The sequence below is a fragment of the Dipodomys merriami genome, unplaced genomic scaffold (assembly GCF_024711535.1).
Source record: "Dipodomys merriami isolate MVZ:Mamm:240054 unplaced genomic scaffold, mDipMer1.0.p SCAF_48, whole genome shotgun sequence".
Lineage (NCBI taxonomy): Eukaryota > Metazoa > Chordata > Mammalia > Rodentia > Heteromyidae > Dipodomys > Dipodomys merriami.
Genome location: NW_027206046.1, coordinates 3148193 through 3209140, shown reverse-complemented (window position 1 = coordinate 3209140; position 60948 = coordinate 3148193). Strand labels below are relative to the sequence as shown.

Here is a 60948-nt window from a genome sequence, read left to right as displayed (position 1 = left end):
AGTTCAGGCCCCACAACCAAAAAAAAAAAAAAAAAAAAAAAAAAAAGATTTTCTCCATTCCTTGGGCTGTCTCCTGATTCTGGTGATTGTTTCTTTTGCTGTACAGAAACCTGTTTTGCTTATGCCAGCTTATTTATAAATTCTTGCCTTTATTTTCTGGGCAGTTGGAGCCATATTCAGAATATAATTTCCTTTGCCTACAACATAGTTTTCTCTACATTTTCCTGTTGTTATTATAGTTTTAGATCTTAGATTTTTTTTTTTTTTTTTTCTGCCAGTCCTGGGGCTTGAACACAGACAGATCCTGGGCACTGTCCCTGAGCTTCTTTTGTTCAAGGCTAGCACTCTACCACTTGAACCACAGCGCCACTTCTGGCTTTTTCTGTTTATGTGGTACTGAGGAATTGAACCCAGGGCTTGATGCATATAAGTGCTCTCCCCCTGAGCCACCTCCCCAGCCTTATTTAGATATTTGATCTTTTTAAAGTTGGTTTAAATTTTTTTTCTTGTCTGGTACTTGTCTTTGACTCATGGGTTTTGAACTTGTTCAGCTTGTGCTTTACTACTTGAGCCATACCTCCAGCCCAGATTTTTTTTTTGTCAGTCATGGGGCCTGAACTCTGGGCCTGGGCACTGTCCCCCAGCTCTTCAGCTGTAGACCAGTGCTCTACCACTTGAGCCTCAGCCCCACTTCGGGCTTTTTCTGCTTATGTGGTGCTGAGGAATCAAACCAAGGGCCTCATGCATGCAAGGCAAGCACTCTACCACTGAGCCACCTTCCCAGCTCTGTAGCCCAGATTTTTAAAAAATTATTTTTATTATACAAGTGATATACAGAAGAGTTCCATTTACATGAGTCAGGTCACGAGTACATTTCCTTTGGTACATTGGCATCTGTTCCTTTATTCTCTCCCATTCCCTCCCTCCGATCTCCACCCATGAGTTGTATAGTTCACGTTCATCAATGTCCAGTGCGCTCCACTGCTACACTTTGTCACCCTTTGTTCTCCCCTGAAGATATACATGTGAATATACTATATATAAGGTAAAGATAGAATCATAAAAAACTCTAAAAACTAACAAAGTCTTTTGTTTCCATACCTTAGGAGTTCATTTCAGTATATATTATTATTTTGTATAAATATGAAGAGGTGCTTAGGCATGGCACCATTGTGATTCTCTCCTAAAACTCTCCTCTTTTTGGTCTCTATGGAGCTAGAATCCTATGTAATTTGTCATATCCCAGTGATTTTATTTCATTTTTTACATTTCATTTTAATGTAAAGATGCTGTGCAGAGGGGTTAGTTACATGAGTAGGGCAATGAGTACATGTCGATCATTGTTACCCCCCCCTTCCCTTGTTAGTCCACTACCCTTTCCTCTCCCCACCTCCCTCCCTCCTCCCTACCCCCCTCCCCGGCCCCAAGTTGTGAAGTTCATTTCCAATATACTGTCCTGTGGGCATCATTGTTGCAATGGGTCCTTAGTGATTTTAGATGTGACTTCTGCATGTAAGAGAGAACGTGTGCCATTTCTCTCTCTGATCTTGACTTACTTCCCTCAACATGATTTGTTCTAGTTTGGTTCATTTCCCTGCAAATGACATTTAGTCTTTCTAATGGGTGGGTAAAATTCCATTGCATATAGGTAGCACATCGTTTGGCTGCATTTGTCTATTGTGGGGCATCTGTGCTGTTTTCATACCTTGGCTACTGGGAATGGTGTGGCAATGAACATGGATGTGCAGGTGTCCTTATCACATCCTGGCTCATGATGCTCAGGGTAGATGCCTTGGAATGGTATGGCTGGGTTGTAGGGAAGGTCTATATTTAGTTTTTGAGGAACCTCCAGGCTGCTTTCTAGAGTGATTGCACTAGTTTATCTTCCCACCAGCAGTCAGTAGAGTTCCTTTTCCCCCACATCCCTGCTAGCATTTGTTGTTGTCTAAATTCAAAATGCTGGCCAATCTAACTGGGGTGAGATGGAATCTGAGTTGTTTCTATTTGCAGTTCCTTTATGGCCAGGGATGATGAGCATTTCCTCCCGTGTTTCTTTGCCATTCGTACCTCTTCTTCTGAGAAGTCTCTCTTTAGTTCCTGTGCCCACTTAGTGATTTTTAGTAAGTATGGAGGAGTGAGTTTCTTCAGCTCCTTGTATATATTGGATATTAGACCTTTGTTTGATGTATTGCTGGTAAAGATCTTTTCCCACTTGGCTGGCTGTCCTTCGTTTAATAACTACGTCCTTTGTTGTACAGAAACTTTTTATTTTGATGTAATCCTTCCTACCTGTTGAGTCTCTCTCCTATCTGTTGGGTCCCTAGCACTCTATTCAAGAAGTTTCTTTCTATACCTGTAAGTTCTAATGCTTCGCCTACTCTCTCACAATGGTTTGTTTTGAGTCTGATGTTGAAGTCTTTGATCCACTTTGAATTGATGTTAGTGTATGGTAACAAGTAGGGATCCACTTTTAATTTTCTTTGTCGGTGGTGGGGCCTGAACTCTGGGCCTGGGCACTGTCCCTCAGCTCTTCAGCTCAAAGCTAGCACTCTAGCACTTTGAGCTAGAGCACTACTTCTGCTTTTTCTGCTTATGTGGTGCTGAGGAATTGAACCCAGGGCTTCGTGCATGCAAGGCAAGCACTCTACCACTAAGCCACCTTCCATACTAGGCCACATGCATATGGTTGTCCAACACCAATTGTTGAAGAGGCTGTTTTTTTTACTGTCTTTAGCTACTTTATCAAATATCAGATGACTGTAAGTGTATGGTTTTATTTCTGGGTCTTCTATCCCATTAACATTCAGGTCTGTTTTATGTGTGTGTGGGGGGGGTTGGGTCATGGGGCTTAAACTCTGGGTCTGAACACTGTCCCTGAGCTTTTCAGCTCAAGGTGAGTGCTCTACTTGAGCCACTTCCATGGTTAACTGGTTAAGTCTCACAGACTTTCCTGCCTGGGCTGGCTTCGAACCAAGATCCTCAGATCTGAGCCTCCTGAATAGCTAGGATTATAGGCATGAGCCGCTGGTGCCCGACTCAGGTCTATTTTTGTGCCAATACCAAGCTGTTTTTGTTATTATGGCTCTGTAGTAGAGTTTGAAGGTTAGTATTGTGATATTACCCAATTACTATTATTAATTTTTTTTGCCTAGAATTGTTTTGGCTATTCTAGGTCTTTTGTTGTTCCATATGAATTTTTGGATTGCTTTCTCTCAGTATTGAATGTCATTGGGATTTTGATGGGGAGTGTATTGAATCTGTATATAATTTTTGGCAGTATGGCCATTTTCACAATATTGATTCTACCTTTCCAAAAACATGGAAGCTTTTTCCATTTCCTGGTGTCCTCCTGATTTCTTTTAGATTTTTATAGTTTTTGCTATAAATGCCTTTTACACCTTTGATTAGGTTAATTCCTAGATTTTTTTTTTTTGAGGCTACTGAAAATGGAATTGTTTTCATGATTTCCCTTTCTGTTTGTATATTGTTCACATACAGACCAGCTAAGCTTTTTGCTGGTTATTTTGGAGATAGTGTCTCAAGACCTATCTTCCCAGCCTGGCTTTGTTTTGTGGCCTAGTATGGTCTGTTCTAGAAAATGTTCTATGCACTAAAGGAAAGAATATGTATTCTGTAACTATTTGAGTGTACTGTAAATGTTGAGTTCATTTAATCTATAGTGTCGTTTGTCTGTTGCTTGTTTGTTGATGGTTTTGGGTGGTTGGTTGGATGATCCATTGGTCCATACGTGGTATTAAGATTCGTAACCAGGTAGTGGCACTCACTGTGGCTCAAAGTTGTAGAGCACTAGCGCTAGCTCAGGGACAGCTCTCAGGTTCTGAGTTCAAGCCCCATGACTAACCCATAAAGAAAAAGATTCATAACCAGTGTTTGTCATATCAACTTGGGTGTTCCATTAAAAGGTACATAGAGATTTATAACAATCAAATCTTGATGAATTTATTTTTATTTTTTTGCTGATCGTGGGGCTTGAACTCTGGGCTTACGGTCTGACCTTTTTTTTTTTTTTTTTTTTTTTTTTTGGGTCCGGTTGTGGGGCCTGAACTCTGGGCCTGGGCGCTGTCCCTCAGCTCTTCAGCTCAAGGCTAGCGCTCTACCACTTGAGCCACAGCGCCACTTCCGGCTTTTTTCTTATGTGTTGCTGAGGAATCAAACCCAGGGCCTCATGCATGCAAGGCAAGCGCTCTACCACTGAGCCACCTTCCCAGCCCTGTCCCTGAGCTTCTTTTGCTCAAAGCTGGTGCTCTACCACTTAAGTCACAGTGCTACTTGTGGCTTTTTTTGAGTAGCTTATTGGAGATAAGCAACTCATCCTCCCCAGGCTGGTTTGGAACTATGATCCTCAGATCTCAGCCTCCTAAGTAGTTAGGATTACAGGAGTGAGCCACTGGTGCCCAGCATGAATTTACTTTTTTTTTTTTGGTCGGTCACAGGGCTTGAACTCTGGGCCTGGGCACTGTCCCTCAGCTCTTCAGCTCAAGGCTAGCGCTCTACCACTTGAGGTACAGCACCACTTCCTGAATTTACTTCTTGTTTAAACAGAGTACTGATACTTTATCTGGTTCCAATGAGTTTGGTTGGCACACACACGTGCAAACACACACATTTATGTTTCTGAGCTGTTATTGGGGTTCAGTGCCTCACATTCTCACTTGGCTTTTTTGCTAAAGGCTAGCACTCTTACCACTTGAACCTTATTTCCACTTCTGGCTTTTTGGTGGTTTAACTATAGATAAGAATTCCCCAGGCCTGGCTGGCTTTGAACCATGATCCTCAGATCTCAGCCTTTTGAGTGGCTAGCATTAGAGGTGTGAGCCACTGCCGCTTTCCCCTCACTGCTCGATCTCTTACTGCATACTCTGCATTGTCATTGTAATTTTGTCTTTCTTTTGGAGCTTTCAATATTCTCAGTGGCTTCTTTGTATACCTACTTCTGTGTCTTTTGGACATCTGTGGACTCTTACTACAGAGATCAGGAGTTGCCCTGTTTTTCCGTGTTTACATTTGTTCTGTTTCTCTGTTGACTCTGCTTTTGGTATCTCTATCCCTTCTAAAAGATGGCATTCTTTGTGAGAAAGTATTATCTTAGTTTTCTTCTAAAATAGGTCTTGATTTATTGTTATGTATTATTTTTAACTTTGTACCTTTGTGTCAGCTCCCTGTAGCTCCTTTGGTTGTGATGAGTGAGTCTGGGCTTGGTTCCTAATGGAGTTGTACCAGCCACACACGGTGCGTCTCTTCAAGAGTGGATTTGCTAGTGGTACAGCCAGCATTGTGTGCACCCCTGTATGGTCAGTCTTGTTCTTGTGAGTGCTGGATTCCAGCGGTAGTAGGGGCTTCTTTGGGTACTTTTTTTCCCTTTGGTAGTGGGGCTTGAATTCAGGGCCTGGGCACTGTCCCTGAGCTTTTCTGCTCAATGCTAGCACTCTCCCACTTTGAGCCACAGCTCCACTTCTGGGTTTCTGGTGGTTAATTGGAGATAAGCATCTCAGAGACTTTCTTGACTGGGCTGGCTTGAACTGTGATCCTCACACCCCAGCCTCCTGACTAGTTTTATAGGTGTGAGCCACTGGTGCCTGATTCCTCAGGCACTTTCGATGCTTGGATTATCTGAATGTGAGTCTGGTGCTGGCTGCTCTAGTAGTGCTGGTGCCTGAAGTTCTTTTCCTCTGGTGAGACACTGGTGTCCAAGGAGCTTTGTGCATGAGGTGGGTCAGGAATCACAGCTGCACTTCGCTCATCTGGTCTTGTCTACAGTGTGTGGTTGGACAAGGTGCGGGACCTCAGGCCCCCTTCCCCACTGTGCACGCCTAAGGATGGGGTGTTGGCCCAGAGCTTACACTTCCTCCCAAATCCTTTCATTTGCAGTGCCCACCAGGGCACTTGGATCCAAGTCAGGGACTTGGATTCAGTTCCTCAGTTGCGTTGCTCACAGGAGGGACTATGGAACGTGGCTGAGGCTGCGCTGGGAACTATAGTGGCATGGCTCGCATCTGTCTCCACATACCTCTGCGGGCTTTAAGAGCTCCTCCGCCTGCTAGTAACAGCTCTCTGTGCCCAGGGGTGTTGAAGAGGTGGTGGTGACTCCACAGGCAACAGCCCCTAGACCTGGCACCACGTTCTGTTCCTTTGGCTCCTTCCACATCACCAGTCCTCACTCCATCCTTTCTCGCGAAGGCTCCTGGCTCCAGCGCTGGGGGTGCTGGGAGCTGAAGTGAATGCCTTTTCCAGAGCTGGACTGTGCAGACATCAGCTGGTAAGGGCTGTGATCTTTGCCTCCGCCAGCAGCACCAGTATCTGCAGCATGGAGTTGGCTAGGTCTCCTCTTTATGCGTGGCTCTGCAGTCAGGTGGCAGCAGATTTTTCCTCTTGCTGTGGATGCTGTCCCAAGATGCTTGAGTTTTACAGGATCTCTGGTTGTCAACTATTTAATTCCACCCAGGGTTGTACAGTCCGTCACCTTGCTGTGTAGCTCTACCCCTGTCGCTTGCGGAGGAGCTAGTGCATGCCGGGTGCCTTTCTGTTCAGCCATCTTGTCTTTTCATGATCAGATAATTTCACTCAGTTGTACCAAGTTACTTTTCTTTTTAAAATGGCCACTATTTTCTTGTGTGTGCACTGGTATGGGGACTTGACCTCTTGCTCTTACAGCTAGCACGGCACTCTACTACTTGAGCTACAGGATTTGTCTGCCTGGGCTGGCTTTGCACCAACAACCTTCAGCTACCTTAAGAGTTAGAACAGGTATGAGCCGCTGGCACCAGGTCTAAAATTTTGAGTTATCTACAGAAATGTCAATTAGTTTCTAAATAATTCTTTTCTCTTTTGGTACACATAGGCAGGTGATGGTATCAGAAATGGCTTTAACAAAAGCCAGCTATAAATGTGGAAGAATGGGCAGCTTGAGAGATAAAACTTCAATTCATAGCCAAGTCTAAAGTTTAGGGATACAATTGTACTATTTTCTATGTGTGTTTAAAACGTTTCGCTCACCAGCTGCCAGTGGCTCACGCCTGTCATCCTAGCTACTCAGGAGGCTGAGATCTGAGGATCCCGGGTCAAAGCCAACCTGGGTAGGAAAGTCCATGAGACTCTTACCTCTAATTAACCACCAGAAAACCGGAAGTGATGCTGTGGCTTAAGTGGTAGAGCATTCGCCTTGAGCCTGAGGGACAGTCCCCAGGCCCAGAGTTCAAGTCCCATGACCGACAAAAAGTTTCACTCAAAAAAAAAAAGGTAAGAAAAGGACCTGCCACATAGTAGCTTTTCATTTGTGTATACCTACTCTGGGACTGAATTCTTTTGCATCCAAGCTAGTACTCTACCACAAGTCATAGAGCCACTTCTGGCTTTTTGCTGGTTAGAGGTAGGATGTCTCATGGTCCTTCCTTCCTGGACTGGCTTGGAACTGGGACCCTCAATTTAGCACGAGCAACCTGTGCTTTATGTAGAAGTGACTTACCAATCTATGGAGCCCAAGTCAGTAGCAAAAGAATCACAGCACCACTCCCTGAAATTGACTTTTTAATTCCAAATACTGTACTGTCTTAGACAAGGGCTAGCACTGAGAACAGTGTGCTTCATGGGAAATGGGTGGTGGCCTCAGCCCAGTGCTGTGTGGCCTTGCTGCACCCAACACAAAAGACAAGAAAGATGATAGAAAAGAGAAGGAACCCTAAACTCCCGAAATTAATTCACCTAGGAACAGTAGCGAAGACTTTTGTAGCAAAATTTTCATGATTTTTAAAGTGACAGTCTTCAAAAGTACTTTTCTCAAATTTTAAAAGCTAAAAAAAAAAACTGAAGAGGGGACAGTCGCACTGGCTCAGAAGAGCTGCACCTGTTGCCAAGGTGACAATCAGTCCTCCTTCTGAAACGCAGTGGGGCTGGCACCTCCTGAAGAGGCTGGCTGGAGGTACTGATCAGGGAAGCCGAGCGCACGTCACGCACGGCGTACATCACTAACCGTGAGGCCCACAGCTACTGCTCCTCCTGGCTTGTGCTCAGGTTGACTTTCTGTACCTCAAGCTCCTCGGCGCTGACCATGGATGGATCGATGGCGGCGTATTTGGTTCCGTGGAACTGCAGCAAATGGATCTGTGCAAACACAGGGTGGTGGGGCTGGGATGGAGGCTCAGCTGCCTTGATCGCTGTACCACGCACGCAAAAAGGTTTTATTCTAAAGTTTGACTAATGGGAGAAATCTTGGTAGACACAGAAGACTCAAAAGTTGTTGAGACCAGGTCTTTACTAGGTGACCCAAGCTAGCCTCTAACTCCTGATCCTCCTGTCCCAGCCTCCCAAGTGCTGGGATTATAGATGTGCACCAGCATATCCTACTAGTGCACATTTTAGGAGACCTAGTGGGTCACACCTGTAAATCCTAGTTAGGAGGCTGAGACTTGTAGGGTCACGGATCAAAGCCAGTCTGGGCAGCAGGCACTCTACTATTTGAACTATGTATTCACCAGCCCTGTTTGCTTTAGTTATTTTTCTGATCTCTCATTCCCCCCCCACCCCTCCACAGGACAGCATCAGATCAAATCCTATCTCCCTCATAGCTGGGATGACAGACATACACCGCTATGTGTGGCTTGTTTGAGATGAGGTGTCACTAAATATCTCCTAAGCTTGCCTTGACTCTCAGGTCCTCCCTATCTCTACCTCTAGGTAAGTAGCGGGGATTAAAACTGAGCCACAACACCCAGCTAGGTACCATTTCCTATGTTTTCAGATCCTCTCACTGGTTCTACTTGTACAAGTGTGATAAAAGGATCCAGGAACATGACTTTCTCCGTAAAGCTCCTGGTATCAGCTAAATTGCCAAGGAAGTCACTTGCCACTTCCATTCTAGTAGCCCTTTAGGTAGAGAATGAAGAAGCGTTTTAGTTGGTAGTGGTTTTTTTCTCTCCTTTACTACAATAAGACTATACAAAGTTTACTACAATAAGACTATACAAAGAAGCCACTACATCTCCAGCTCATGTCTACAAATCCCAGCTACCTGGTAGGCAGAGATTGGAAGAACCATAGCTAGAGGCCAGCTGAGACCCCCTCATCTCAATAAATAAGTTGGGTGTGGTGGTGCGTGCCTGTAATATCCACATAGGAGACAGAGGTAACAACTGAAGAAAACGAGCTGTGTGTGACTCAGTGGTAGGGCACCTGTGAGTCACGTGGAGTTCAGACCCCAGAACCACCAAAAATAGCATAAAAAGTCAGGTGCTGGTGGCTCACGCCTGCAATACTAGCTGAGATCTGAGGATTGAAGCCAGCTCAGGCAGGAATGTGTGACATTATCTCCAATAATGACCAAAAACCCAGAGGGTAGCTATCGGTCATGTGGTAGAATGCTAGCCTTGAGAAAAAGAATCTAACAGATAGCACCCAGGCCCTGAGTTCAAGCCATAGGATTGGCATCAAAACAACAACAAAAAACCCCACTTCATGAGGCTCATTTAAGCCTGGTGTATGGAGCAGGCCTGCTATCCTAGAAAAAGGGATAGTAAGCAGAGTACTCCGGGTCTCTAAACACACTGGAGTCCATTTCATCAAGTTAGTGGCCCTTTCTTACACAAGCTTCTGTCATCCCTTGCTTAATCCACTCTCCAAATAGTGCTGGGAAGTCCCACGGGCTCCAGACTCGACCTACCTGTACATAGAGATTCACCTCTGCGCTTCTGCACAGGTAAGGGAAGTTGCCTCCCGTTTTGAGGTGAGCTCGCCGGGCATTCGGGTACAGTTTGTACATTTCTTCCTTGGCTTCGGTTGACAGTGCGCTCTGGTCAAACACCTGAGGAACACAGGGCAGAGACGAACTGGATTTCACACATTCTTTCCTAACAGACGAACATGCCTCTGCCCAGAGTGGTCCCCGGCTTACACCTATCATGCTAGTTATTTGGGAGGTTGAAGATCACATTTCAGAGTCATCTTAGGCAGACAAACCCTTAAGCCTCTCATCTCCAACTAACCAACAAAAAGTGGAGATGTGTTGGGGCTGGGAAGGTGGCTCAGTGGTAGAGTGCTTGCCTTGCAGGCATGAGGCCCTGGGTTTGATTCCTCAGCACCACATAAGCAGAAAAAGCCAGAAGTGGCCATGTGGCTCAAGTGGTAGAGCACTAGCTTTGAGCTGAAGAGCTGAGGGACAGTGCCCAGGCCCCATGACTGACCAAAAATAAAATGGAGATGTGGTTCAAGGGTAGAGGACTAGGCAAGGAGTGGGGAAAAAAAAGGCTGAAAGGAAGGCCCTGAGTTCAAGCCCCAGCAGTGTCACACACATGCATAAGCAAGTCAGGGCTGTAGGTCACTGGTACAGTGCAGTTAGAAGCCCTGGGTTCCATCCCAACAATAACAAAAGTCACCAGAGACACCACCTCATACCCATTAGGATGGCCATTATTAAAAAAAAAAATCAGGAAATAACTTGTTCGGACTATGGAGAAATCAGAACCTTATGCACTGCCAAGGGGGATGTAAAGTATTACAGCCACATGGAAAGATTGGGGTAGTTCAGTCCTCAAAGTTAAGGCAGCGACCCCTCTTGCAGGCACACATCCACAATAAGGAAACACAGGCCTCAACACATACCTTCATTCCAGAGTTCACAGATGCTTTCATTAGTCACAAGGGCCAGAGTGGACAAACAACCTGGGTGTCCACTGACCCAGGCATGGATGGGTAGAATGTTACTCAGCCTTAAAGGCACAATATTTGAACATGTTATAGCATCAATGCATCTTTTTTGTTGGTCGTGGGGCCCGAACCCTGGGCCCGGGCGCTGTCCCTCAGCTCTTCAGCTCAAGGCTAGCGCTCTACCACTTGAGCCACAGTGCTACTTCCAGCTTTTTCTGCTTATGTGGTGCAGAGGAATTGAACCCAGGGCCTCATGCATACAAGGCAAGCACTCTACCACTGAGCCACCTTCCCAGTTCACATTTTTTTTTTTTAAATGGTACTGGGGTCTGAACATGGGATCTTGTATTTATTAGGCAAGTGCTCTGGCACTTAGTCAATGCTCTCAACCTCAAAAATCCTCAAAGCATTGTGCTAAGTGAAAAAAAGCAAGGCACAAGAATCTGAGAGGGTAGGCAACTTCACAGAGACACAGAAGTGGACTGTCGGTTGCCAGGGACCAGAGAGGAAAAGAAGGAACAGCAGTTATTGTTCAAGGGAATGGCCGGGGGGGGGGGGAGGGGGGTGAGGTGGTATGGTGTAGAGGATGATAAAACAAAGTTCCGAGCTGGGCATTGGTGGCTCACGCCTGTAATCTTAGCTACTCAGGAGGCTGAGATTTGAGGATCACGGTTCAAAGCCAGCCCAGGCAGGAAAGTCCGTGAGACTCTTATCTCAAATAAACCACCAGAAAACTGGAAGTGTTGCTAGCTCAAGCGGCAGAGTGCTGCCCTTGAGCTGAAGAGCACAGGGATAGCGCCCAAGCCCAGAGTTCAAGCCCGAGGACTGACCAAAAAAAAAAGTTCTGGTTGGCTTCTGTCTAATTCCAGCTGCATAGGAGGATCACTGCATGAAGCCAGCTGGGCAAAATGTCTGAAAAATCTCCATCTCAACAGAAAAACTGGCTACTACAATAGGAAACATAAAAAGGAGGTCTGGGCTGGTTTGGGCAAAACAAAGATCCTGCCTGCCTAGTGAGTTCCAAGCCCCAAATTCAAATCCCAGTACTACACACAAAGTTCTGGGATGGAATAGTGCTGACGTTTGTACAACATTGACAATGTACTCGGTCCCCAAACCACTTAAAAAACTAGCCTGGTCAATTTTTATATGTTAAAACAGAAAAGAACAGGTAAGGGTTGTAGCTCAGTTGTAAAGCACTTGTCCAGCAAGCACAAAGCCTTGGGTTTGATCCCTAGCATAAAAATTAAAAAAAAAAAGATTTAAAATGTACCCGGGGGGCTGGGACGGTGGCTCAGTGGTAGAGTGCTTGCCTTGTATGCATGAGGCCCAGGGTTTGATTCCTCAGCACCACATAAGCAGAAAAAGCTGGAAGTGGTGCTGTCATTCAAGTGGTAGAGCGCTCACCTTGAGCTGAAGAGATAAGGGACAGCGCCCAGGCCCAGAGTTCAGGCCCCATAACTGGCAAAAAAAAAAAAGCACCCAGATGGGTAAAGTCTGAGCAGGCTGTGTAAGTCTATGTTGCTCTTGCCAGGGAAAAAAAATCCAGGAAGTGAGAAAAACTAAAAGCAAGGCAGCCTTCACAATAGCTCATCTGAAATGATCTGACATGGCAGGGGGGGAGGGAGAGGGGAACAAAGCTTACATCCATGATGGTTACTGGAATGTCCCGAATTTTATGAGGTTCCACATAAGAGTTCTGACAATTCAGGGTGAGTCTTGAAGCCAGTTCGCTCTGCCCCAAACTTTCCAGCTGAAGAAAGAAACACTGGTAAGGTTTCTGAAATAATTCTAGGTATTTATGTCAAAGTCTACAGATGTTTATGCTTCCGCGAGTAGTCACATTTAGCAGGTTCCACAGCCCTCAACCAGGTGTCCACGGGCAGAGCAAGCCAATCTGTGCCCCTCAACATTGAAGGGATCTTGGACCCGGAAGAGATCTCACCAATCACCTGTCCATTAGCTCCTAAATGGAAGCCTGCAGACCTGGTTCATCACATTTACCTGAGCAGGAGAGGGTAAAATAAAATTGCAGATCCCAGCTAAGTGTAGTGTAGAAGCTCCCACTTGTAATCCCGCACTTGGAGGCAAAAATGATTCCCAGCCTAAAGAGTTGCAACTCTGTCTCAAAGCACTGAAGAAAAAAAAAAAAAAGGAAAATATCCCAGGTTTCTAGATTCCAGGTGGATTGTCTCATGTGAAGCCTTAGTATCTGTTTCCAAGATGGGAGTCTTACTATGTTGCCCAGGCTGGCTTTGAACTCTCAATCTTCCTGCCTTAGTCTCATGAGTTCTGGGGTTACAGGAATAAGCTAACCATACGCAGGTTTGAATAAAAAAAAAATCATTTTGGGGCTGGGAAGGTGGCTCAGTGGTAGAGCGCTTGCCTTGCATGCATGAGGCCCTGGGTTCGATTCCTCAGCACCATAAAAGCAGAAAAAGCCGGAAGTGGCGCTGTGGCTCAAGTGGTAGAGCGCTAGCCTTGAGCTGAAGAGCTGAGGGACAGTGCCCAGGCCCAGAGTTCAGGCCCCACAACCAACAAAAAAAAAAAATCATTTTTAGCTGATACATAATATTGTACATACTAATAGGATAACACAGTTAATATTTAAGTCAGGTTGAATACACTTTAAACATTTATCATTTGTTTAGGTGAAAACCTTTCAAAACCTTTCCTTCTAGAGTTCTGCAGTTTAATACATTACTGTTCTATTGGAGGGGGAGGTTTTGAACTTGCTAAGCAGGCATTCAGCTCCCACTTGGAATCTGGCATCTAGATGCTCCCCAGGGGATGTGGGTGAAGAACCATGGGAAGCACTCACATAGCCAGGCCTTATGAGTGGGAATAAAGCATTAAATGTTGGGGTCAATGAATCTCCCTCGAGGTCACGGTGGAAATCCCCAGTCCAAGGTGTCCCCACGCCCCAGCCACGAGCCTTACCCTGTCCACCATGAAGTCAATGGCATCGGCCATCACGGGGTCCACCGGGCCAGACGAAAAGTTTCCGAGAACGATTTTTTTGAGCATAAAGGAAGGCATCAGCCAAAAGCTGGAAAATAAAGAGTGGCAGGCATGACTTTGGTGCTTCCTGGCACTTCAGTGCCACTCAGTGATGGCAGCTCTGCTTCTTCACCTCCTTACCTGCTGGCTTTTACAATGCCCCTCCCCCTCCACCCCCAGTGCTGCGCACACACTGAAGGCAGAGGTGAGGATTTCTTAGAAGTTCTGGAATGGGAGCTCTCTTCTATTAATGCACTGTATATAATTTACCTTATTGAGATGCAAAGCATCATCAGTGAGGAGGAGGGATACTGGAAAGAGGAAGACTAGAGTTTGCAGAGGGTGGAGAAGGAAATCTAGTCAGGTGCAGAGAGAAAAGCCCACACAGGACACAGCTTTTCCCAGAGTAAAAGCTTTTACCCTGGGTAAAAATGGATAGTGGGGAACACGCTGCTTTTCTGGTGGACATAGGTGCTATGTACGTGGTACTAATACTACACTAGCACATAAGCTATATGGATTACTACTCTGGAATGAGGGTCTGGGTAAAATGCAAGACCAGTCCTTTTGCCACCTTTGCAGAACCATCTTGTGCTCTCATCCTGAAGCACAGATTTATTTTTTTGTCGGTCATGGGGCCTGAACTCTGGGCCTGGGCACGTCCCGCAGCTCTTCAGCTCAAGGCTAGCGCTCTACCACTTGAGCCACAGCGCCACTTCCAGCTTTTCCTGCTTATGTAGTGCTAAGAAGTCAAACCCAGGGCCTCATGCATGCAAGGCAAGCGCTCTACCACTGAGCCACCTTCCCAGCCCAGCCCCCGAAGCACAGATTTTTTTTGTGCATCCCAAAGTAATGAAACAAATGAAGGCTCGGATGTATGAGCTGGTAATCTCTATCCTCTCCCCTATGGCTGTATAGAGAAGTAGTCCTCTTGCATGCCTGACAGACCCTCCCCTGTTTGACCAGAGCACTGGGCTTGGCTTTATACCAAAATGTTGCCTCAGGATGGTCTATCCTGCTTGGATTCCTTCTCAATTTGCTTTTTAGCTCTAGACTTACAGGGTGTATTTGCTGCACTAGAAGTGGGAGCAAATCTTTTCCTAGAAACCATCTGGGAAGGGCCTTTGAGGGCAGTACACCAGATGGGAATGGGGCCAATCCCCATAGGAAACAGATGGGCTGGCCTATTTCAGTCCTGTAATCCTAGCTACTCAGGAGGATGAGACCTGAGGCTCATGTTTCAAAACCAGCCTAGGCAGGAAAATATGTGAGACCCTTATCTCCAATTACTCACAAAGTGGTAGCGTGCCTGCCTTGAGTACAAAAGCTCATGGACAGCACCCAAGCCCTGAGTTCAAGCCTGAGGACTGGTACAACACAAAGGAGGAGGGGTTTGGTTGTCCAAGAATAAAGAAATGCTGACTTACGTTTGGACTGGCCTGGAGTTAAAACTCCAATGCAAAGCAGCCCTTGATACATGGCAAAGGGCTGGTTTTGTTGGGATGAAACAGAAAATTATACCATACAGTTATACATCCTGAGACTAGCGCTATAGCAAGACTAACCAATGCAAGCCAAGATTCCTAACCCCAGGGGAAGCGGATGGAGGCAACCAGAGAGGTCAGATAGGTCACAGCCTCTTGTCTCACATGACTATGGATGGGAGAACTTGGCTGCATGGGACTGTCCTTCAGCACACAGCCTGATCACTGAAACTAGCAAAGCAAATCCACAAGCTTAGACTCAACTAGAGTTCCTCAGTTCTCTCCTAACTATAAAAGGAGCTAAGATTCAGATTAAGATGGTCTTTTTGGACCCTGGTCTGTCATTTTTATCTTGGTCCTGTGAAGCTTACCTAATCAACCATTCCTTAAGCTAACAACTTGTCCTCTGATCCCTTTTCAGCCTGGAAGTAAACAGACTTGAGTCACTTTCTAATAGGCTATTTTTCAGAGTACAGCCTTGTTTGGATGTCTATGAAAGAAGCATACAACAAGCCAGTTTTAAGATTGTAGGGCCAAGGATAATGGTATATTCCTCCTATAATCCCCAGCTACTTGAGAAGTAGACACAAGAGGGATTATGGTCCAACGTCAACTTGGGCAAAAGCACAAGACCCTATTTGGAAAACAAACAAAAAAGGAGTGGAGGTGTGACTCAAATAGTAGAGTTCTTGCAAACTAATTACAATACTAAAGTCAATGAAGGGATGGCTCGAAGGAAACAGGACCCACACTGGTTGCCCCAATGTCCTAGGGGGCATTTGTCAACATTTCCATCTTTCTCAAGCGCGTGACAGAACATCTTCTGATGAACCACACATGGGTTCTAGTCTTTTCAACTTGGTGATAGTGCAGAAAGTGAAGGAAATCAAGTCTGTGTCACACTAAAACATGCCAAACACCTCATGAAACACCTCAGCCAATATATACACAACTACCTACACAGTCAGTGCAAGGGCAAGTTACTGTAGAGCAATGCAGACAAACTATACACGTATCTGAACAGACAGTAACCAACTGAGTAATGGAAAGAACTGGACATAGAATTCATTTAATTCTTTTTTCTTTTTTTTTTTTTTTGTTGCTGGTCCTAGGTTTTATGTCAGGGCCTGGACAGAACCCCCTCTAAGCTTTTTCACTCAAGGCTAGCACTCTACCACTTGAGCCAGAGCTCTAATTCTAATTTATTGATGGTAAATTGGAGATGAGTCTCACAGACTTTCCTGCCTGGGCTGGCTTTGAACCACAATCCTCAGATCGCAGCCTCCTGTGTGGCTAGGATTACAGGTGTGAGCCACAAGTGCTCAGCTCAACCCTTCTCTTTTACAAAGGTGACCACTCCAATTTTAAAAGCCAGAGAAGGGGCTGGGAAGGTGGCTCAGTGGTAGAGCGCTTGCTTTGCATGCCTGAGGCCCTGGGTTCGATTCCCACCACATAAGCAAAAAGAAAAAAGCCGGAAGTGGCGCTGTGGCTCAAGTGGTAGAGCGCTAGCCTTGAGCTGAAAAGCTGAGGGACAGCGCCCAGGCCCAGAGTTCAGGCCCCACAACTGACCAAAAAAAAATTAAATAAAAGCCAGAGAAGTTGTAGAATTCAGAAACAGATACAAATCTTTCTTCTCCACTGCGCGCGTGCACACACACACACCTCAAGCCAACACTCCAGAACATTCTGATCTGCTGTTTATGCCTCACCTGTTTGCAGTCCACGTCTGGTTGAAGATGGAGGTGTCGCTGAAGGCATTGCAGAGAATGAGGGAATGGACTCTAGGAGATTTGTGAGTGTACTCGGCAAATTTCTGAGCCAGAAAGCCTCCCAAAGAAGCCCCAAATAGATGGACCTGATTATAAACAAACATAAGATAGGGCCCAGAACGCTGATCAATTCCCAACAGGAGTATATAAAAAAAAGTTACTTCGGTTATCACTAATCCCAGAATACAACGTCATCACAATTCAATAGTCTGATCTATACAGTAGCTAGAAATGTAAGAAACGCCATATTTAAATGAAGTTTATACACCACATCAAGAAAACAACATGTAAGAAATGCCATATTTAAATGAAGTTTATACACCACATCAAGAAAACAACACAACTGTGCCTTCAAATTATGTATACCAGTTAAAAATAGTACCCAAAGATTACATTAGAAAAATGAGACTACTGCCAGGCACTGGTGGCTCATACCTGTAAGCCTAGCTATATAGGAGGCTGAGATCTGCAGATCATGGTTCAAAGCCAGCCCAGGCAGGAAAGTCCATGAGATTCATTCCCAATTAACCACCAGAAAATGGTGCTGTGGTTTAAAGTGGTAAGAGTGCTAGCCTTGAGCCTAAGAGCTCAAGGACAGCACCCAGGCCCAGAGTTGAAGCCCCACAACCTGCAAGATGAGACCACTGCCCAAGCCTGGAGAGGCCCCGCTTGGGAGGCCAAGGCAGGAGGATGGAGAGTTTTAAGGTCAGCCTGGGCTATATACTGAGACCCTGTCTCAAAAACAAAACAAAGCCAGGCACTGGGGGCTCACACTTATAATCCTAGCTACTCAGGAGGCTGAGGTCTGAGGCAGGCCTGGGCAAGAAAGTCCAATAAACTACTCAGAAAAAGCTGGAAGTGGAGCTGTGGCTCAAGTGGTAGAGTGCTAGCCTTGATCCAAAGAAACTCAAGGACAGCGCCCAGGCCCAGAGTTCAAGCCCCAAGACTGGTAAAAAACAAAAATCCAGCAAACCAATTCCACTTAAGTTTCTGTTTACAGGAACTCTGAGGGCTTAGGTCTCCGTGGCACAGCACTGGCCTGTCATGTGCGTGCTCCGGTTTAATCAGTGCCACTGACTAAATGCTAAGCAGAGGGTCACAGCGGCATTATTCGTTAGGCACAATGTGGGAAAAACCCCAGACATGCTATGTTCATGTAATTTAGCCCTAAAGAGAAATAAAGTACATAAAGGAAGTCCGGAGTGAGCATTCAAGTGAACGGACCTATTCCATGAAATGCCCACAACCTAAAGTGCTTGAGGGCATAATACTCAGAAAAAATTGCAACATTTCAAATTTCAGTTTTACATATTAGGGATGAGATGTATAAAGAGTATGAAAATGATGATCAAGTATATGAAAAGATTCCCAAATCTGAAATATTTTTATTTTTTGTCACTCACCCCTGGGTGACTGAATTCAGAGCCTCCTTCTCTCAGGCTACACAAGCATACTTGTACCATGCCCCAAGCCTTTTAGTTTATTTATTTTGGGGAGGGGAACTGGAGGAGTATTAGGAGTTTGAACTGAGAGCTCTGAACTACTGCTCAGCTTTTTCCACTCATTACCAGTGTTCACCAGTCTGGCATTTTGCTCGTTAATTAGAGAAAGAGTCTCAGACTTTTCTGCCTGGGCTAACTTTGAACCTAGATCCTCATATTTCAGCTTCCTGAGTAGCTAGGATTAATGGCATGAGTTACTAGTGCCTGGCTGTAGTTTTTATTTATTTTTTGTCAGTTATGGGGCTTCAACTGTCCCTGAGCCTCTTTGTGCTCAAGGCTTGCATTCTACCATTTGACCCACAGCTCCATTCCCGGTGGTTAATTGGAGATAAGAGTTTCACAGTCTTTCCTGCCAGGGCTGGCTTTGAACTCTGATCCTCAGATCTCTGCCTCCTGAGTAGCTAGGATTACAGGAGTGAGCCACCAGTGCCCTGAAGTTTTTATTTTTGAGCTAGGGTCTCAATAACTGCCTTGGCTGACCTTGAATTCTCAGTCCCCCTGCTTCAACTTCCTAAGTGGCCAGGATTACAGGTGTGTGCTACCTCATTCATCCAAAACCTTAAACACTTCTGATCTTGAGCATTTCAGATAAGGGATACTCAAGCTGAACTAACTCATGCTATGAGACAACTTCAGAAATGTTGCAAAAGACCAAACAGCATATGATCACATTATGTAAAATAACCAGAAAAGACAAATCACAGAAACAGAAAACAGATCAGGCTGCAGAGCTAGGAAAGAAGATGGGGAATCAAAGCTGATCAATCTGGGACTTTTTTTTGGGGGGGGGGAGGGTCAGTCATGGGGCCTAAACTGGGAGCCTGGGCACTGGCCCTGAGCTCTTTTGCTCAAGGCTAGAGCTCTATCAATTGAGCCACAGAGTCACTTCTAGTTTTCTGGTGGTTACTGAAGAATCTCATGAGCTTTCCTGCCTAGGCTAGCTTTGATCTGCTATCCTCAGATTTTAGCCTCCTCATTAGCCAGGATGACAGACATAAGCCACTGGCGCCAGGCTTTTTTCTTTTTTTTTTTTTTTAAATAAAAGTTGATATAGTGTTTCACTATGTAATTCAGGCTGGCTTAAAACTTGAGCTCCTCCCTGGCTCAGCCTCCTGAATGCTGGGATTATAGGTATGTACCATCACACCTGGCTTGGAGTTTCTTTGTGGGAAAATTCCCCACCCCCCCACCCCCCAAAAAATTAATAGTGGTGATAGCTGCAGGCATCTGGGAGTTTACTAAAAAATATTTAACTGTATAAAAGGTAAATTATGTGATATGTGAATTATATCGCTGTAAGGCTATCATTAAAAGAAAGAAAACCCCAGGCATGGTGGCTCACACCTATAATCCTAGTTACTCAGGAGTCTGAGATTGGGAGGTTTGAGATAAAAAGCTAGAGGTAGTAGGGTGTGCCTGTCACCCCAGCTATCAGGGAAGCATAAATAGGAGGATCGCAGGCCAGGAAAAAAGCACGAACCCTTTTGGAAATTAATAAATGCAAAAAGGGAATAGGGGTGTCAGTCAAGTGGTAGAGCACCTAAGGCCCTGAGTTCAAATCCCAGTCCACCCCCCCACCAAAAAAAATGACAACTCCAAGCTTTACAAGATAAATGTTACATTAAAAACGCATGTAGTAAATTAGTTCCAGGGTACTCACTTTATCCAATTGTAAATGGTCTAAAAGTTTTCTGAACCCATCACAGAATTCAAGATGATCCCAATAAACTGGATACTGCAGCTGAAATGACAAGTTCACTTTAAAAAACCATAGGAGTAAAAATGCAACTCATTTGAGGGGGGGAAAAAAAAAAGAACCTTACATAATAGCATTTCTCATTTGCTCAAGCTTTGCCTCTTAAAATATATGAAAGCTTTCACTTTCTTCTAAACTTATATTTTACCTAAAGACCAAAATTTCAAGAGAATAAAAAGTGAACATACTCTAGGGATATATGTGAATAACAACTTGAACTCACATCAACTGCCCAATTAGCTAAGGGTGAGGTTGAAGGGAGAGTAGATCAGAACGGATCCAAGGAAAGACATGGTGTTGTCTGGATGGGAGTATGGCTCAGTGGCAGAGGCTGGCACCTAGCAAGCACAGGGTCTTGAGTTCAAACCCTGGGAGTTGGGGAGAGAAAGATGCTGATTGCCACTGGCTCATACCAAGAAGCCAGTGGCTTCTTGGGAGGCTGAGAGGGAGGATCGTGATTTGAGGCCAACGCTGGGGAGAAAACTTTTTAACCTATAACTAGGCCCCATGATGATGGGAAACAAAGTAGGTGGAATGCGGCTCAGACACTTGGTTGGACAGGAAGTCCTAAAAATTAGGAACAAATAGGGCTCGGTGGTACCTCACCAGCCTAGCAAGGGCCGGGTACTGAGGCAATACTGTTTAAGCCCAATTGCCTTGTGAATGGAGGATATGATGTTCAAAGAGCTCAAGAGAACTGGAAATAACATTTGTTCTGAGGAGGGATCCCTCTATTCAGTACTATTTCCTTAAGGAGCAATCAATAAGATGGTTCTTTTGGATTGACATTGTATCTGGTCTCTTGTACTTTATTACACTGAAAAGAGTATGGCACTTGAACTTTAATACTGGTGATGAGGAGAACAACAAAGCATAAACTCATCTCTAAGGATTCAGGTTTGTCTCCTAAGAATTTCCCTGTTTTTAATTATATTAATATGTATTTTTTTGGTTGGTTGTAGGGCTTGAAGTTGGGGCCTGGGCACTGTCTCTGAGCTCTTCAGCTCAAGGCTAGTGTTCTACCACTTTGAGCCATAGCTGTACTCCTGGTTTTCTGGTAGTTAATTGGAGATAAGAGTCTCATGGACTTTTTTTTTTTTTTTTCCCCAGTCCGGTCGTGGGGCCTGAACTCTGGGCCTGGGCGCTGTCCCTCAGCTCTTCAGCTCAAGGCTAGCACTCTACCACTTGAGCCACAGCGCCACTTCCGCCTTTTTTCTTTTTGCTTATGTGGTGCTGAGAAATCGAAACCAGGGCCTCATGCATGCAAGGCAAGCGCTCTACCACTGATCCACCTTCCCAGCCCTCTCATGGACTTTTTTGCTGAGTAGCTAGGATTATAAGTGTGAGCCACCAGTGCTTTTATATACATTTACACCTCTGCTTTTATATACATAAAACCCATCTGACAGGCTTGTTGTTTAAGCACTTATATATTCTGCTAAAGGAAAAAAAAAATCACTGGAATACATACCATCATGTATATTAGAGGATAATTTTTATTTGATATATTGCTTTAATTATTAAAATTCTGCTTGTGTAGCCAGGCACTGGTGGCTCATGCCTGTAATCCTAGCTACTCAGGAGGCAGAGATCTGAGGATCAAGGTTCAAAGCCAGCCCCAGCAGGAAAGTCTGTGAGACTCTAATCTCTCTTATAAACCACCAGAAAACCAGAAGTGGAGCAGTGGCTCAAAGTGACAGAGCGTGGGCTGGGAAGGTGGCTCAGTGGTAGAGCGCTTGCCTTGCATGCCTGAGGCCCTGGGTTCGATTCCTCAGCACCACATAAGCAAAAAGAAAAAAGCTGGAAGTGGTGCTGTGGCTCAAGTGGTAGAGTGCTAGCCTTGAGCTGAAGAGCTGAGGGACAGCGCCCAGGCCTAGAGTTCAAGCCCCATGACCAGACCCCCCCCCCCAAAAAAAAAAGTGACAGAGCGTTAGACTTGAACAAAAAAGCTTAGGGACAGCTTCCAGGCCCTGAGTTCAAGCCCCATGAATGACCAAAAAAAAAAAAAAAGTCTCCTTTATAATCAGTAATTACAAAGAGAAGCACAAGAAATTAATCTGAATTTTAATACTGATACAGCAATACTTACAGCTATTACCCGGTAACCCCATCCAGTCAACGCCAAAATTTGCTGGAAAAATACATCTGCAGTTCCGCTGACAGGAGGAAGAAATATGAGAGGACACCTGATACTTCTGGGACCGGCATCATAGAGTGACCATATCTTACTGTCATCGTCATCAACAATAATCTGCAGAGAAAGTGACAAGTCAAAAACAAGAACTCTTACGTCTGGTTTCGATGCATAGTTTCAAAGACAATTTAATACTGCCTTGACCTGGGGGGTCATAGAGGATTCAGTGCACACAACAAACTGCTCTGATTTCCTTTTCTTTTCTCGGATTCCACGGAGTTGGGTTGCTTTTTTGGTCTTGTTTTGAATTTTCCTGTCCATAATAACAGGAAGAAGCTTGATTTTAACATCAGATTTAACATCAAACAGTAAACTCTGGGCATGGCATCTTTTGCCCCCGCCCCCTCCATGCTTGTGGCTCTGTGTATGTTTGTGTGTGCATGCGCATGTGTGTACAAGAAGCAAGCTGGCAGTTTCCCATGCTGGGATCAGTAGGCCGCCACAGAGATCAGTACCCTAGGCTCTGTGGTGAAGCAGGTAGGGATGGCTCCAGCTGAGGAGAGATGCTTCGGACCTGGTCTGGACCAAGCCTGAGGGGTAGGAAGTGACTCCAGAGGAAGGCTGAATGGTTGCTATGTGACCCTGGCCTAGTAGGAAGGGCAAAGCAGGTGTACATGAGGAGTCTGGGAGATGACTCAGGCCAAACTGTGGGGGTGGGCAGCGGGCACTGGGAGAAAACAGGCTCTTCTGGGAGAGGAGGGAGGAGGGGTCATCAGAAGCCATCTTGATTTAGTGGTCATTAACCAGGCAAGGGGGAGGGAGGAGAATGAAAGGGGCTGAGGTCATTCAAGCACTCTGCAGCTATGTGTGACTATTATAATTCACTGCACAAGCATTTGCCAGTTCAAATCAATATAGGCTCTACTTTTAGGCTGGAAAACCTCAGGGCCCCTAAATGCTTCTGTCTGAGCCTCCTAGCTGGCTCTCCACAGTCACTCTCAGGACAGCAGCACACTGACCTGAGGTCACTGCATCACAGGGAGCCAATTCCCAGGGCAAGGCCAAGTCTACAGAGACTGAGTAATGGCCCGGATTTCCCAATGTCACGCAGGAATCTTTTCACCTTTGTATTTTGCCACTCACAGTTTTGTTTTACTTTCCTGGTTTCTTGTGGTTTAAAATACAAGCAAACGGGCTGGGAAGGTGGCTCAGTGGTAGAGTGCTTGCCTTGCATGCCTAAGGCCCTGGGTTCGATTCCTCAGCACCACATAAGCAAAAAGAAAAAAGCTGGAAGTGGTGCTGTGGCTCAAGTGGTAGAGTGCTAACCTTGAGCTGAAGAGCTGAGGGACAGCACCCAGGCCCAGAGTACAGGCCCCACGACCGGACCCAAAAAAACCCCAAAAAACAAAAAACAAATAAAATACAAGCAAACAAGCCAGGTGCCCAGTGGCTCACACCTGTAATCCTAGCTACTTAGGGGATCTGAGGATCCAAGTTCAAAGCCAGCCCAGGCAGTGAAGTCCTTGAGACAATTAAATAAATTACCAAAACAAAGGAAGAAAAAGAAAAAAGGGAAGCTGTGGCTCAAGTGGTAGAGCACTAGCCTTGAGCAAAAGAAGCTTAAGCATACTGCCCAGGCCCTGAGTTGAAGCCGAGGAATGGAAAACAAAACCTCTTAAGAACCTTTGACAATGCATACCCACAAGTCCCAATCTTACAGTAATAAAGTCATGCAAGACAAACACATCTTTTAGGGAATTATCCAAATAATTTAATTTGTAAGAAAAGGAACATGGATAACATGTTCTTAGAAGTGACAAGAGACCACAGCTATAATTACATATGCTAGTTATTTCGACTTTCTCAAGAGTTTTGTAATTGGTCATTTTGTCAAAATTCCTATAGAAAAATTACAGTTACCTGTTTGATAATTTGAAGACAAGCGCCACAAAATTTGAAGCAAACTTACGCTTTATGGACTAAGCTGATAATTGGAAATTTTTAATCCATAAAACTACATCCTAGCTGGGCGTCGGTGGCTCATGCCTATAATCCTAGCTACTCAGGAGGCTGAGATGTGAGGATTGTGGTTCAAAGCCAGCCCAGGCAGGAAAGGCCATGAGACTCTTATCTCTAATAAACAACTCAAAACCAGGAGTGGCACTGTGGCTCAAGTGGCAGAGCACCGGCCTTAAACTGAAGAGCTGAGAAACAGCACCCAGGCCCAGAGTTCAAGCCCCACAACTGACCAAAAAAAAAAAGCCCAACAAAAACTATGTCCAGCAATGACTTCTAAGACTGTTTGGGTACATTTGGATATTTGGGATCTGGTGGTCTAAATACAGGCGCTCTTGGAGATCACCTGAAAGACGGAGTCAGGTAGAGGGACCCTGGGGCCGCTTCTCCTGGGAGGGCAGTGGATCCAGGAGGCAGACCGGAAAGGATTCCCTTATAAGTAGCCCCCGTTCTTATGCCTTTAAATTCCATGAAGTACAGATGAAACACAGTTGTAGTTTTTCTACTAAAATAAAATTAGCTGAGCACCAGTGGCTCATGCTTATAACCCTCGCTACTCAGGAGGCTGAGAGCTGAGGAAAAGCTTGAAGCCAACGTAGCCAGCAAAGTCCATGAGACTCTTATCTCCAATGAACCATCAAAAAGCCAGTAGTGGAGATGGGGCCTAAGTGGTAGAGCATTAGCCTTGAGTGAAAAAGCTCAGAGACAGCGTCTAGGCCCTGAGTTCAAATGTATCACTACCAGCACAAAATAAAACTATTCTTTACAAACTAACTTTATCTTAAAATATTAACATGTTAAAATCTAAGCCATTTTAACAATAGGCTCTCTCCTGCTTAACTAGTGGTTCTCTCTTTTCAATGAAGACAACTAGCAAATATAGTTCATTCTAGAATTTTTTACTGAGGCAGACTTCAAATTCTATCATAAAATAAAAAATGTCCTATCTAGCACTACATTTCTAGAAACAATTACTCTACTTTATAGAGTAACTGAATAAAATAGGATAAAAACCATGGTAAACAAAAAAAAAATTTTTTTTTGGTCAGTAGTAGGACTTGAACTCAGGGCCTGGGCACTGTCCCTGAGCTCTTTTGCTCAAAGCTAGTGCTCTACCACTTGAGCCACAAGCTCTACTACCAGTCTTTGAGTAGTTAATTGGAGTAGTAGTCTCATGGGGACATTTCTGTTCAGGCTGGCTTTGAACCATGATCCTCAGATCTCAGCCGAGTAGCTAGGATTACAAGTGTGAACCGCCAGCGACTGGCTCAAAATTTTAATAGATTTATATAAAATATCATTGTACTCTAATTCCAATCCCTGTACTCCTGGGCTGTGTTATAATGTCAGGTAACCACGAGCCTCCTTCCCATCTGTGAACATACACTCCACACCAACTTGTCAAACTGTTCACAGAAACTCGATACATGAGTTCCCCCAACAGTACCAGGCATATAGTAGGTATCTTGTCTACAGGTGGAGAACTGAATACATACGTCTACAGAGAAAGACTTTTTTGAGCAGTACTGTATCTGAACTCAAGGCCTGCACTTGTTATGTTCCCAGGCCTTTCGGCTTCAGTTATTTTTGCAGATAGTATATTGGGCTTTTTGCCCAGAGTTAGTCTTGAACCTTCACCTTTCTACATCTTACATAGTGGGGGACTACAGAGACATGTATCACCATACCCAGTTTGTCTGAGGTAGGATATAGTCTCAGTGCAGAGGGGTTAGAGTTACATGAATAGGGTAATGAGTACATTTCCTATCGAGCATTGTTACCTCCTCCTTTGATTTTCCCCACCTCCTCCCTCCCCACCTCCCCACTCCTTACATTGTAAAGTTTATTTTCAACAGTGTCCTGTATATCTCATCTTCACAATGGGTCAACCTGCATCCCCATTTAAGCATTCTGTTATACCCCTTCCCTTCCCCAAATTACAAAAATGTATATATACAAGATGCAGAACACGGGAATCAAATACAGTGAAAATGGGTTATACCGTGGGGGAAGAAGGACAAAAGGAATGAAAGAATCATATAGTGCATTATAAGTACATTAAAAACAATAGCAGGAAAGATAAAATGCCTTTTGTCCCTGTCTTGGGGTACTTTTTGCTTAACATGAGATAGTCTAAGTTTATTTTTGTTTTTTGTGTTGGCCGTGGGGCTTGAACTCTGGGCCTGGGCGCTGTCCCTCAGATCTTCAGCTCAAGGCGAGCACTCTACCACTTGAGCCACAGCGCCACTTCTGGTTTTCTGGTGGTTTATTGGAGATAGGAGTCTCACGGTCTCTCCTGCCCGGGCTGGCTTTGAACCGCTATCCTCAGATCTCCACCTCCTGAGTAGCTAGGATTACAGGCGTGAGCCACCAGCGCTCGGCTGAGATAGTCTAAGTTTTTATCTAAGCTGGCTCCAATTGCATTCTCCTGATCTTCTCCCAGGATTACAGGTATGAGCTACTGCACCTGGCCCAGTTGTTATTAACTGTAGCTTCTGTGACTCTCCTGGCAAGTGGGGAGAGGCAAGAATTCTTTCTACATTGACAGAATCTAACAGAGACCATAAACTTGTTATCACAGGATTCTAACACTGGCACAAGGGACTCAAAAGAGTTTATTTTTTGTCACCTGTGGGGCCTGAACTCTGGGCCTGGGAGCTGCCCCTCAGCTCTTCAGCTAAGGCTAGCGCTCTACCGCTTGAGCCACAACACCACTTCCAGCTTTTTCTGCTTATGTGGTGCTGATGAATCCAATCCAGGGCCTCATGCATGCAAGGCAAGCGCTCTGCCACTGAGCCACCTTCCCAGTCCTCAACAGAGTTTTATTGTGATGGGAATACCCTTGATCTGGGATCTCCAAATGTTTAGGATTACCTTGAGGCTCAGAGTCAATAGTCGAACTCTAAGTATTTACTAAGAGTTTACTAATATCCTAAGTACACAGGTTTCTGGAAAACAACAATGCAGAGGAAGTCATCATGGCAAACAGAGACTGTAATGTGATCTATTGTAAATCTGAAGTCTGAGGAACAGAAATACAATCTGACTATCTGAGATAGAGTGCCAGCTGTGAGCAGAAAAGCCAAGCGAGAACACAAAGCCTTGAGTTCAAGTTCCAGTATTGGCGCATGCGTGTGCACACTACATACACACCTACAAACACACACGATAAAGCATACTGTCATTATGCTTGCTTTTGCTCGAGTCTCAAACACTGATTGCATGTGACACAGGTGAACTTTGTGCTCTGTTAACCCCAAGGCATAATCTCTACTCACACACTATTGAGACTCAGCATCTAAATCACACATAAAAACTGTACAAGAGTTTGTAAAGAGGTATGGCAAAATCATACGTACCTTTTTAAGGGGAACTGTACTTCTAAACCAGTTATAATCAGGAGAGATTTTAATCTCTCCCATGATCAGCCAGAATGGAGGTTAACCCTGAAAAAAAAGCATGCTTACATCAGAAGTGAACATAAAAGTCTGGTCTCGCTAAATCAACAATACTTTAAAACCATGGAAATGGGCTATTTTACCTTCTCAGTATCCACTTCAGCAACAGAAAACAATTTGGTGTAATCACAGAGCAGAGAGATTGTCATTTCAACCCATTAAGTTCTTCTAGACTAGAAAATGGACATGACTTATTAAGAAAAAAATATGGCTGCCACAGAGACCAGGCAGAGCAGGCCTTCTGACACCCCATGGCAAGCCCTAGTTACACATTCTGAACTGCAGTCCCCTTGATTGCCTGTCCACACTATCTCAGGAATCCACTGTAATACAGTTCCTCCTGTCTGATGACAGGGAACCAGTCCTTCTAGAGAAAGGAGTTACAGTGCCTGTTGCTTCATGAAGTCTTGAGCAAGAGATGGCATTAACCTGAGTTCAGAAACTCCACACAAAATTCAGGCAAGCCTGCCATTCTCAAGGATGTGTTTCAAAGATACATAAAAGACTCAAAGCAACAGTGTCTTCAGAGAGATACCTCTAGCTTTTTTTTTTTTTTTTTCTTTTTTGCCAACCCTGGGGCTTGAACTCAGGGCCTGAGCACTGTCCCTGAGCTTCTTTTGCTCACAGCTAGCACTCTACCACTTGAGCCACAATGCCACTTCTGGCTTTTTCTGCTTATGTGGTACTGAGGAATGGAACCCAGGGCTTCATGAGTGCTAGGCAAAAGCGCTCTACCACTAAGCCATACTGCCAGCCCTACTTCTATCTTTTATAGCTTTGTACCTTTTTTTTTTTGGTCTGTCCTGGGGCTTGAACTCAGGGCCTAGGCACTGTCTCTGAGCTTCTTTTGCTCAAGGCCAGAACTCAACCACTTGAACTACAGTGCCACTTCTGTAACTTTGATACAACTCTCTTCCAGCTTGTTTCCTCCTCTGTGAGTTTCACAGATGTATCCTTGGGGCCTAGACCAGTGCCTGGCATACAGCAGTCTTATCTTACGTGAGGCCCTTCTACAATCCCGGTGAACTTTGGACGGGCTGAGCTTCTGAGGTTCCCCTTTTTGTTTGGGCCTCTGTGTTGCATCATAACAAGAGCATGAAATTATAGATCCTGCTGCAGATTCTTATTGCCAACTGAGGAATTTCCACCCATCTGTTTGGAGCCACATCCTGTTACAGCATGAACAAGGTAACCTAGTAGGGGTTTAACTCCTGGTCTGATATTTCAGAGAAAGTTCAAGACTGTCACGGAGCAGGGTTCTCTAAACTCAGTGAAGCTCTTCCTCATTCCTTGACCCTCCAGATCCGCTCCCAGAGACACACAAAGGTTCCCCATTGTTCCTACCTCTAAAAGCTACTTAACAAAAGTCCCCGGAGACAGTAAACATAGGCATTCCAATATTAAACCAGACTCAATACTCTTGAGACTGTAATAATGACCTTATTTCAGAGCTAAGATGGTACTTTCAGAGAAGTTTGTTAAAATCCTCAGTTATTTAAAAATACCTCAGTTATTTAAAAATACCAAGTCAGTGATCTTATGCTGAAAATCTGAGTGCTTAAACACAGCTATTCTTTATACAAAAAATCCTCTAAAACATCAACTTTGTCTTGCAGATTAACATGCTAAAACAAGCCATTCTAAGCTCTCATAACTGATTATTACTGTTCAATAAAGCAACTAGTATAGTTACTTCTCCAAGACCTTATAATTGGGCAAATTTTAAATACTCCTATACCACCTAAATACTTTCTACATTTAATAGTATCTTTCCAGAAGCAAGTACTTTACTCTACAGGAGGCAATATAAAAAACAGGCTATGGAGCTGGGAAGGTGGCTCAGTGGTAGAGTGCTTGCATGCATGAGGCCCTGGGTTTGGGTCTTCAGCACTACATAAGCAGAAAAAGCCAGAAGTGGTGCTGTGGCTCAAGTGGTAGAGTGCTAGCCTTGGGCTGAAGAGCTGAGGGGACAGTGCCCAGGCCCAGGGTTCAGGCTCCATGACTGACAAAAACACGCTAAGGGCTGGGAATGTGGCTTAGTGCTTAGTAGTAGAGTGCTTGCCTAGCATGTATAAAGCCTTAGGTTCAATTCTTCAATACTACATTGAACAGAAAAATCTAGAAGTGGTGCTGTGGCTCAACTAGTAGAGCACTAGTCTTTAGTAAAAGAAGCTCAGGGACAATGCCCAGGCCCTGAGTTCAAGTCTCAGGACTGGCAAAAACAAAACCAAATAAAAAAACAGGCTAAGTAAATAAAACCAACAGATTAAGCCAAGTGCCAGCAACTCATGCTTGTAATCCTAAACCATTCAAGAAGCTGAGGTCTGTGGATCACAGTTCAAAGCCAGCCTGTACAGAAAAGTCTGTGAAACACTTATACCCAATTAACCAGCACAAAACCAGAAGAGGAGCTGTGGCTCAAGTAGCAGAACACCAACATTGAGCAATAAAGCTAAGGAATGGTGACTGAACCTAAGTTTAAGCTCCAATGCCAGTGCACACATACATACATATACATACACATACGCACACAAACCAACAGATGTAGAAGCTATCTTCCTAATCAAAACCAGGACTGTTTGCTTCTAGAAGCAACAAACATAAAAATTTAAAGTTATTTATAGTTTTGGGATCCAATGCAATAAACAAACCAAAATACCACGTCAACTCACAGCCACGCGAGTTCAGTCAGTCAGCCACCTCTACCCACAGCAGAAAGCAGAAAGATACTCCTCACCCACCGTCCTCAAGATAATTCCCAGCCACCTGTAATGCATTGCAACTAATCTTGCAGGACCGACAGATTCCACTCAGCTGTGACTACATTTTTGCAGGAACAAGTGATTTGCACACTTGTGCTAGTTTGGCAGTAATGAAAGGTAAGATTGGTACCAAATGTTGCATCTGACCAGCTGATGTTCATGAGAAGGAAAAAAAAAAAAAAGCCCCTGCTGCAAACAGAAAGCAGCTGGAAGGGGATTAAAAGGCAAGTTTGTTTGCACTCTCTTTCATCCACTAATGCCCTATGTTTTGCAAGTCACAAGAGAAACATTCTCGTAATAGGTTAGCCTAGATTGTGATCAAACTGGTCAGGATTCAATAAGGTGGACATAGTGAGCTCCATGTGATTTGATCTCATGTGAACTGGCCCTTCACGAAAACAAAGGCACCTGTTCATGCTGATGGGGAAAGGGCCACTAGGGATCAGCCTTTTGGTGATTAAGGAAGCCCCACCCCATGGGGGGGGGGAAGAAGGGGGGGAAGGACAGGACTCAGGACACCCAGGCTTCTCTTACCCTTATGCTAGTGGGTGATAAAGCTGGCAGTTAAGAATGTACAGCTGAGCCGGGAGCCGATGGCTCAAGCCTGTAATCCTAGCTACTCAGGAGGTTGAGATCTGAGGACTGAGGTTCAAAGCCAGCCTGGGCAGGAAAGTTGGTGAGACTCTTTATCTCCAACAAACTACTAGAAAACTGAAAGTGGTGCTGTGGCTCAAGCGGTAGAGCGCTTGCCTTGAGCAGAAGAGCACAGGGAAAAAAAAAAAAAAAAAAGAAGAGCACAGGGACAGTGCCCAAGCCCAGAGTTCAAGCCCCATGACCGAACAAGAAAAAGAAAAAAGAGTGTACATCTGTCCAGGATTCCAGCAGAATAGCCAAGGAAATTGCTTGACAAATGTTCAAGTCACTAGTCATAAATTTCTGATCCTTTACCTCAAGTTAGCTCATTTTCGTATGGACAATCAGTGATGATTACTTCTGGAAAAAAACAAAGTATTAGCTCCTGAGAATTAGCTAAATGACAGGATTATGGTTGGCTGTTTCCTTTTGTTTGGTGCTGGGGACTGAATTCTGAGTCTTAACCATGCTAAGCATGAACTTTTCCCACTGAGCTACACCTCCAGCCCAGCAATGGCTTTTTAATGTCGGTATCCATCCTTATACATCAGTGTAGCGCTGTCCTTTTAGAAGTGTTTAGAGAATGTCTCCCTCTTTTCTCCAGCAACGCATCCCATTCTCTCTAAACTTCACCGAAGGTTAAAGCTGCCTACTTGACATCTCTTCCCTGTCTTCCAGAGCCCTGGGTGTAAAAGCTTTTGGAAATCTGGATGCAGCTACTGAGTTACTCCTTAGTCTGTTCAGGATCTCTGGACCACTGCAGGTAGGGGACAAAGCAGTTACAAAAGCGTGTAACTCCCCAGAAAGGGACAAGTCAGACACATCATCCTTGCGACTTTCCTCTTCCTGCATTCAATTCACAAGCCTCGCACCTGGCCTGTACTCAGCCAGGACCCAGGCCTTTGTCACAATCTCCAGAAACAACTTGCCTGCCTGTACTCATGGTTCTTACAAGTTTACTGAAATGAAATGCTCCTGGGCCATGGAACCACAGCCCAGGATGATTAAAACAGGAGGCCGCTTTAAAGCTTCTGCCCGCCACCTGGGCTTTCCCATCCCTTCAACAGTCACATGGGGTGTGGGGGGGGGTAGGCGGCCACACAAAGGCGGGGTCGCAGGCACACCAAGCAGAAGAACCCAGACACCAAGACTGGACGTAGACACCCATGAATGCAATCACGTGCACAGTCACATGGGCATGTCCACTCGTGGGCTACACTCACAAAGTCACACCCAGTCCCAGCAGCCGCGCATGCGCCGTACACACCCACCCACACCTCTCCACACACACACACACACACACACACACACACACGGCGCTCCCCGAGGCCTCTCCCACCCCTTACCGGCCCAGGCCGCCCCCACTTCCCTTCCCCTAGCGCCTGAGGCGGCTTTTACCTCCAGTCCCAGTTTGGCGGTGGTAGCGGTCGTGTGGGTTGGGAGCCGCAGCGGCCCGGCGGGACCCGCAGGCGCGGAGGGCGGGGGGCGCGGTGGAGGCCGGCCTCCGAGGGCGGGGCGCGCGGCCGAGCGAGCTCGGGCCGCCTCCCTCCTTTGCAGCCGTCCGTCTCTCCAGCTCGTCTCTCCCGCTTCCGGGTTTGGAGGGGAGGCGGGGCCACGTCGCAGGGAAGGGGCGTGCCCACGTCGGGAGAGACGTGTCGTAATGAATGGGCGTGGTCTCTCGTGGGAAGGGGCGGGGACATCTCCCGGGGGTGGGAAGGGGCGGTGCGAACACTGCGCGGGCCGTCACTATGGTGACGGGGCGGGATGGGGGATGCAGGTGGAAAACTGGAGCTGCCGGTGCTGCTGCCCCGAGGCCCCGGTAAAAACCTTAACGGAGGCGGCGGGGCTCAGGACCAGGCCGGCGTCGCCTCTGGGTCAACGCTAGGTCATCTACCTGAAGAAGGAGCCTGGCAGAAGAAAGGGGCGCTGGGTCCCTGCTGTGCAAAGCTTTGGGGGTGGGAAGATGTCTTTGGGTTCCAGGCTTTGGTGAACAGGGCCTGATATCCTCACTTTCCTTTGGTCCTCCATAGTTCTTGACTCTGGGAACAGACTCTGTTGCTCCAGACACACATCCCCTTCCCCTGGGCATAGCACATAAATGTCTATCATCCTGCCAGACATTATGACTGCCTTTTTCAGGGTGCTGAAATAGTGCATAAAGCCAAATGATACCACAGAAACCTTGCCTGATGTTCTTGAGAAATCCTGCAACAAGGTCTTATTGAACCTCTCAGATGTTCAGGGAGAGCTTGATATCTTGTTAAAGGGCCCTGGAAAGTTGGGGAGGGAGGCAGTAGTTCACCCCTACTTAGGATCTCAGGAGGCTGAGATCTGAGGTTCAAAGTCAGCCTGGGCAGGAAAGTCTGAGAAACATTCATCTGATAATGTATCTAAAAGTGTTTTGTAGGAGTGTTTGCAATAAATGCTACCCTGCCAGAAGATGGATGAAGAGGGACGGAGCTAGTGATGGCTGTTTATGCTGCTTCAACAAACCCTAGCCAGGACAGCTGCAGATTCTTCTAGCACCAGGGGCCACCTGCTCGTAAGTCTGCCGCCTGTACTTGTGCATGGTAAGACAGCTCGCCTTCACAGACATTAAAAGTTCCTTAGGGGGGACAGGAAGCAACATGTACTTGCCATGTGTTGTTTTGGGAACAGCTGAGGATACAAATGTGACCACAGGGTCCTTTCCTAAAAGAAATACTATCTTCTCCCCCTCTCCCCCCAGTTCCCACACACACATACTGGCACTTGAACTCAGGAAATGTGGGGTGGGGAAAATCTGCACTTTTGTCACTATGTGTGGGGAGAAAAACTTAACTCTAAAGCCTGGAAAAACTTAAGTTGCAGACTCTACCATTCTAGTGATAATTTTAGGCAATTTACTTAGCTTCTTTTTTGCTAAGTGTTACTAAAACTGGAGTGCTAAGACATCCCTATGTTATTGGAATTTGTCCAAGTTCTATACTAGAAGCTGAGGCTTTTGGGGAACACAGGTCATGCAAGACTAAGGATGTGGTTAACTGCTATTAATCCTATATACACTGAGGCCTAGGCTTTTTTATGCTGCTACTGTGGCTTGAACTCAGGACCTGGACTATGTCCCTTAGGATTTCTTGTTTTTTGTTTTTCCACTCCTGGGGTTTGAACTCAGGGCCTGGGCACTGCTTCCCCCCATCCCCCCCCAAGCTTCTTTTGTTCAAGGCTAGCACTGTACCACTTGACATAGCACCATTTCTGGCCTTTTCTGTTTACGTGGTACTGAGGAATGGAACCCAGGGCTTCATGCATGCTAGGCAAGCACTCTCCCACTAAGCCACATTCCCAACCCTGACTGCAGTTTGATCTACAAATTCTAAGATCAAAACTGAATGTTTCCACGTGCTGGTGGCTCATGCTTATAATCCTAGCGACTCAGGAGGCTGAAATCTGAGGATCACAGTTCAAAGCAATAGAGGCAGGAAAGTCCATGAGACTTATAATCTTGAATATACTACCAGAAAACTGGAAGTGGCACTGTGGCTCAAGTGGTAGAGCACTTGCCTTGTGCTGAAGAGCTGAGGGACAGTACCTAGGCCCAGAGTTCAAGCCCCATGACCGACAAACAAAACCAAACCTGAATGTTGTTTCCTTCTTGCCAGAGCAAGTCTGTGGCACACTGTACTGGCTTAGTGGCACTGGGTCCAGGGTGGGTATTCAGAAAAGAAAAGATACTAAGGTGGCTATATTACAGCCTGTGACTACAGGCCTCAACTAATGTAAGTTTTTCATGATTTGTCTATGATGACTGATTTGTTGATTAACATTTGGAAGTGAAGAAACCTCAATTCTGTCCTTGGATAAGACATTTCCTGTGTTTGCTTTCTTGTCTGTTCAAATTTGGACTAAATAACTTCTAAGTGCTTTCCAATTCTAAGAATTTTAGTCTATTAAATTCTATAATATTCAAAGAGTTTACACTGTCTCAAAAGAAATGTACTCTTGGGCTGGGAGGGTGGCTCAGTGGTAGTGCTTTCCTTGCATGCATGAGGCCTTGGGTTTGATTCCTTAGCACCACATAAACAGAAAAAGCTGAAAGTAGCGCTGTGGCTCGAGTGAATGGTAGAGCACTAGCTTTGAGCTGAAGAGCTGAGGGACAGCACCCCCAGGCTCAAAGTTCAGGCCCACAACTGACAAAAAAAAAAAAAGATAAGAAAAAAGAAATGTATTCTTTACCTGATTTAGGTAACTGTTAACCCCTTCGTATATCACCTTTATAATAATAATAAAAGAAATGTCTACAGTATTCTACAAAATTAGATTCTTTCATTTAAGATTCTATAAATAAAAAACCACTTAAGGTAGCTGTTGTAAATGTAAAGAATATTTTTAGCCAGGTGCCGGTGGCTCATGCCTCTAATCCTAGCTTCTCAGGAGGCTGAGATCTGAGGATTGCAGTTCAGCCGGGGCAGGAAAGTTTGTGTGACTCTTCAATTAACCTTCAGAAAAACCAGAAGTGGTGCTGTGGCTCAAGTGGGTGAGTGCTTGCCTTGAGCTGAAGACCTGAGGGATAGCGCCCAGGCCCCACAGTTCAAGCCCCATGACTGGGGGGGAAAAAAAAGAATATTTTTAGTCAGGCACTGGTGGCTCACACCTGTAATCTTAATCCTAGCTACTCAGGAGGCTGACATCTGAGGACTACAGTTTAATGCCAGCCTGTGGAGACAAACCCAAGACTCTTGTCTCCAAATAACTAGCAAAAAGGAAGATGTGAAGGTGTAAGCTCAAGTAGTGGAGCACCAACCTGGAGAGAAGCTGAATAAGAGCAAGCGATCCTGAGTTCTAATACCAACAACACACACACTCACATACACACACACACACAGAGCTAGACTGCTAACTTGAAGAGGGTACTTCAATACCTGATATCCATCCTGAATCCAGGGTGGATGGGAAACTGCATTCTATTTGATGGGTATTACCTCAAGATTCCAGATGTAGCCTAAAGTAGCTCAACCATGACCTACTCTTGCAGTCCCTTCCTCAGCACTGAGCTGTTTCATGAGGGGTGAAATTACTGGACTGTTGTTGGGCACTGCCTTATCACCTGAAACGGACTAGACGTAGTCTAACCTAAAAGGTCCTACCCAAAGGGCAATGGTAATTGAGAAATCACGTAAGACCCACTCAAAATATAGGCTGGTGGGCCCAAGACCACAGACTGGTAGGCATTAAGAGACTGGAACGGCTGAACAGAGCACACAAGCCATCATGGAAACAGGAGGGAGGTGCAGAGGATGCAAAGCCAAACCTCAGAGCTATCAGGCTCTGCATGCCTTTCCCGGATCTGTCCATTCACACTCCCAATGTGACCTTCCCTCTCTTAAAGGCCTTTCAAGTCATGTTCTTTGCACCTCAGCCTAACTTCATACTCAAAACTAAATCAAATTCAATCAGAGAACCTCCCTTCATAATACACACATACCAATGGACTGTCCTTGCTGTTTGGGAAAGATATAAACTCCTTGAGTTGGACAATATAAATACAAATTTTATTTAAGCTTCCTTTGTTATTCCTGGGGGGGCAGGGAAGATAAAAACAGCTTCTTACTTCCATTCACAAAAGAACGGAGAGGGAGGCCGGTATCTTCATGATGGTAATTCCCTCTATCAGTGTCCCCTCCTCTCGAAGCCTGGCTGTTCCCTGTGAATAAGGTTTTTTTTAATAAATTACACACCATGTAGGTTCTTGTCCCATCTGTCTCCTTCCTATTTAGTGTACTGTTGCACAGCAACGAGTTCTTTTTTTCTGCTTCTCGGTCGGGAGTCTGAGTGTGTGAAATCTGCACTGGCGTGCTTCAGCTGGGGAGCCTTTCTGATGCCACTGGTGCAGGTATCCATTGTGGAAGTCAGCAGCTGTGAGTGCTTTCTTAAGCATCACTGATCGGACACCAATCCAGCCATCCTAAAGGAAAAGGACCACAGTGATCAGGCAGAGGTGGAAAAACTGGACAACTTGGAAATATTTAATCTTATATTTTTGCGGGGGGGTGGGCAGAACTGGGGCTCGAACTCAGGGCCCTCTGGCCTTAACTTTTCTGCTCACAGCTAATATTGTATCCACTTGAGCCAAATACCTCCCCTTCTGATGTGTTGGTAGTTCATTGGAAATGTGCATCTCGCTGACTTTTCTATCTAGGCTGGCTTTGCACTGAGTTTCCTATTTCAGCCTTCCAGAGTAGCTAGGATTACAGGTGTAAGTCACTGGTACCTGGCTAGTTTACAGTAGGTGTGTGTGTGTGTGTGTGTGTGTGTGTGTGTGTGTGTGTGTGTGTGTGTGTGTGTGTGTGTGTGTGTGTGTGTGTGTGTGTGTGTGTGTGTGTGTGTGTGTGTGTGTGTGCCATTATTTAGGGCCTAGGCACTGGTCCATTAGCTTTTTTTGCTCAAATCTAGTGTGTGTGTGTGTGTGTGTGTGTGTGTGTGTGTGTGTGTGTGTGTGTGTGTGTGTGTGTGTGTGTGTGTGTGTGTGTGTGTGTGTGTGTGTGTGTGTGTGCCATTATTTAGGGCCTAGGCACTGGTCCATTAGCTTTTTTTGCTCAAATCTAGTGCTCTATACCAAATGAGCTATGCTCCACTTCCAGCTTTTTGGTGGTTATTTGGAGATAAGAGTCTCACAGACTTTCATGACCAGACTGGCTTTGAACCATGATCCTCATAAATTTCTATCATAGAAACAAATCCTCACTAAATTCCTACCTGCAAATATCACTTACCTTAACACACAATTTCCTTGATTTGGAACTTTTTATTACGAAGGAGAAATAAATGTATCGACCTATACCTATTTTAACACACAGGGAGTAGAATGGAAATTTACCTTGTAACTAATACTATCCTTATTTTAGTAAACTGATGCTCAAGCTCCTGGGTGATTTTTTTGTTTTCCAGTTTATCAGACCCAAATTCACATGTTCCAATAGCCTCGCTGCTTCTGCAACAGCAGGATGCAGACATGGAACCCATAGCCACAGATGCCAACCAAGATATATGCACCTAACACCATTCTAGACCAGGCTGGAGCTCATGATCTAGTCTGTGAAGGTTGATCACACTATTACACATTCAAACCCCCACTTTCCAATACATAGCACCTTACACAAACATCCTGTGACAGAAAACACCCTGGACATGGAAAGAATGTGGGGCACCTCTAAGGATTTGTCACCGTCAACACAAAAACATCATTATAAATCATTCTGAAATATAACTACTGAGCAGAAAAACCAATTATACTACATGCTCTCTAGCTAGTAGGCTAGCCAGACACTTTGATAGACTGTTTTTAAGTTACCAAGCACAAGAGGTTGTTATTGAAATTACCAAAAATAAATTTTCTTTTGAGAAAGCTATGTAATCTTTCACTGAGTAGGAATAATGTCTCAGTAAAATGCTGTTTGCAAATAAATTATGTCTGGTTACTGGTAGCTCACACCTGTAAATAAATTATGTCCGAATCCTAGCTTCTGAGATCTGAGGATTATGGTTAGAAGATAAGCTGGGCAAGAAAGTCTTTGAGACTTTCTTGTAACCACCAAAAAATCAAAAACACCTGGAAGCGGAGATGTGGCTCAAGTACTAGAGCACGAGCTTTGAGTAAAAAAGCTAAAGGGGTCTGCACCCTAAGTTTTAAGTCCCCACACACAAAAAAGCTAGAGATGCTGCCATTTCTTTTTCTTTTTCTTTTTTTTGGTTAGTCATGCACTTAAACTCTGGGCCTAGGCGCTATCTCTGAGCTCAAGGCAAGTGTTCTACCACTTGATCTACAGCGCCACTTCTGGTTTTGTAGTGGTTAATTAGAGATAAGAGTCTCACAGACTTTCCTGCCTGGGTGGGCTTTGAATCCTGATCCTCAGATCTCAGTCTCCTAAGTACCTAGGATTACAGGCGTGAGCCACTGGCGCCTGGCAGATGCCACCTTTTTTTTTTTTTGGTTGGTCATGGGGCTTGAACTCTGGGCTTGGGCGCTGTTCCTGCGCTCTTTAGCTCAAGGCGAGTGCTCTACTGCTTGAACCACAGCACCACTTCCCATTTGCTAGTGGCTTATTGGAGATAAGAGTCTCATGGACTTTCCTGTCCAGGCTGGCTTTGAACTGCGACCCTCAGATCTCAGCCTCATGAGTAGCTAGGATTACAGGCATGAGCCACTGGTGCCTGGCGTCACCATTTCTTAAGACCACTAAGTGGTCTGTTGGCTAAGAGCCAAGAACTGTTGGCTCATGCCTACAATCTAGCTACACGTAGGAAGCTTATATCTATAAGATCCCAGTTTTAAGCCAGCCTGGGTAGAAAACTCTGGGAGACTCTATCTCCAATTCACCAGTAAAATGCTGAAGTGGAAGCATAGCTCAAATGGCAAAGCATTAACTAAGCGTGAGAGGCTCTGAGTTCAAATCCTGGAACCAACACAGACAGACAGATAGAAACAGACACACACAGACACACAGACACACAGACACACAGACACACACACACACACACACACACACACACACACACACACAAAGATGATATATGATAGAAACTCAATAAAACAAAGATGATAACTTGAAACTAAAAGAGGATGTACCTTGCAGTAAACCAGCAGTACCTGAGACCGTTTGTGGTATACCACTGACCCTGGAATAACAGCATGTTCTGTTAATTTTGGATCTGAAGGGAAAACAAAAACAGAGAATTATTCAATATCAAGGTACTTCTTAGAATTAAAAAAAAAAAAGTGGAGCTGGGTGCTGGTGGCACAGGATTGTAATTCTAACCACTCAGAAGGCTAAGATCTGAGGATCATGGTTCAATGCCAGCTCAGGCAAGCAAATCTATGAGATTCTTTAATTAATCACCAAAAAGCCAAAAGTGGAGGTGTGGCTCAAGTGGTATAGCACCAGCCTTGAGCCAAAGGACAATGCCTATGTGTCTCTGATCATATAAATAATATTCATCAAAAAGAACTCCAGGAAGCTGGGCGCCGGTGGCTCACGCCTGTAATCCTAGCTACTGAGGAGCTGAGATCTGAGGATCACGGTTCAAAGCCAGCCGGGCAGAAAAGTCCATGAGACTCTTATCTCCAATAAACCACCAGAAAACCAGAAGTGGTGCTGTGGCTCAAGCGCAAAGCGCTCGCCTTGAGCTGAAGAGCGCAGGAACAGCACCCAAGCCCAGAAAAAAGAACTCCAGGAAATGGAAACAAGAGGGTTTTTTGCTTTGCCGTTTTTAGTTTCTTTTTGTCTTATTTACCTTTCTTTGGAAGGATAAGGGGATGCACAGAAATGGAGGGACAAAGGATGAAAAAATGCAGCTGTAGTACTCATTAGACACTGCTGAAAATGAACCATACAAGCCAGGTGCCAGTGGCTCACATCTGTAATCCTAGCTACTCAGGAGGCTGAGATCCGCTGACGGTTAGAAGCCAGCCAGAACAGGAAAGTGGATGAGAACTCAGCTCCAATTAACCACCAGAAAACCAGAAGTGGGACTCCAAGTGGTACAGCACTAGCCTTGAATGAAAAAAAAGCTCAGGGACAGCGCCCAGGCCTTGAGTTAAAGCCCCACAACTGACAAAAAAAAAAAAAAAAAAAAGAAGAAGAAGAAGAAGAAAAAAGAAAATGAACGATACAATTTATGAGTAAGGATGGAAAGGGGAATTGGGAGAGAACAAAGGAAGGGGAGACATTGCCCAAAAAGAAATGTACTCTTCGCCTGACGTTTGTACCTGTTACCCCTCTGTACATAACCTGTATAATAACAATTTACAAAATTTTTCCCAGACCCTCCCCACCAAAAAAAATGGTTAAGAGACAGCACCCAGGCCCTGAGTTTAAGCCTCAGTACCAACCTACACACACGCAAAAAAAGCAAGAGTAGGTGTGGCTCAAGTGATACAGTGCCAGCTATAAGCAAAATAAGAGCATGAGGCTGAGTTCAAACCTTAGTTCTGGCACAAATGAACAAGAAAATTAAAACAAGCTGGGCACCAATGGTCAAACCTGTAATCCTATCTACTCAGGAAGCTGAGATCTGAGGATTAGGTTCTAAGCCAGCCAGAGCAGGAAAATTACCGAAATTCTTTTCTTTTTCTTTTTTTACATACATTTTTTATTGTAAAAATACTGTACAGAGGGGTTACAGTTACATGAACAAGGTAATGAATACATTTCCTATCAAGCATTGTTGCCTCCTCCTTTTTTTGTTTTTCCCCTACCATCCCTTCCCTCTCACCTCCAAAACTACACTCCTCCCTCCCTGCTAAATTGTAAAGTTTGTTTTTCAAGGTAGTGTCTACATCTCATTGTTACAATGGGTCAACCTGTATCCCTATTTAAACATTTTGTTTTTTCCCTTCCCCTCCCCAAATTAGAGAAGTGTGTGTATATATATATACACATACATATATATATACATATATATACACACATACATATATATATACATATATATACACATACATATATATATATATATATATATATATATATATATATATATGATGTAAGGCACTGACAAAAAATACAGTGAAAATGAGGTTATACTGTGGGGGAGGAACATACAAAGAAACAAAAAAAATCACATGGTACATTATAAAAATGTTAGAATCAATAGCAAGAAAGAAAAAACCCTATCTTGGGGTTCATTTTGCTTAACATCATCTTATCTGGTCATATGTACATAGCTTTTGACCTTTTCTGCTTGTCCCAGACATATACTAGTTATTGCAAATAAGGGAAACCATGGGACCTATGTTTCTTTGGGCCTGGCTTACTTCACTTAATATAATTTTTTCTAAGTCTGAGGGGCATCTGGGTTGGTTCTATATCTTAGCTATGGTAAATAAGCCGCAATAAACATAGTTGTGCTGGTAGCTTTAGCATGGTCTTGTTTGTGATCATTTGGATAAATGCCCCAAAGTGGGATTGCTGGGTCATAGGGGAGCTCTATGTGGAATCTTTTGAGGAACTGCCATACTGCTTTCTAAAGTGGTTGAACAAGTTTACACTCCCACCAATAATGCAGTAAGGTTCCCTTCTGGCCATATCCCCTCCAGCATCTGTTGTTATTAGGGTTCTTGATTATAGCCATTCTAACTGGGGTGAGGTGGAATCTCAATGTTGTTTTGGTCTGCATTTCTCTTACAGCTAGAGAGGTTGAGCATTTCTTCATATGTTCTACTGGCCATTCTTATTTCCTCTTCAGAGAAGTTTCTCTTTAAGTCTTTAGCCCACTTATTTACTGGGCAGTTGTTTCTTTGAGGATTTGTTGTTGTGGGATCTAATTTTTTGAGTTCCAGGTATATTTTAGATATGAAACCCTTGTCTGTTGTATGGCTAGTGAAAATCTCCCAATCTGGGCTTTCTACTGATCTTGCTAGCTATGTCCTTTGCCATTGAGATTCTTTTTTTTTTTTTTGGGTCCAGTCGTGGGGCCTGAACTCTGAGCCTGGGCGCTGTCCTTCAGCTCTTCAGCTCAAGGCTAGCACTCTACCACTTGAGCCACAGTGCCACTTCCGGTATTTTTCTTTTTGCTTATGTGGTGCTGAGGAATCGAACCCAGGGCCTCATGCATGCAAGGCAAGCGCTCTACCACTGAGCCACCTTCCTAGCCCCGCCATTGAGATTCTTATCTCTAACTAACTACCAAAGAAGCTGGAAGTAGAACTATGACTCAAGTGTTAGAGCGGAAAAGGTCAGATAATGTGATGCTAGGAAAATGAACCCTTAGATATGTATTTTAATGTTTTTTTTCTTTCATGCATTTGTTTCTAACGCATTTATAAGATTATCTCTTTGTTGCTTTGTATGTCCCTCCCCCACAGTATAACCCCTGCTTTCACTATATTTGATGTCAGTATAACTTGTGGAGGAGATGGGGAAAAACAAGTCGTTTAAGGATACAGGTGGACCTGTTGCAACAATGAGAAGTACATGTTGTCATGTCGAAAACGAGCTTTACAACGTTGGGGTGGGGGTGGGAGTGGGGGGGAAGGATTGGGAGGGGAGGCTGGGAAGGGATGTGAAGGGTAAACAAAGGAGGAGGCTGCAATGCTTGATAAGAAATGTACGCATTATCCTGCCCATGTAATTGTAACCCCTCTGTACAGTATGTTCACAAAAAATAAAATTAAATTAAAAAAAAAAAAGTGTTGGAGCACTAGCCTTGAGCACCAAAACTCCCTGAGTTCAAGCCCCAGGACCCATGCATGTGTGCATGCCCATGCACACACAATACTGAGAGGCCATGTTTTCTTTCCTTTTTGTCCTTTAGCTTTTTGCTCAAGGCTGATGTGCTATCACTTGAGCCACAGCTTCACTTCTGGCTTTTTGATGGTTAACTGGACATACGAGTCTCATGGACTTTCCTGATTGGCCTGGCTTTGAACAGCAATCTTTTTATTTATTTTATTTTTATTTTTTGTGTCCGGTCGTGGGGCCTGAACTCTGGGCCTGGGCACTGTCCCTCAGCTCTTCAGCTCAAGGCTAGCGCTCTACCACTTGAGCCACAGCGTCACTTCCGGCTTTTTTCTTTTTGCTTATGTGGTGCTGAGGAATCAAACCCAGGGCCTCAGGCATGCAAGGCAAGCGCTCTACCACTGAGCCACCTTCCCAGCCCCTTGAACTGCAATCTTTATGTCTCAGCCTTCTGAGATTATAGGACTGTAGGTGTGAGCCACTGGTGCCCAGCTAAGACATTTTTTGTAACAGACTATAGTGAAACCATCTTCCTCAGCAACTATTCAGAAATTAGTACCTTCAAGGACTGAGTTGTTAACTTCCACCAAATCCAGAAGTTTGATGGTCTTCTTCATCCAGAGAGTCTGCAACGGAGTCTGCAGTTGAGAAGAAAAAGGAGTCACAAAGGGAGGCTCTTGCCCCAAATCTTTTCCATGTATTGTTCTGTGCTCTTCTAGTCTGTCTTGTCTTGCATGTACAGTGGAACTGGGATCTTGGTTGTTAAAATTATAGAGCACAGCATAAATGTGATCCACCCCCACCCCCACCATCAGCGTTTCTAGGATTTGTAAGACCTTAAGATTTTTTTCCCCTTTTTTTTGTTGGTCGTGGGGCTTGAACTCAGGGTCTAGGTGCTGTCCCTAAGCTTCTTTTACTCAAGGCTAGTGCTCAACCATGTGAGCCACAGTGCCTCTTTTGGCTTTTTCTGAGTAGTTTATGGGAGCCGGCACTGGTGACTCATGCCTGTAATCTTAGCTACTCAGGAGGCTGAGATCTGAGGATCATGGTTCAAAGCCAGCCTGGGCAGTTTTCTTATCTGCAATAAACCACTAGAAAACCAGAAGTGGTGCTGTGGCTCAAGTGGTAGAGCGCTCTTCTTGAGCTGAAGAGCTGAGGGACAGCGCCCAGGCCCAGAGTTCAAAAATAAATAAATAAATAGTCTCATGAACTTTCCTTCAATCCTCAGATCTCTGCCTCCTAAGTAGCTAGAATTACAGGGATGAGCCACCGGTGCCCAGCTCTTAAAATACTGTTTTTATATTGATCGATTGTGCCAATCCTGGAGCTTAAATTTGGGTACTGGGCACTATATTGGTGCTTTTTTCTTTTTCTTTTTCTTTTTTAACCTCAAGGTTAGTGCTTTACCACTATGAGCCACACCTATATTTCTGGTTTTCTGGTGATTAACTGGAGATAAGAGTTTCATGGACTCTCTTGTCTTCCCTAGTTTTGAACCACGATCCTTACATCTCAGCCTACGGAGTGGCTAGGATTACAGGTTTGAGCCACCAGAGCATAGCCTTAAACATTATTTTGAAGTCAATGCTTAATAAGGACAGATTTTTGTTTTTCATATAGGGTCTCACTATGTAGCCTAGACTGGCCTTGAAATTACAATTCTCCTCCTTCAGCCTCTCAATCAGCCTCTTGGATGCTGGGATTATAGCTGTGTGCCACAACATCCTGGCTTCAATGTTTGTATCTTTATGAACACGCCCAATTATACATTTATGCTGATTATTAAGTATGTAAGAGTTATAATTCTTATGTTGACAATTTTAGCAAGTGGTACAATCCTATATTCAAATGCCCAGAGGTACTACTCTTTAACAGGTTGAAGTATACTTCCTTGGAGTTTTTCCTACAAAACTCTAGTAAGAACCTGGGCACTGATGGCTCATGCTTGTAATTAGCTACTCAAGAGGCTGAGATCTGAGTTCAAAAACAGCCTGTACAGGGAAGTCTGTGAAACTCTTTTTTTCATAGGGCTTTAACTCAGGGCTTGGGTGCTGTCCTTGAGCTCTTTTGCTCAAGGCTACTGCTCTACCACTTTGAGCCATAGCTCCACTTCTGGTTTTCTGAGATAAGAGTTTCATGGACTTTCCTGCCTGGGCTGACTTTGAACTGTGATCCTCTGACCTCAGCCTCCTGAGTAGCTAGGATTATACACGTTACTCACTGGCGCCCAGCTATGAGACTCTTATCTCCAATTAACCACCAGAAAACCAAAAGTGGAGCTGTGGCTCAAAGTGGTAGAGCAGTAGCCTTGAGCTTAAGAGTTCAGGGACAGGGTCCAAGTCCTGAGTTCAAGCTCCAATACACACACACACACACACACACACACACACACACACACACACACACACACACACACACACACACACACACACACACACACACACACACACACACACACACACACACACACACACACTATCTCTTGTAGAACAGTATGTTACACACTATACAGAACGTAACATAAGCATAGACAAATTTTGTCAGAGCACAATTATGCATTTCCTGTTTTTGCTACATAGTACTCTATTTTATAAATATAAATCAATCCTTTAGGAAGGATAGTTCAGTTATTCCCAACTTCATATTATAAAATGTCACAAACAGCCTTGGGGATAGATCTCAGGTCAGAAGCAATGGAGCCAGCTATGAATTGGAATCTCCGAGCCAAAATAAATCCTTTCTTTTTGAAGTTGTTTTTTCTTTGTGTCAGTCATGGGCCTGAACTCTGGGCCTGGGCGCTGTCCCTCAGCTCTTCAGCTCAAGGCTAGCGCTCTACCACTTGAGCCACAGTGCCACTTCTGGCTTTTTTTTTCTGCTTATGTGGTGCTGAGGAATTGAACCCAGGGCCTCAGGCATGCAAGGCAAGCGCTCTACCACTGAGCCATCTTCCCAGCCCTTGAAGTTGTTTCTCAGGTCTACCTCTGTGCTGCAATGATGGCTCAGCGAACTTCGAAACAGCTTTCCCCAGGCATCTGTTGTAGTGACAAAAACTTAACACACTTGCCTACTGCCCGAGCTATAATCTAGAGCAAAACTGTTATCAGTGTGAGAGCTGAAATCTTTATCTTGTTCTTTTTTTTTTTTTTGGTCCGGTCGTGGGGCCTGAACTCTGGGCCTGGGCGCTATCCCTCAGTTCTTCAGCTCAAGGCTAGTGCTCTACCACTAGAGCCAAAGCACCACTTCCGGCTTTTTTCTTTTTGCTTATGTGGTGCTGAGGAATCGAACCCAGGGCCTCATGCATGCAAGGCAAGCACTCTACCACTGAGCCACCTTCCCAGCCCTTTATCTTGTTCTTGACCAAAGGAGGAGAGCTTTTAGTCTTTATGAATTATGATGTTAACTGTGGGGTTTTAAGGGCTTTTTTTCTTTGAGGTGGTACTAGGGTTTTATGCCTGGTAGAGCAGTACTTTACCACTTACAACACACCTACTGGCCTTTTTTTGCTTTATGTTTTGGATAGGGTTTCATGTTTTTGTTTCAAACCTCAAGCCTCCTACATAGTCTCTTTGGTACACAGATGTTTGCCACTATGGCCCAGCTTATTGAGATGAGGTCTCACTGTTTCCTGGGCTGGCCTTATGATTCTCCTGATCTCGGCCTCCTAAGTAGCTGGATTTACAAGCATGAGCTACTTTCCCTGGCCTGCTGAGGGTTTTGTTTTTGCTGGTCCTAGGGTTTAAACTCTGGGCCTACATGCTGTCTCTGAGCTTTTGTGTTCAAGGCTAGCACTCTATCATTTGAACCATAGCTCCACTTTGGCTTTTTCTGTGACTAATTGGTAATAAGAGTCTCATGGACTTTCTTGCCCAGGCTGGCTTCAAACTATGATTGTTAGATCTCAGTTTCCTGAGTAGCTAGGATTACAGGCATGAGCCATCGGCACCTGGCTTTCTCTAAATTTTTTCTAATTTGCTTATTTGTGTCCATTTCTTATCACCAGTAACTAAGATACTACAAAAAAACACTGGATATGGAATCTGAAGACCAGATTCACTATTTAGTGAATGGTTACTTCTAAGTTAGTCATCCTTTGTCTATGAAATAGGAATAAAACTTAGTTATATTGGGGGCTGGGGATGTGGCTTAGTGGTAGGGTACTTGCCTGGCATGCACAAAGCCCTGGGTTCTATTCCTCAGTATATAAAACAGAAAAAGACGGAAGTGGCGCTGTAGCTCAAGTTATAGAATGCTAGCCTTGAGCAAAAGCTCAGGGGCAGTGCCCAGGCCCTGAGTTCAAGCCCCAGGGTTGGCAAAAAAAAAAAAAAATCCAACCTGGTTATAGCTGGGTGCAGGTGGCTCATTTCTGTACTCTTAACTACTCAAGAGGCTGAGATCTGACGATCTTTACTTGAAGCCTGCTCAAGCAAATAAAACCAAGACTTGTACCTCCAATTAACCAGCAAAAAGCCAGAAGTAGAGTTGTGGCTGAGGTGGTACAACACCAGCCTTGAGTACAAAAGTTAAGTGAGATTGTGAGGCTCTGAGATCAAGCCCCAGTATCAGCATAACGAAAAAAATAACTTGGTTATAAGGAATACAAAACACATATTTGAATGTGTTTGGTGAATTCTCAGGCTTCTATGAAAACTTAAAACTTTAGTCAGGTGCCTGTAGCTCATGCCTGTAATTCTGTCTTCTCAAGAGACTGAGATTTGTGGATCATGTTCGAAGCCAGCCCAGGCAAGAAAGTCCATGAGACTCTTCTCTTCGATAAACTACTAGGGAAAAAAAAAAAGCTGGAAGTGGAGCTGTAGCTTAGTGAGAAAGCACTAGCCTTGAGCAAAAGGAGCTTGGGGACAGTATGTAGGCCCTAAGTTCTGACCCCTAAGTTCTAACCGCAGGACTAGCACCAAAAAAAAAAGAGGAAAAAGAAAAAGAAAAAAAAAAGAGAAAAAAGAAAAAGAAAAAAAAATCAAAACTTTAAAGAACATTTTAAAAGTAAATGTCTAAAAAATAAAAAGGAGAAAAATGAGGTTTAGTTCATAACGTCATTTCTAAATCAAAATACTCAGCAAATTACATACCCTCATAAAGGAATAATAATTAGGTAAAACTGACTTTCCAACTTACTTACTATATTTCCAATGGCACGATAAAGCCTGAGTATCTGCTCCGATGTCTGTTCCTCCCACTTTATACAGCTGGTAGCTGTGGAAATCTTAGGGGCTACAAGACAAAAGCCAAGAACAAGAATGAGTATAGGTTCCATATGCACAAGCTGATGTAAGTACGAGAGAATATGCACTGTAATATTCTCTCTGCTTCTGTCTATGTCCAAAATGTTCCACAATAAGAAGTAAAAAGAAATAACCCCAGCCAGACACTGGTGGCTCACGCCTGTAATCCTAACTACTCAGGAAGCTGAGATCTGAGAATAGTGGTTTGAAGCCAGCCCAGGCAGGAAAATCTGTGAGACTCATCTCCAGTAAATTACTCAGAAAAAGTTGGAAATGGCGTGACACCAGACTTGAACACAAAATGGCTCTGAGATAGAGCCCACACATTGAGTTCAAGTCTCAAAACTGGCAAAAAATAAAAATAACCCCAAAAAGTACCACAAGAAAACATGAGTAACCTGCTTTATAAGTGACCTTTCTACTCTGAATGTAGAAAATGCTCATAGTTAAAGATGGCTAAGGTTATACCATGCAGAAAAATCAGACGAAAAGCCAAGGGCTGGTGGCTCACACTTGTAATCCTTATGAGGCCGAGGTCTGAGGAAACCAGTCCAGACAGGAAAGTCTATAGAGACTCATATCCAACAAACAACTCAGGTAAAACTGGAAGTGGCACTGAAGCTCAAGGGGCAGAGCACATCTTGAACACAAAGAAGCTGAGACAGAGCCCAGGCAGGGCGATAGTTCAAAACCTCAGGACTGGCAAAAAAAAAAACAAAAAAAACACAAAAAAACAAAAACCCAAAATGTTATTAAATTACAAATTTTAGGGCTGGGAAGGTGGCTCAGTGGTAGAGTGCTTGCCTTGCATGCATGAGGCCCTGGGTTCAATTCCTCAGCACCACATAAACAGAAAAAGCCGGAAGTGGCACTGTGGCTCAAGCGGTAGAGCGTTAACCTTGAGCTGAAGAGCTGAGGGTCAGTGCCCAGACCCAGAGTTCAGGCCTCGTGACCGGACCCCCCCAAAAAAAAATTTAAAAAATTAAAATTAAATTACAAATTTTAAAGTGATGAACTGAAAGAATTTGCACAGTAACTCACATATGAAATATTCCTAAAAACTAAAGAAGGAAATACTACAGCCAGGTGCCAGTGGCTTACTCCTATAATCCTACTCATGAGGCTGAGATCTCAGGATCATAGTTCAAAGCTAGCCTGTGGAAAGTCCATGAGACCCTTATCTCCAACTACCCAGAAAAATAGCCAGAAGTGGAGCTGTGGCTCAAGTGGCAGAGCATTGTTAGCTTTGAGCAAAAAAAGCCCAGGGATAGTACCCAGGACCTGAGTTCAAGCCCCAGGATTAAAAAAAAAAAAGAAAAAAGACCAGAATCATTAATAGAAAAATGGACCCATGGCATAATATATCCCAGGAAAAGCACATGACAAATAGTCCTTAAACACACAAAAATATCTTCACCACCTCTCACAGGAATAAGATACACTAAAGATACATTATTTTGTTTTGTTATCTGGCTCTTTTTTTTGTTGTTGTTGGTCGTGGAGCTTGAACTCTGGGCCTGGACACTGTCCCTCAGCTCTTCAGCTCAAGGCTAGTGCTCTACCACTTGAGCCACAGCACCACTTCCTATTTTGTTTTGTTTTGAGATATAGTCTTCTTAATTTTGTGGCCCAAGTTAACCTTGAAATTGAGATCCTCCTCTTGTCTCAACAGGTGCCAGTGTATACTTAAGATTTACATTTTTTGTCCATCATGGGGCTTGAACTCAGGGCCTGGGTACTGTCCCTGAGCTTTTTCAAAGTAGTAGGCTACTGCTCTACTATTTTGAGCCATTGCACTACTTCCAGTTTCCTGGTGGTTAATTGGAGATAACAGTCTCATGGCCTTTCCTGCCAAGATTGGCTTTGAACCACGATCCTCAGATTTCAGACTCCTGAGTAGTTGCAATTACAGGCATGAGCCACCAGCACCAGGTTTTATTTAGATTTTAAACTAAGTTTTTCCACTGGGGGCCAGTGGCTCACAGCTATAATCCTAGCTACTCAGGAGGCTGAGATCTGAAGATCACAGTTCAAAGCCAGCCCGGGCAAGAAAAGTTCGTGAGACTCTTATCTCCAGTAACCACTCAGAAAACCAGAAGTGGCACAGCGGCTCAAGTGGTAGAGTGCTAGCCTTGAGCTGAAGAGCTGAGGGACAGAGCCCAGGCCCAGAGTTCAAGACCCGCAACTGACCAAAACAAACAAACAAACAAACAAAAAACTAAGTTTTTCCTAAAGCCAAAAACTATATATTAGGTATTTAATTCGAATTATAAACAATTTTAACATTAATAGTATGCAGAATAAAAAATCTTTAATTTCTTAAAGAAAATATGGACAAACATTAATAGTTTGAAATTTGGGAAAACTGAAGTTCATTACTTATCTTTCAATTAAGTAATTTTCAAAATAAAAGGTTGCTGAGCTGGGCACTGGTGGCTCACCCCTGTAATCCCAGCTACTCAGGCTACTCTGAGCAGATTGTGTCATTGGAAATATAGTAAATATGGCAGTCAGGCCTTTAGTCAGTGGAAAAGGACATAAAGTGGGAACTAAATCTTATTTATTTATTTATTTTGGCCAGTTCTGGGGCTGGGGCACTGACTCAGAGCTTCTTTTTGCTGAAGGATATAGCACTTGAGCCACAATACCACTTCTGTGGTTTTCTGTTAATGTGGTGCTGAGGAATTGAACCCAGGGCTTCATGCATGCAAGGCAAGCACTCTACCACTAAGCCCCACTCCCAGCTCGGGAACTCAATCTTATGAAAATTAAATTAAGGAAAAGTGCTGGGCCCTGGTGGCTCATGCCTGTCATCCCTGGCTACTCAGGCTACTCAGAGCAGATTGTGCCATTGGAAGCTGGGAAGTCAATCTTTTAGTTCTCTGGAAAAGGACATAAAGTGGGAATTCAATCTTATGAAAATTAAGGAAAAGTTCTGGGACTTGATGGTTCACATCTGTCATCCTAGTTACTCAGGAAGCTGAGATTCAAATGATCTTGGCCATTTGAGGCAAAAAAAAGTCTCAGAATCCATCTCCAAAATAAGCAAAAAGCCAGGATGAATGGAAACAGGAGGTTTTTCTTTGGTGCTGTTGTTGTTGTTGTTTTTTCTTTTATCTTGTTTATATATCTATGGGCGGGTAAGAGGGGGTGTACAGAAATGGAGGACAAAGGGTGAACCACTGCAGCAGTGGTACTCACTGGACACTATGTTGAAAACGAACTATACAACTTGTAGGTGGACACAGGAGGGAAAAACTGGGAGAGAGTGAGGGAAGAGGTAACATCCAAAAAGAAATGTACTCTACCTGACTTATGTAAACTATAATAACAATAAAAAAATTAAAGTTAAAAAGCCAGGCTGAGCCAAGTGGTGGTGGCTCACGCCTATAATCTTAGCTACTCAGAAGGCTGAGATCTGGAGATCGAGGTTCAAAGCCAGTCCGGGCAGGAAAGTCTGTGAGACTCTTATCTCCAATAAACCATCAGAAAACCAGAAATGGTACTGTGGCTCAAGTGGTAGAGCGCTCTTCTTGAGCTAAAGAGCTGACGGACAGTGCCCAGGCCCAGAGTTCAAGCCTCATGACTGACAAAAAAAAAAAAAAAAAAAAACAAAGCCAGGCTGGAGGTTTGGCTCAAGTGACAGAGCACCAGCTGAGCAAACAGGCCAAGTGAGTATAAGGCCCTGAGTTCAAACCCTGAATTGTCTATAAACAGATAATAAATAAATAAATAATTGTAAAGTACAATGAAGACTCTATCATGTTCAGCACCATCATGATAAATGAAACCTCACTCGACATGAAATCCCTGCCGCCGTCCCTCACCGTAAGTCACTCCCTCAGTTGGCTGAGGTCTTCCGTTGCTCAGACTTTCAGGTAAGTTTTTCAACACTGAAATAAGCTACAGAGAGAGAAAGAGAGAAAGCACATGATATACTTGAGATGAACAAAGTAAACATACATTACAGTTCGGTAACCATGAAAATGAGCCAGGTATAGAGTTAGGAGGAAATTGGACTCAACTATGCAATTAGCACTGACAGGAGTGTGACAGTAATGCTCTTGTGCAGGAGACAGTTGCTACTTTGCTCCAGAATGCTGGGCCTGGCCTGCCAGCCCAGGCTGTCAGCATGAGGCCCTCCTGTCCTCAGCTAGCCACTCTTACCCTATAGAAGGAAGAAGGTAGAGAGCCACACAGAGGAGAGGGTACTCTGAGTCACAGGGCTGTGGGTTCAAATCCCACTTCATCACCTCCTATCTGTTGCATGGAAAAGTTATTTAACTTGTTTGTGGTCTTCAACACCATCATCTGTGAAACAACTGACAGTAACAACTACCTCCAAGTCTTATTGGGAAGGCAAAAAACAGAAAACAAAACCCTCATGGAGTATCAGAACCTCGCAAGCCAGGTAACACTGGTTCACACCTGTAATCCTAGCTACTCAGAAGGCTGATCTTGAGGATCTTCTATCAAAGGCAGCCAGGGCAGAAAAGTCAATTGGAGATACTCTTATATCCAGTTAACCATCAAAATCCCAGAAGTGTTGGGGCTGGGAAGGTGGCTCAGTGGTAGAGCGCTCACCTTGCATGCCTGAGGTCCTGGGTTTGATTCCTCAGCACCACATAAGCAAAAAGAAAAAAGCCGGAAGTGGTTCTGTGGCTCAAGTGGTAGAATGCTAGCCTTGAGCTGAAGAGCTGAGGGACAGTGCCCAGGCCCAGAGGTCAGGCCCCAAAAAAACAAAACAGGACCCAAAAAAACAAAAACAAAACCAAACAACCCCCAGAAGTGGAGCTGTGGCTGAGTACTAGCACAAAGAAAAAATAAAGGAGTACAGTTTTGGTACATGAGCCAATCTTCAATCCATGGCCATCACCATTATAAATACGATCACTTCTTTTTTTTTTTTTTTTTTTGGGGTCCAGTCATGGGGCCTGAACTCTGGGCCTGGGCGCTGTCCCTCAGCTCTTCAGCTCAAGGCTAGCGCTCTACCACTTGAGCCACAGCACCACTTCCGGCTTTTTCCTTTTTGCTTATGTAGTGCTGAGGAATCAAACCCAGGGCCTCGTGCATGCAAGGCAAGCACTCTACCACTAAGCCACCTTCCCAGCCCAATAAATACGATCACTTCTAAGGCAGCACCAGAATGAAAAGAACCAGTCATGTGGTAGTTGGTTTTCTACTACCTAAAAATCAATTAGTTCCTATGAAAAGTGTGAACAGAGTCTGTAAGATTCACCCAGGCTACACTGCTGCGGAGGAATGAGATGTGCAAAGCCACATGGAGAAGATCATATGTGGGTGGGCAGAATCCCCGAGCCCATGATACTAATGACCAGAAGTGGTGGGACACCCAGGGACCGGCTATGGAGCCAGGATGGGGTGTGGGCGCTAAAGGAGCTTTCTATGTGATACAGGGTATCACAGGTGCAAAACCCCAAAGATCACAAATGCTAGGGAGAGAAGCCACTATTCAAAAAAACAAATATTACAGTTTAAAAGTACAAATGATAAAATCACAATTTTCCTCATGAGCCCGCCCCATCCTACATGAGTGGGAACACAGAATGGAGAACGGTACCATGCTGCCACCCAGTCGCGACAGCAGCACTTCCAATTCCTTTGAAGTGGTCTTTGGTGGCACCGGGACCGTTTCCTGCTTGAGAATTGGGCCGACATCAAACCTAGGAAAAATACCAAAAGGACTTGTGGGGTGCTGGTGGTTCATATCTGTAATCCTAGCTACTCAATAGACTTAAGATCTGAGGATTGTGGTTCAAAGTCAGCCTGGGCAGTAAAGTCCCTGAGACTCTTATCTCCAATTAACCACTAGGACACAGGAAGTAGGGCTATGGTAGAGAGCTAGCCTTGAGCAAAAGAAGTTTAGGGACAGAGCCCTAGCCCTGAGTTCAAGCCACAGGACTGGGACCAAAAAAACAAAAAACAAAAGGCAGATAACAAGAGTACTGGTTTTTGTTTGTGTACATGTTGGTACTCACTGGAACTTAGCACCTCTCACACTCTCTTAGCTCAAGGCTGGTGGACTACCATTTGAGCCACAAGTCTACCTCTGGCTTTTTGCTGGTTTACTAGCGATAAGAAGAATCTTGCCAGATGTACGTGGCTCACACCTAGCTACTAAAGAGGCTAAGATCTGAGGATTGCAGTTCAAAGCCAACTCGGGCAGGCAAGTCCTCAAGACTCTTATCTCCAATAAACCACTCAGAAAACTGGAAGTGTCACTGTGGCTCAAGTGGTAGAGTGCTCACCTGGAGCTGAAGAGCTAGGGGTAAGGCCCAGGCCCAGAGTTCAAGCCCCATGACTGACAAAAAAAAAAAAAAAAAAAATCTTTTGGATTTGTTTGTAAACTCTGTCCATCTTACTGCACCTCCAAGGTAGACCATTATCAACATTATCAACACACATCTCAAGCAAAGGGAAAAAAACATGAGTTCTACCTTTTAGGTCTGATTTGCATAATTGTTACTCCGGTCACTGTGTCTCCGTGAAGCACCGTGTGGATGATGGGGGCCGGGCCTCGCCAGCGGGGCAGGCAGCTCGGGTGGACGTTGAGCACCCCACTGAGACAGAAAATGCAGATTAGTAGAAAACCTTTACTAACTGCCACCTAAGCTACTACATGACTTCAGCCTCCTGAGTAGCTAGGATTGTAGGCATGAGCAACCAGGGCCTGGTCAAACCTAAAATTTAAAAAAAAAAATAAAAATTAAAAAATTAAAAAAAAATTAAAACATTAAAAAATTAAAAAAAAAAAAAAAAAGGCTAGGGCAAGTGTACTGTCCTGCCATGAGAAACCAATTCTGTTTAATTTAAAACAGAGTAAGGAGGGGCTGGGAAGGTGGCTCAGTGGTAGAGCGCTTGCCTTGCATGCCTGAGGCCCTGGGTTTGATTCCTCAGCATCACATAAGCAAAAAGAAAAAAGCCGGAAGTGGCGCTGTGGCTCAAGTGGTAGGGCACTAGCCTTGAGCTGAAGAGCTGAGGGACAGTGCCCAGGCCCAGAGTTCAGGCCCCACAACTGGACCAAAAAAAAAAACAAAACAACAGAGTAAGGAGTGCTACCATCATGGCCAAGAGAACAGCTCAGGCTGTCTGAGAGTTTATGAACAAAACATAAAATACTGGGCTGGGAAGGTGGCTCAGTGGTGGAGCACTTGCCTTGCAAGCCTGAGGCCCTGGGTTCGATTCCTCAGCACCATATAAGCAAAAAGAAAAAAAGCCGGAAGTGGCGCTGTAGCTCAAGTGGTAGAGTGCTAGCCTTGAGCTGAAGAGCTGAGGGACAGCGCCCAGGCCCAGAGTTCAGGCCCCACAACCGGACCCAAAAAAAAAAAACCATAAAATATTATTAAATGATCGCTCAAGTGCAGTTATACACTTCATGAAGCTGGGCAATGGTGGTTCACACCTCTAATCCTGGCTAGTAAGGAAGCTGAGATCTGAGGGTCAAGGTTTGATGCCAGCTTGGGCAGACAACTTTTTTTTTTTTTTTTTTTTTTTTGTCGATTGTGGGGCTTGGACTCTGGGCCTGGGTGCTATCCCTCAGCTCAAGGCGTGCGTGCGCTACTGCTTGAGCCACAGAGCCACTTCCGGTCTTCTAGTGGTTTATTAGAGATAAGAGTCTCACGGACTTTCCTGCCTGGGCTGGCTTTGAACTGTGACCCTCAGATCTCAGCCTCTTGAATAGCTAGGATTACAGGCGTGAGCCACTGGTGCCCAGCTCCTTCATGACTCTTATCTCCAATAAACCAGTAAAAAGCTAGAAGGAGAGCTGTAGCCCAAGTGGTAGAGTGCCAGTCTTGAGAGCCATGAGAAGGCTGGAAGTTCAATCTCCAGTACCCGAACTAAAAACATACAAAGCAAACTCTAAGTATAATTTAGCCATAATTGCTTCTTTTATTTTTAGCTGTTCCTGGGGGTTGAACTCAGGGCCTGGGCACTGTCCCTGAGCCTCTCTGTGCTCAAGGCTGGTGCTCTACCACTTGAGCCACAGTGCCACTTCTGGTTTTCTGTGGTTTATTGGAGATAAGAGTCTCACAGACTTTGCCTGGGCTGGCTTTGAACCTCCGTCCTCAGATCTCAGCCTCCTGAGTAGCTAGGATTACAGGTATGAGCCACCAGCGCTCAGCTAATAAAATCTTATTTTGAAAGAAAATTAATGACCCACAGCCACTACAACTGTATTTCCTTAGGAATAAAACTTACTAGGGAAATTTAAGAATAAGAGTCTCACTCAAAAGACGGCCAAAGGAAGCCACTACCCCGACATCGAAGTCTCCTGATCCCACGTGTGGCCACTCGTGTACTTGAAGCTGGGACTCCACGGCATACTGCTTCGCAGGCAGGCCTTTCAAGGATGGAGAAGGTACTGTCACCACCTCCAGTTTCTCAATTAACTCTTCCTCTTTGTTTTCTCTAAGTAGAAAAATGAGAGAAAAAAAAAATGTGACTGCATCAGGATGATGGCCTGGGCACTGTCTCTGAGCTTTTTGCTCAAGGCTAGTACTCTACCACCCTGAGTCACAGTGCTAGTTTTCTAATTGGAGCTAAGAGTCTCATAGACTTTCCTGCCTGGGCTGGCTTTAAACTGCAATCCTCAGATATCAGCTTCCTAAGTAGCTAGGATTACTGGTGTGAGCCACCAGTGTCAAGCCAGTAAAAGTATTTTTATGATTAAACTCTTGAATTATTTAGTTGTTTTCTTTTTTGATTTTTGGTGCCAGTACTGGCACTTCAGCTTAGCGCAGTTTGGCTATTTCACTCAAGGTTGGTGCTTTACCATCTGAGCCAAAGCCCCATTTCCAGCTGTTTGGTGGTTAACTGGAGGTTAGAGCTCCATAGCCTTCCTGCCCAGGCTGGTTTCAAACTGCAATCGTTAGATCTCAGACTCCTGAGTAGCTAGGATCATAGGTGTGAGCCACCAGAGCCTGGTTAAGTTTTTAACTTTTATTTAATTTTAATTATTTGAAATGTATAGGGCCATATGTGGCTACTATTTGGATAGCATTGATCTAGAGATTTCCTATGTATATGAATCATTATTTTACACAATTGTCATAGCACAATACTCTTCTGCCTTTTATTTTTCTAAATATATGCTATTATGAGTCTTAAAAATAAAGTTAATAGCTGGTCTGTGGCACATACTTGTAATTCTAGCTTCTGAAGGAGGCTGAGATTTGGAGCATTGTGATTCCAAGCCAGTTGGGGTAAGAAAACTCCACAAGACTCCACCATTTCCAATTAACCAGTAAAAAGCAGGGCTGGAGTCGTGGCTCATGGAGTAGAGCACCAACCTAGCAAGCAGAGTGGGATGCCTTGATTTTAAGCCCAAGTATCCCCATAAAAAGGGGCTGAGAAACTGTATTTGTAGAAGATGGCAGAAATGAGAATGGTAGAGAGAGTAGGAATCAGGAAAAAAACGAGTGGGGAAATAAGAAAGCTAAGTTGGGGAGGAGGGAGCAGTAGATTGCCACCAATTTATCATGAATTTTCATGACAGGTGGGATTTCACATCACTTTTTCTGCAGTAAACAAGATTTACTAAGTGTCAGACACACTCCTTGTAGTCCTAAGAAGTCAGCTTTATGAATCTATTAATGTGCAAACAGCTCTTTTGCAGGGGGGAGAATTATATCCTGGTGTCAACCTTAAAAAACCGAGCCCCGCTGTGTAGTAAGAGACCCCCGAGTGTACAGAGACCGTATCACCTGCTGAGACCAGACCCAACCTAGATGGCTGGGAAGGCAGAGGGAAGATCCGAACCCGGATCTGGAAATCAGAGCTTGAGAATGTCTCCCTAGGCTCGACTCAACCTTTCTGATTCTACCCTTCCTCCCAAGCAAAAACAGGCCGGGGGGGGGCGGGGGACCCGAGGAGCGACAGGCTGGGCGGGAATGAGGGGACACGAGGGTCAGCACCGGGCTCCCCCAATCTAGACCGAAGGGCGGCATCTTCCGGGTTTGCAGACATGCTCGATCGGAGGCTGGGCTGCGACGGGGCGTCCGGAGCACTCGGGACTGGAGGGCGGACTCCCGGCCCCGGCCCTCACCCCGGCCCGGCCTCGGCCCCGGCCCTCACCCCAGGCCCCGCCCCCACCCCAGGCCCCGCCCAACCCCGGCCCCGCCCAACCCCGGCCCCGCCCAACCCCGGCCCTCACCCCGGCCCAGCCTCGGCCCCCGTCCTCACCCCAGGCCCCGCCCTCACTCCAGGCCCCGCCCAACCCCGGCCCAGCCTCGGCCTCCGTCCTCACCCCAGGCTCCGCCCTCACCCCAGGCCCCGCCCAACCCCGGCCCCAGCCCTCACCCAGGTTCCGCCCCCGCCCCGGGCCGCTTCCGGCCCCGCCCCCGCCCCGCTACCTGGCGGCGTGCAGCGCTCGCAGCGTCTCCCGGGCAAACTGGTCGGTGCCGAAGAAAAGCACCCGCCAGGGCGGCTTCTTGCGAACCTGAGCATCTCGGGAGTCCTCCTGGCCGGAGACACCGCCGAGCGCCCGCCACTGGCAGCTCGGCCACCCGCGCACGACGATGCGGGACAGCCGGGGCCCCCAGCACCGCCGCGCCGGAACCCTCATCGCTCAGGCCGCCCGCGGCCCACATCGCGCATGCGCGGAGGGGGCGGGGCCAAGTGGGAGCGTGAAGGCGGGACTTTAAGTGATAAGGGGCGTGGTCTGGCAGTCCTGGGGGCGGGGCCTGTCTGAGTTGGGTTCCGGAAGTGCACAGTTTAGCAACCCTCCTGGAATTGTTTCGGTAACAAATGATAACATACTTTGGAGAGGAGCCTTATTCATACAATGCAGTATCATTTTCCCATTTATTGTGCTATTATGTAATATTTACTAAACACATTGTGTGGCAAGATCTAGCTATGTACTTGAAGTCCATTAGTACAATTAACCTTCGCGTTCATTATCTGAGATAGATACATTGCAGTCATTTCACTGAAGAGAACCGAAGCTCGGAGAAAGTGAGAAGTTCTGTGCAAACAGCAGAGCAGAAGTGGGATTGGGCTTGTGCAGGGGGATCTAAGGTGGTGATAGTGTTCATATATACGTTGAGCAGGCAGTGTGCCATCTGAGCATGACTCCAGCCCTGGACTTCAACTCCTGAACCTGAGATCCTAACCACTCAGCCCTCAGGTAATCTTGAGTTATTTATCCATATTGCTAAGTCAAAAGCTCCATTCTGGCCCCCACACCCTCGGGTACCCTCATACCCAGGGATACCATGAAGGTAAACAGCAAAAGTTGTCCAAGAAGACCTTGCATTTCACGTCCCCAAGGTCTATACAGCGGTCTGCTTTCGTGAGCATGTACTAGCTCTGTCTATGAAGCGCCACCAGGTTCTAGTCTAGCTTTAGCACCAGTTTCCCATCAGGCTGTCTTAAACCCAATGATGCTGGGACCAGTCTTTTGCTGCACAGCCTTGCCCCAGTACCTTTGCACAAATCATGCTTCCTAGATTGAGCTCTCATATATCCATCTCTCTAAATGGTACCCATTCCTCAGTGGCAAGCTCAGCCATGCCCTCCTCACTGCCTGGACCTGAGCTTGGTGTCATTGACTCAACTTTTCTAGTGTGTGCAGTCCTTGACAACTTTACCTGTATGTTGACTAAGAAAGAGAGAAGCAGCGGGTGCTGGCAGTTCACGCCTGTAATCCTAGCTACTCAGAAGGCTGAGATCTGAGGATCCCTGTTCAAAGCCAGTCCTGGCAGGAAAGTCTGTTAGACTCTTATCTCCAATGAACCACCAGAAAACTGGAAGTGGTGTTGTGGCTCAAGTGGTCGAATGCTTGCCTTGAACTGAAGAGCTGAGGGACAGTGCCCAGGCCCAGAGAGTTCAAGTTCCCACCACTGACAAGAAAGAGAAAGAGAAAGAGAGAGAGAGAGAGAGAGAGAGAGAGAGAGAGGCTCATAAAAGCAGGAATTCCAATTCTCCTGCTCATCTGAGCCCAAGTAAGCAATATGAGATGAGTCCCTAAGGCTCCCCTTTTTAAGAAAAAATCAAGTTCTGTCCTGATCTAGTTTGTGTGTGTGTGTGTGTGCGTGTGTATGTGTGTGCATGTGTGTGTGTGTGTGGTTTTTTTTTGGGGGGGGATTTAGTGCCAGTACTGGGGCTTTAACTCAGGGCCTGCCCCCTTGGCTGTCTGTCTACCACCGGAGCTACAGCTCCACTTTCAGCTTTATGGTGATTAGAGGTAAGAGCATCATGGGCTTTCCTGCCTGGACTGGCTTCAACTTGTGATTATCAGATTCATCCTCCTGAGTGGCTAGAATTATAGGCATGAGCCACGGTGTCAGGCTTAGCAATATTTA

The 60948-nt window shown here is 45.0% G+C and overlaps 2 protein-coding genes across 3 annotated transcripts; both read right to left on the bottom strand.

Annotated features, from left to right (window-relative positions):
- Positions 1 to 3951: 3951 nt before the first annotated feature.
- Positions 3952 to 32762, bottom strand: Spg21 (SPG21 abhydrolase domain containing, maspardin). Of its 2 annotated transcripts, XM_069995174.1 has the most exons (10): positions 32569 to 32762; positions 31486 to 31530; positions 27677 to 27763; positions 22257 to 22418; positions 20072 to 20152; positions 16850 to 16995; positions 13597 to 13705; positions 12302 to 12409; positions 9674 to 9814; positions 3952 to 8118 (listed from the first exon to the last, which is right to left on the bottom strand). In XM_069995174.1, exons 3-10 carry the CDS (start codon positions 27737 to 27739, stop codon positions 8002 to 8004), a joined length of 927 nt encoding a protein of 308 aa, XP_069851275.1. In that variant the 5' UTR covers positions 27740 to 27763; positions 31486 to 31530; positions 32569 to 32762; the 3' UTR covers positions 3952 to 8001. The 2 variants fall into 2 exon arrangements, with proteins under 2 accessions (XP_069851275.1, XP_069851274.1); XM_069995173.1 differs by lacking the exon at positions 31486 to 31530.
- Positions 32763 to 36679: 3917 nt separating this feature from the next.
- Mtfmt (mitochondrial methionyl-tRNA formyltransferase) lies at positions 36680 to 59217 on the bottom strand. Its single transcript, XM_069995172.1, is given in 10 exon segments — positions 36680 to 36952; positions 36955 to 37114; positions 39776 to 39858; positions 43945 to 44023; positions 48520 to 48611; positions 52450 to 52525; positions 54204 to 54306; positions 55081 to 55203; positions 56843 to 57052; positions 58996 to 59217. Coding segments are annotated over 10 exon segments (1371 nt in total). The 5' UTR covers positions 59208 to 59217; the 3' UTR covers positions 36680 to 36719.
- Positions 59218 to 60948: the final 1731 nt, after the last annotated feature.

Excerpts from the sequence above, each read along its gene's own strand:
- Spg21 (XM_069995174.1), bottom strand. The coding sequence starts at position 27,739 with ATGGGAGAGATTAAAATCTCTCCTGATTATAACTGGTTTAGAAGTACA. Across the intron at positions 13,706-16,849 it reads CAGACGTGGACTGCAAACAG|CTTTTGGCTGATGCCTTCCT; the intron begins GTGAGGCATAAA and ends TTTATTTTCCAG. Across the intron at positions 12,410-13,596 it reads TTGACTTCATGGTGGACAGG|CTGGAAAGTTTGGGGCAGAG; the intron begins GTAAGGCTCGTG and ends TTCTTTCTTCAG.